This window comes from Pseudonaja textilis, chromosome 1 (assembly GCF_049901715.1).
Source record: "Pseudonaja textilis isolate UNSWEBS1 chromosome 1, rPseTex1.2, whole genome shotgun sequence".
NCBI classification, from domain to species: domain Eukaryota; kingdom Metazoa; phylum Chordata; class Lepidosauria; order Squamata; family Elapidae; genus Pseudonaja; species Pseudonaja textilis.
In genome coordinates, this window is record NC_141990.1 from 170,867,993 (window position 1) to 170,940,081 (window position 72,089).

Consider the following 72,089-nt stretch of genomic DNA (forward strand, 5'->3'; position numbering starts at 1 on the left):
CTGGAGAGAGAACAGTAAAAGTAGTCAAATGCATACAGACAGACACCCACACCATATATTGCATACATTTGTAAACAGAATGAACATCTGGATGAGATACAAGAGCCTCTAGAAAATTTAAAGAACATGATTACTAATCGTATTACATCTGGGTAATGATGAAAAGAAAGATCAGCTGAATGGAGGACAAAGTTTCCCTGACTTCTGCTGTTGCCCCATTTAGGGCCAGGCTGCAGTGCAAAAGAACAATGGGTTTGCATTTATCTTTCCATTCCATGCCCAGTCTTTCTAGAGCGTGTAAGGAACCTTTCCAAGTTAATTTTTTTTTTTTTGAAAACAGTTTTATTGGTTTTTTTTAACAAACAAACAAAAACAGACAAAACATAAAAGCATCAGCTCTCTTCCATACTTATATACAAACAGTGTGTCGGTTGGTTCATCAGATTTGTGCATCCATTTCATAGTCTCAATTACAATTATGTTACATAATAGCTCTTATTTTCAATCCTAACATATATATTCATATCATTATTAAAAAAAATCATTTGACTATACTTTTATTCATTCATACTTTATGAGATAACTATAATTTAAGTAATTTATTCTATAACAAATCATTATAATCATGCCAATTCTATCCTAAAAAAAAAAACACTTTATAGATATAGTATCTAATAACAAAAGAATAAGAAAAAACAAGAATATTCCTTATTATCTAAAATTCTAGGTATTCTATTGTCATATTTCATCATCTAACCATTGATAGAAAAGGTCCCAAATTTTATAAAATTGTTTATCTTCTTGCTCTCTAATTTCAAATGTCAATCTACTCATCTCAGCACATTCCAATATTTTCTTAATAATTTCTTCCTGCAATGGAATTTTCTCATTTTTCCAGTTTTTAGCAAATACAATTCTAGCCGCAGTTAATACATTTACAATCAAATATTTCAGATCTTTACTGTATACATCTGGTAGAATTCCCAATAAAAAGAACTCCGGTTTCAAGTCTATATATTTCTTTGTCAGTTTTTCCAGCCACATGCGGATTTTAGTCCAATATTTTCTAGCGTCCTCACAAGTCCACCACATATGGTAATATGAGCCAGGTATCTGATGACATTTCCAACATTTTTCAGATTTATTCTTCAACATTCTTGCTATCCTTGTCGGGGAAATGCCACCTGTAAAACATCTTATACAAGTTTTCTTTATAAGCTGTAGACATTGTCATTTATAATTTTGCAACCATAATTTCTGCCATTTCTCTAAATCAATCCCATATCCAAAATTCCTCCCAAGCAATCATAGTTTGTTCTTCCTCTAGCTTAATTTCCAATAAATAACCATATAATTTTTTAATCACCTTTTCATCAGTACCCATCAAGATCTTATCTAAATTAGTCTGTTTATCATAAAATCCCTCTGTTTTGGAATCCTCATCATACCTTGAGTGTATTTGCACATATGAAAACCAATTCATCTTTATACCTTGTTCCTCTAGATTTTGTATCGATTTAAGTTCACCCTTTTCATCTAATAGTTCCCCATATCTAACTGTTTGTTCCTTCTTATAAATTATAGGATAAGAAAATGCTTCTATCATCGATAACCAAACTGGAATTTTCAAATAACATTGTTTTTTTATCTTCTCCCTATTTAACCACAAAGACTCCCGTATATAATGTCTTCGAAAATAACCCTGTGTCTTAGTTCCCTTGTACCATAGAAAAGCATGCCAACCCAACAACAGATCATGACCTTCTAATGTCAACATTCTAGTCTTCCTTAATGTTATCCATTCCTTAACCCACATCAAATTTGCAGCTTGGTAGTACAGCTCCCAATTAGGCAGACCAAAACCTCCTCTAATTCTAGCATCTTGCAAGAGTTTTAGCTTTATCCTCGCTTTCTTACCTTGCCATATATACTTCAACATAATTTTATTTAAATCCTCAAAATAGTCTTTCCCAAGCCTAATTGGTATTGTTTGAAACAAAAATAAGATTCTGGGTAAAATATTCATCTTAATTGTTGAAATCCTCCCTATTAATGACAGTTGTAGATTTTCCCATTTCTTCAAGTCTAAAGCTATCTGTTGTTTAAGTTTAATATAATTGTTCTCTTTTAATGTACTACATCTTGATGTCAAATGTATCCCCAAATACTTAACCTTATTCGTGAACTTGAATTTTCAACAAATCTGCCAATTCTTGTCTTTGTCTTAATAGCATATTCTTTGACAAAATCTTTGTTTTATCTTTATTTATTTTCAAACCGGCCACTTCACCATATGTCTCTATCTTTTCCAATAGCTTCAAGCCGTTTCTACAGGGTCTTCCAAAATAAAAACTAGGCCATCCGAAGTCTTGTAATTTAAATTCTTCCTTTTTAATTTTCATTCCTTTTATAGTTTTGTCTTCTCTAATGTTTCTATTCAACACTTCCAGGGTCAATACAAGTAACAAAGGAGAAAGGGGACATCCTTGTCATGTGCCTTTTCTTATATTAATAGAGTCTGTAAATTCTCCCTCCATCATTACCTTAGCTGTTTGTTCATGGTAAATTGCTTCTATTGCCTGAATAAATCTTCTAGCAAAACCCATCTGTTCCAATAAAAGTAACATAAATCTCCAATTCACATTGTCAAATGCCTTTTGGGCGTCTAAGAATATCAGAGCCATTTGCTTTTCAGGATGCGCCTCATAATATTCCAAAGTGTCCAGAATTACTCTCATATTATCTCTAATTTGCCTCTTTGGCAAAAATCCATTTTGGTCTGGATGAATAAAATTATTCAAATATTTTTTAAGTCTTTCTACTAATATCGAAGCAAAGATTTTATAGTCTGCATTTAATAGAGAAATCGGTCTATAATTCTTAATTTGCAGTGGATCAGCCTCCTCTTTTGGGATAAGTGTAATATAGGCCTCTGACCATGTTTTAGGTATCATCTTCTTTGACATAGCTTCATTCATAACTTCTAACAGTGGAATACTCAGTGACTCTTGAAATGTTTTATAAAATTCTGCAGGGAACCCATCTGGACCTGGTGCTTTCCCATTATTTTGTTTCTTGAGTGCTTGACTTAAGTTAAATTTTAAGCATATTGGTCAGTGGTGGGATTCAATTTTTTTTACTACCGGTTCTGTGAGTGTAGCTTGGTGGGTGTGGCAGGGGAAGGATACTGTAAAATCTCCAGTCAGAGGTGGTATTTGCTGGTTCTCTGAACTACTCAAAATTTCTGTTACTGGTTCTCCAGAACTGGTCAGAACCTGCTGAATACCACCTCTGATATTGGTGGTGGAATGAGAGTTAGACAGGCTGATGGGTTTTGCAAAAGGAGCAGAGGAATAATAAGGCTACAGGCAAGAGCTGAACTGCATACCATTTTGAAATCCATGAGGTGTGAGGGGTAGCTGATGCATCTGGGGATTGCTGGTATGGGAAACTCAGAGGAACAAATGCCAGCCCCCTCGCTCCCAGCAGTTTCCTGAAGTGACATGACAAATGGGCTGCTCTGTAACAAATTAATGGAAGTTCTGAATGAAACCTGAACGTATGGAAACTCTGGGTCTAGCCTGCCAGAATTGACTTAAACATAACTTCCTTGAAGCCGTTTAGATTTCTTTGGGTATGTTAAAAACGAACACATTTTCTTTCTTTAAAAAAAATCTATAGGTTACTCTTTATTAGAGCAATGCCATGATAAGGAGAATCATCAAATCATTGAATTAGAAGGCATGACTGCATCATCTTCAATAAATTATCATTCAGCCTCCATTTGAAAACCCAATGAAGGAGAGGAAACTATTCCATTCACACTGAGGGAAAGCTCTTACTGTCAAGAAGTTTTTGTAATGTCTAAGCCTAATCTCTTTTTACATCCTTGAAGTTTCATCCCAATAGTAACTTATTATCTGGAGCAACTGAGGACAAGTCCAAACACTCTACAACATGACAACCCTTCAGGTATTGGAAGACAGCTACTTCTCAACCTTCTCAACCTTCTCTTCTGCAAGCTAAACATACCTAGTTTTTAAATAGTTCTTCATAGGACTTACTTTGCTCCAGTTCATCATTGTCCTATTTTAAACTGGAAGAAAAAACCCAATTGGCAAAATGTGCTGAAAAGCAAGCTGGGCATCTTCCAAAATCTATCCTAACCCTGACCTGGTTACTAAAAAATTCTACATCCATTTATTAATTTTGCTTGGGCAGGTCCTTCTAAAAGGCATTTTAGAAGACATTTCACTGAAAAGAGAAGCATACAACAACAACAAAGCCCCTCATATAAAATGAGTTAAATATAAATAAATGAAAGATATGGGAGTGAAGTATGTTGCTAGTAAAAATTCCCCAAAGCTGAGTTCTGCAAGTGTTCAAGTCATTTACCACTATTATTCATTTGCATATTCAGCAACTGACTTTATTTACCATCTCTTCCATGAAAAATACATATAAATTCAGTAGGCATTTCTGCATCACAAAAATTTAGCCTTTGGGGCTGCAAGGGAGGAATGTTTCCATTTATACTAAATGGGGACCTCAAAAGACAGAAAGGACAGGTGATTTTCAGTGCAACCCTTCCAAGGAGCAGCAGTGCTTTAATGGCTTTCTGGATCTGCTTGCATGTACTGGAGTTCTGAATGCTCCAATATACACTGCTCAAAAAAATAAAGGGAATATCCTATATCTGAATGAATGAAATATTCTTATGAAATACTTTATTCATTACATAGTTGAATGTGCTGACAACAAAATCACACAAAACTTACCAATGGAAATCAAATTTAGCAACCCACGGAGGTCTGGATTTGGAGTTACACTCAAAATTAAAGTGGAAAAAACCACTACAGGCTGATCCAACTTTGATGTAATATCCTTAAAACAAGTCAAAATGAGGCTCAGTAGTGTGGGTGGCCTCCACATGCCTGTATGACCTCCCTACAATGCCTGGGCATGCTCCTGATGAGGAGGTGGATGGTCTCCTGAGAGATCTCCTCCCACACCTGGACTAAAGCATCCCCCAACTCCTGGACAGTCTGTGGTACAATGTGGCGTTGGTGGATGGAGCGAGGCACCATGTGCCAGATGTGCTCAATTGGATTCAGGTCTGGGGAACAGGTGGGCCAGTCCATAGCATCAATGCCTTCATCTTGCAGGAACTGCTGACACACTCCAGCCACATAAGGTCTAGCATTGTCTTGCATTAGGAAGAACCCAGGGCCAACTGCACCAGCATATGGTCTCACAAGGGGTCTGAGGATCTCATCTTGGTACCTAATGGCAGTCAGGCTACTTCTGGTGAGCACATAGAGGGCTGTGTGGCCCCTAAAGAAATGCCACCCCACACCATTATTGACCCACTGCCAAACTGGTCATGCTGGAGGATATTGCAGGCAGCAGAACATTCTCCATGGCATCTCCAGACCCTGTCACGTCTGTCACATGTGCTCAGTGTGAACCTGCTTTCATCTGTGAAGAGCACAGGGTGCCAGTGGCGAATTGATGTTCTCTGGCAAATGCAAACGTCCTGCACGATGTTGGGCTGTAAGCACAACCCCCACCTGTGGACGTCAGGCCCTCATACCACCCTCATGGAGTCTGTTTCTGACTATTTGAGCAGCCACATGCACATTTGTGGCCCGCTGGAGGTCATTTTGCAGGGGTCTGGCAGTGTTCCTCCATTCCCTGCTTGCACAAAGGCGGAGGTGCTGGGTTGTTGCCCTCCTACGGCCTCCGCCACATCTCCTGATGTACTGGCCTGTCTCCTGGTTGCACTTCCATGCTCTGGACACTACGCTGACAGACACAGCAAACCTTCTTGCCACAGCTCGCATTGATGTGCCATCCTGGAGTGAAAGCACCGCCAGCATTCAAAAGTGACCAAACCATCAGCCAGAAAGCATAGAAACTGAGGGTCTGTGGTCACCACCTGCAGAATCACTCCTTTATTGGGGATGTCTTGCTAACTGCCTATGCTTTCCACCTGTTGTCTATTCCATTTGCACAACAGCATGTGAAATTGATTGTCAATCAGTGTTGCTACCTAAGTGGACAGTTTGATTTCACAGAATGGAGTTACATTGTGTTGTTTAAGTGTTCCCTTTATTTTTTTGAGCAGTGTATGTTGCAATTGTGGCCCCAGCTATCTTGAGAAAACAATGACTTGTGCCCTGAGAGTTGGGAAGAGTTGAGTCAGAACCTTGAGAAAGGAGGGGAATAGCTCTCTTTCTGGTTTTAGAAAGTTTACAAAAGGCCTTTCAGCGGTGACTGGGAAAGCTCAAACACTCATTTCTTTGTAGGGAAGTCTCAAAAAGGACAACATCCAAACATTCCTGCTCAGAATCTCAACAGGGAGACACTTGGGGTTGGACAATAGGAAACAAATAGCCCTTCACTGACCCAGAAGCCCACTAGCCTTATTCAGGTATTCTTTGCTCAAGGGGCAAGTGTGGAGGAAGACTCTGCTGAGAACTCTGCTACAGTGTTATAGATGTCACAGGCCTTCTGTCTCTGCTGTCCTCCAGTTCAGGGCTATCATATGCAGAAAGTGGCCTTTGGGCAGAGGTGGTACTCAGCAGGTTCTGACCAGTTCTGGAAAACAGGTAGCGGAAATTTTGAGTAGTTCAGAAATCCCATCTCTGACTGGCCCCACCCCTATCTATTCTCTGCCTCCCAGCTGATCGGCTGGGTCTTCTTTTGTTGCCCTGCACAGGAGAATGGAGCTTGAAAGCAGGTTAGTGGGGTGGGGAGGAAATGGGATTTGCAGTAACCTTCCCCCAGGAGTGCAGAGAGAATGGAGATTTTGCAGTTTCCTTCCCCTGCCACGCACACCAAGCCACGCCCTTAGAACCAATAGTAAAAAATTTTGAATCCCACCACTGCCTTTGGGCATAATATTTTACATGCATAGAATATGTCAGCCAGTACCACTAAAACAGGACTGTGACTTGTATATTGCAATCCATTAGGCTTGTAAGGCAGAAACAACCAGACCCACACATGTAGAGTTTAAATTAGCCTGTTTTTATGCCTGTTCCACAGGAATCTCCCCAGACTGTCAGCTCTCACCTGGGAAAAATTAGGTAAGACTCAAAGGTTTTGTGTATATATGTGTCAGATCTTGCTCTCTTGTGTTTACGTAATGAGTCTATACTACTCTGCTTGAGGCCTTCTTCTGCTTGGGTTGGTTGCTCTCTAACAAGGTTGCTATCTCCAGAATCTTAAAAGTTAAAAGTTTAGAGAATCAGTAGTTCATCTTAAATCAGATTTGAGGTCTTCTAGCTCATTTTGTGCAACTCACACAGGTAACTGATGTGGAATGGTGAAAATGTTGCTCTGTTCCAGAATCAAGTTATTTCATTTACTTTTAATGTGAATTTATTATCTTCAGCTTTGGCTCTTGGGAGTCTATTGTATCAATGTAGGAAAATACTTCAGTGTTGCTGCCTCTAGCTGATGAATCTCCCATGGCATTCATGATGATTTGTGTTTTGAGTGTTCCGATCTAATTCCTGTTAAGAACATCAGAATAGGGACCCTGGCAACAAGGTGTGATAACAGCATTATCGTGGAAATTACTTCTTTAAACGTGGAGAGAGATTATTCTGGACATGAGCATTCCAGCGTCTTTGCACTACAAATCCTTAAAACAGAGGCACGGGAAGGATTTGGGGCAGTTATCACCCCAAACATCTAGACCACCCCAGTAGCTTACCCTTGATGCAGGCATTTGAATAGCACCACTTGTTTTCAGGTTGTTGAATTATAACATCACTTTCTTCTTTGTTCTTATAGGAATGAAAGATATATGTACATACAATATGCTAGTGAAAAAAGCATGGAAAAGGAGGAACAAGGATCATGTTGTATTCCAGCTACTTTGGCTTAGGTAGCTTAAGATTTGGGGTAGATCTTTAGCATTGTAGAATGGTCTGCCAGTATCTCCTATTTGGCAGAACAACTTTGCCAGCAGAAGTGATGATTAAAAGATTGAAGAAGGCTGCCAGAGAATAATGGACTTTGTTCAACTTCTAATCTTCCCCTCTTCCTTTTGGCACCTGTGCAGGCATAGAAAGGCAGCCTTTTGCTTAAAGAGGTTGGCCTGCAAAGGTTGAGGGGCTCATGCTTCTCTTCTGATCCTGAGAAGTGCACTACTCTGGGATTCTTTAGCAGCTCAGCTCTGCTCTGCTTTTCCAAGTAGGAATGTGTACTACCCGTCTGATACAGGTAGGTAGAAACAATGGGAGTTGCATTTCACTGTGTCTGCAGGGCTGCAGTTTGCAAAAGGCTGACTAGCAATGCAAAGGGGACCAGAAATCTGAGAGCTGAAAGGGCCCAGGAGCTCCTCCTCCTCAAAGTTTTATCCTGGACCCTGTTGTGGCAAGTAACATGCAGCTCCATGAATCATGGGAAAGGAGAAGCAACAGAGATTCTTTTCTGTGTCTCTCATCCAAGATCTGTCATTGTGAAGACATTGTTATGATACCGTTTTCCATCTCCAAAAAGACCCCTTTCCCTGCACGTGTCTGGTGCCAGCAAATCTTGGAAGCTCCCGATTGCCCCCTAGCAAGTATGTCCCCTGTGTATATGTGAGTTGGTCGAAAGAGTGCTTACTTGTTGTCTGATAAACCAGTTGACAAGCATCCAAAATGTGCTCACGTGACTGTGTGTGTGTGAGGGGAAAGCTGTTAGAATTTGGAATATGGATCATAAGTATCTTTTTGGGGGGTCATTGGAACTTTGAACAAGCCACTAAGCAAGCAATGTGTAAGTCAAAAACCATCTGTGGTCTTCCAAAATAGATGTCTGTGCTGTCACTGTAGATACTGAAAGGATCGGATGATTGTTGAGTTCTTGCTCTTCTGATGGGTTTCTTGCTTCCCTTCCTATATCTGTTGGACCTGCATCAGGACCTTACTGGGTTATAACTACAGTATATCACAATGGCCCAAGTAGCTGGCTGGGCAGATCAACCAGACTGCTTTGGTTTGCCACTTCAGGCAAGATATGAGATCCTTTGTAGCCCAAGGATCACCAAAGGTGAATGGCACACTTTTTAATGATCTCATTGGTTCCAAAAAGCATACCTGGCAAATTATGGCATGGATTTTCAATCTATGTTTGTTCAAGCTTGTCTTTTCCTGAAATAAATGCATGGGACATGAAAAGTTTGTATTCTGTGATTCCTTACCCTATTTATTTATTATTTATTAAATGTATTTGCCACCCATCTAACCACTCTGGGCAGCTACCTTAATGTTGATAATATTGATAAACATTCATATTAGGATTTTCTCTCTCACACAAATATTAAAGCATATATTGAGTATCTGCTCAATAAGAGAAAAAGCATGATGAGCAACATTTAGCCCCCAAGTAGTTTTTCCATCCACCCACATAATCCTGCTCCATTCCAAGCAGTTCTAGTCTTACTGCTTGGAATGGAGGGTGTCAGATGACATTAGTCTTACTGGCTGCCAATCCTAGTGGAATGCTGTTCATAAACAAGGGCAGGAAATGCTAGTTAAAACTTCTGGCTCTTTTAAAAGAAATGAATATAGCATTACCAAGGCTTTACAAAAATTAAAATTAAAAAAAATCCCTTTTCATCATAGATTACATTAAAAGATTCTGTCTTCATGAGTTCTGACAGTTGCTTCAAAGAATCAAAGCTAGCTTTGAACTTCTGGTGTGCTTGCATGCATACACATATTTTTCCTTTTAAAAATAGTATTTTACACTCTCACACATACCCACAGCTTACTGCCTTCTTTTTTCCCCCAGAGAGATTATTTTTTGTGAAAATGGGAAAATGACCTAAAGCAAGCTGTATGCTTATACATTTCTCTTAAAACATAGCAAGATGTAGACAAACAATGCTTATTAGCTCCAGTGCTTAATTGGCAACCAGTTGCAGTGACTAAGGGGGATTTTAATTCTTTGCTTTTGTTATACATTGTTGATTTTTACTTACATTGGAATGTTGGAAAATGCTAGGTATATAGATGGGGGAGAAAGGTGTATGCAAGATATTCTTGGATCTAAGCCATGGAAGACACCCGATCTAGTTCATAGTTTAGATAAATATTTGGGAAGCTATTCAATTTGACTGTCTCCAGTACAGACACTCTATTAAAAACAAAAATATGATTTTTGGCAAGAATACGCTTTGATGTGTACAGAAAAAAAAAAGAAAAAATACCAAGAATAAGATGTCTGAAGAAGTGTGGGTGGCATAAACTTCAAAAAATATGGACATTTTCCCTGGACAGTTTTATTATATTTATTGTTATTATTGTGTTGTGTCACAAGTTTCAAGTTTTTTACCTCATTTGAGCAGATTTGAATATGACTTCAGAGCAAAAATACGTGTTAAGTCTGCACTCTCATGGTAAATCTTTTCTAAACAAAAGAGAAATCTTTGAACTCTGCAGAGACGCTGAAGATGATGGCTTAGCTTATATTTACATTTTTTGTTCTCAAAAACCAGCAAATGGTTCCTATTGGTTTGTGGTAGAATTCATTAGCAGTTGAATCTAGAGGTTCAATCTATAGTATATGGATCAAAGTAATGCTTTGGATTATATATACACTAAGCCCACAATTGTTCTACTCACGGTTTGTTGTACAAGTCTCAATGGCTGGATTCACATATAATATACAACAATAAAATATGGTTTATATAAAGACTGGGCTCACACAATCTATAAGCCAAAATCAGCTGAACAGCATTGTGAATGTACAAACCCAAGCACTATGTGCCTAAATCTAATCAGGGATAACAGCTTTGACCATGCTTCCACCACTGCCATTTTCCAATTGTTCCAATTGCACAGGTATCAGGTGTGATTCTGCCTAGCTTCACCTGCTGCTTCCTGTCTGTTAGGAAGCTTATGATCCACTTACAAGTGTGTTCAGGTACCACTAGTTGGTTTAATTTACTTAGAAGAGTGTCTGGAATGATGGTATTGAATGCTGAACTGAAGTCTACAAAGAGGACCCTCACGTAGGTATTTGGAGATTCAAGGTGTTGTAGGATGTAGTGCAGAGCCATATTAACAGCATCATCTGTTGATTTATTTGCTTGGTATGCAAACTGCATGGGATCCAACAGTTTTCAGGTGGGACAGCACAAGCCTTTCAAAGATTTTCATAACTACAGATGTTAGAGCAACTGGTCTGTAGTCATTCAGTTCCTTGATGAAAGGCTTCTTTGGCACTGGGATGATAGTAGAGTGTTTGAAGCAAGAAGGAACATAGCACATCTCTAGTGATCTATTGAAGATTCGGGTGAAGATGGGGGCCAATTGGTCAGCACAGACTTTTAAGCAAGAAGGAGTTATCTTGTCTGGCCCTGATGCTTTTCCTGGCTTTTGCCTAAGAAATAGATCTTTCACTTCTTTTCCTGTGATCACCAGAGATTGTGAACCCAATGGATTGGTGTTGGTTGTAGGAGGCTTGGCTGTTGTTGGTGTGTTTGAGATGGGGGTTGTAGAGATAGGTGGCTGTAGTTTCCTTTCAAACCTGCAGTAAAACACATTCAGGTCATCTGCCAGTTGTTGATTTCCTTTAGCATGGGAAGGAGGTTTGCTGTAACCGGTGATATTTTAAAGAGTTTTCCACATGTTTGCTGGTTCATTTGTTGAGGACTGATTCCTTAACTTTTCAGAGTAGCTTCTTTTTGCTGCTCTGATCTCCCTTGTTAATATTTCTGGCCTGATTCTCTAATGCTGTTCCTTCTCTTTCCCACCCTCTTATTCAATGTTCTTCCACCTTTACAGACCCTTTGAAAACCATCCCCCCACCCTCATTTGTAACTCTAAGAACACCCTCATCCAATTGTGGTTTCTTAAGCTGATTCTGTTGCTTGATAAACAGGCTCTTCTCTTGCTGGGAATGATTCACAACCTTGTCTGAAGGGAAACCTTGTGGGTATGAGTTCCACCCACAGCACTACATTGTTAGAATGACGCCATCATCTACATTCTGCATTCCTTCCAATAAGAGCCATATAAATCATATAAGAGAAGAGTGGGGGAAGAGTGTGTGTGTGTCAGTCTCAAAAAGTTTTTTGCTAGGTGTGCGTGCTTCAGGCATTCTGAGGGACAAAGACTGTGAAGGTGTCTTACACATGCCTTTTATTAACATTTGTTAGTTGAAAAAAGTGCTTTCTGATTTATTACAAAAGGCTGACATATTTATGATTGCACCAGTCTTCATGGACCCGAGTCCATTTTACCTAATGCAAGCTTATGTTATGGTACATTTATGAAATGCTCCAACATTCCCACTTCGTTTGCCAAACATGGTATCATGTTATGTGGCCACAATAGTAACATGTCACTGTCTCCAGAATGTGCTTTGTAATGGATTCCCTGTATATAAAAACTCAGGATGTCTGCAGAAGATCTCTTTCAGGCCAATCCTTCTCACAGAGTTGTTATGGGAAAATAAGAAGTAGAAGAAACATTATATATGCTTGCTGCCTTATGTTACTAATAAAGTAATAAAGGTGGGATAAAATCAAAGAAATAAAGATAAGTAATATTATATTTAAATTGTTTTTGTTAGTTTTGTGTCTTCAAGTCAGCCTTGACTCCTGGAACATTTTTTCCAAGGAGAAAACCACACCGCCCAACACAGGGAGTATATAAAGAGGGAGCAAACCACACATTCACAAGCACTGATATTACCTTTTCAGGTAATGAACCGTTTGCAAGCAAACAACCAAGATAGTACCAAGGTCTCCATAGTTTGACCCTGAGCTACATATATTTTTTTCTATCGGGATAAATAATGAATAACCATGAAGAGGATAGAAAGCCCATCTATCATCCAGTTGGGAAGTCTCTCGGATTGATTACAAGTGCAATTGTTTTATTGTGTGATAGAAAATCCCAATAACTGAAGAAACCATGCTGTGTATTTCACATATACATGGGCCTCTGCAGGGGCAAAATCAAGTCTTATTTTCTGCTATCCTCAACTGTAAGCTGAAACAGGACCTCTCTGAAAAAAAATGGACTACCTAAAAGGCAAGCACTCATGTCTTCTTTATAATGGAAAATAGGTTTCAACACATCAGTAACTTCCTTAAAGAAAAGAGAACAAAGCATGGAAGAAGTGATGAAAGATAGATAGCAAAGAGCTGAGGCTTCCTTTTTCAGTTCAGCAACCTTCTCTGAAAGTTGCCTAGAAAGGGGAGGAGACTTTTATCTGTGCTGTAAGATCATTAATTGTGTTAGGAAGGCCAACTAAGCAATGTCTAAAGATTTGGGTCTTTCCAAATCCTGAATATATACTTCCTCTCTCATCCTGGTCGCCTTGGGAGATGTTTAAAGTCCTAACTTCCAACACTGAAATCTTCTTTCTGTCTACTATCTTGTGGCCTGGCCTGTTTTGAGGAGGATGGGCTCAGATAGGACATCTTGTGTTTTTTGAGATCAGAAAAGCTATGAATAGTGGCTACTAATCACAATGGCTCTACATTATCCCTAATGTGAGCGAGTGGAATGCTTTTGACTATCAGTTGCTGGGAACAAACCACAAATAAGAAAAGCCTTTTATGCTCCTTACTACCCTCTGGGCTTCTGAGAGGCATTCAATTGGCTGCTTTGGGAACAGGAGACTGTTTAAGATAGGACTTTGCACTTTTCTTAGATAGGACAGCAAAGATACTAAATCAATACCAGAAGAGCCACTAGAAATCCAGAAACATTAGCTTTGAAGACAATCCTTATCGATTTCATAAGAGTTATTTTTACTTTGCAGTAACAACTATTGCCTAAGACAAATATATTGTAATCCAGCTGTTTAGGACCTGGAATCTTCCAGGTGTGTTCAATTCCCATAACCTCATGCCACTGGACAAGCTGCCTAACATACCAGATCACAACAGGAGGCCATCTTGGAAATTGGTTGGAATCCCTTCAAGTAAATACTTGTAGTCAAGTCTGAACATGCTGCGTTGCACTGCCCAGTCTTAGACATATTCATTTAAAAGACCCATAATATTTATTTAAAATAAATATGCCTAGGAACAGCTCTCAAATAAAAACTTTTTTTCTTCAGCGCAATAAAGTTTTAACATGTTTAATGAAGTGCAGGGGAAAATATCGAATTATAATACAACTTTTCACAAATTATATTAAAAATCCATTTATTTTTGTATCTTGTACATATACAATAAATGCGCCTTACAGAGAAATTTTGAAAACAAAAAAGTTAAGTAAAAACATAAATACATATATATTTTCTTACGAAATGTCAGATTTACAAAATGTACATTATGCATTTTTAGCTTGTCTTATGCTCATTTTAAAAATTCCCAAAGAAACCAAAGTATCAGAAACAGGAAAATCAGATATTACAAATGAATCAGTGGAACATTTTTCTTCCTCTTTATTCCCCAGTACTATACTAGACATTCTTTTCTCCCTTCCTTTTCAATTCTTCATTTTTTAATAGTGGTAATATTTTGTAAAGGTATCCATTCATTAAAAAAGATATTGGTGCATTCTGGAGAAGGAAGGGGAAATCCAAGTATGGCTTGTTAAAAGCCCCCAGTTCTCCAATTAATCTATTGGATAAAATTAAATAGAACCCCCTTATGTTTCCAGAAAGCTAGCTAGTGAAATGTAGCATTTCAGAAAGGCTTCTTCTGAAATCAATTTATTTCCATCAGTGGACTCTTTGGTGAAATGATACATATAATGATGTAAAACTTTAACTTCAGACATATTTAATATGCTGATCATTCAAGAAAGGAATGCAGGGAATCTTGAAAGAAAACACAGTTTATGAATAAGACACATCAATTCCAGCATTTCCTTAAGCTGAAAAAAACCTATCCTTATCAGGAATCAGATTCTACTGAATTCCACAGGACCTTTTCTAGACAGGAGTTCCTAAGACTGTAGCACTTTCAACAGAGTGATTGTGTGCAACCAGGGGAGTCTAAATCCTTGAATCTAAACTGGATGCAGGATAGAATGGGGTCTTTCCCAGGTACATCAACATAGCCTTAATCAAGGTAATCTTTTGTTGTAGAATTAAGGCTGTATTCCTAAATGCCCCCACTAATGAATAAACTCCCTGAAGTAGTAGTACTTCAAGTCCATGTAAATATCTGCAAGAAACTGATTCCCAATGAAGGCCACAATTAAGAATCTATTGGTTTCAAGGGAATCTAAGAGCATATTGAGGGGAGCACTGGGGGGCCTCCCTGATTTGACCAGGACTGCAAAATATCTTTTCCTCCTCTTTCTCAGATTCTAGGTTTTCCCTCGGCCCCATTTATAAATCAAAGAACGATACACATGATCAGCCAGGGAAACCAACTCTTAACCTTGTGAATATAAAACCTCATAGATACTTTAAAAGGCTTGTTTGATTATTGGCTGTTTTGTTGTTCTAAATAAAAGGTGGGGGGGGGGGGAGAGACAACCTCAGCTTTTCTCCCGTTACACAGGGTTTCCTGAAAACCCTTTCCCTTGTGTTCATAAAAAGAAAATAAAGAGCTGCATTACTCACAGCTCTAGCTGAACCTCAACAAATTCTTTGTTAGTTTCGCCATAAAAACCAAACCCCTGCTTATGGTTTGCTGCAGAGAAACCCACTTTTGTTTCTCTTTTGTCTCCTCTAACAAAAGACAAGAGAGTTAAAGCCATTCTATCAAAAATCAACATGTCACTTCTTTTTCAGACCCTTTTCTTTCCTCCTCCCCCCCTTGCTCCTCCCTAAAATCTCAGCAAGACTCTTTTGCCAAAACCCAAATCAGCCAGGAAGAAAACTTTGAAAACTGGAATGCAGAATTTTCCTTACAGCCTGACCAAACCCGTGCACTGCGGATTCAGAAGTTAAGCTCAACTAAGTGTGAGGTAACTTGCTCCCAAGGCAAGTTTGCATAGCTGGAAACCATTATGCCTTTACTTAGGAGTCGGTCCCATTGAATCCGGTGGAGTTTAAACTTCCAAGTAAGTTTGCAGTGGACTGCACTGCTACAATATGGAGGAACCCCCATTAAGACTTATTTGGCAATTTCCTTTTTTAAAAGGAGTGAACATGAACACGTGTGTGCATACACAAACACACACTTTCTCCCTTCTCAAAGCTTCCTGGGTAACTTTAGAAAGACTGTAAACTAAGATGCTGATTTGGGGGAGGGGTCTGATTTGGCACCCTGTCATGCAGTAAAAAAGTAGCTTGTTTTTTTTGCTCTTTTTGTCCCAAACTTCCATTCTTGGCACTATGCCACATACTCTAAACAGATACTGCAGAACCATTTGGAAAGTGAGAAGGCCATGATGAGGGAATAAGCAAATTCTCAGAGAATAAGATATTTATTCTGAAGCACAGTCTAGAGATGGAGGGTCTCTTGGTGAGAAGCAAAGGTAGTCAGTCTGAAGGAATAATGGTCCAAGCCCTTGTTCCTTGCAATGCAAGGGGAGAAGAAGCCAAGGGACCCTCATACAGCAGTCTCTCCTTTGCTTCCAGTGCTGAGTCTGTGGTAAAAGCGCCTCCAAGATTGGAGTGTTTTGCCAGTCCAAATCCAGAAGCCAGTTGTGATACCCACAATCATGGTCATGAGATACTTGATCAAAAAGACAGTGAAGTCGGGGCTCATTGGGGCAACATTGGTGGGGCAAGCAATGGCATAGCTTTTGCAGCTCTGCAGGAGCCAGGTTTTCTCCCACATGTCCCGGAAGGCCTGCTCATAGAAGTAGCAAGCCAACACAATAGTGGCAGGCACTGTGTAGAGGACACTAAAAATGCCAATCCTCACCATGAGCTTCTCCAACTTTTCGGTTTTGGTGCCATCATGTTTCATGATGGTCCGTATACGGAAGAGGGACACAAAGCCAGCCAGCAGGAAGGAGGTGCCAATGAAGAGGTAGACAAAGAGTGGGGCCAAGACAAAGCCCCGCAATGCATCTACACTGTAGATGCCCACATAACAGACTCCACTGAGCACGTCCCCATCCACCTGTCCCATGGCTAAGATGGTGATGGTCTTGATGGCAGGCACGGCCCAGGCAGCCAGGTGAAAGTACTGGGAATTGGCCTCAATGGCCTCATGGCCCCACTTCATGCCAGCAGCAAGGAACCAGGTGAGGGAGAGGATCACCCACCAGATGGAACTGGCCATGCCAAAGAAGTAGAGGATCATGAAAAGGATGGTGCACCCTTCTTTCTTGGTGCCCTGCACCACAGTGCGGTAGCCATCTTCTGAGAAACCTTCCACACACACCACTTTGTCTTCCAGCAGGAAGCCAGCCACATAGGCCACTGCCACCATGAAATAGCAGCCTGAGAGGAAGATGATGGGTCGCTCAGGGTAGCTGAAGCGTCTCATGTCCACCAGATAGGTCAGGACAGTGAAGAGGGTGGAGGCACAACATAGGATTGACCAGATGCCTACCAGTAGACGGGCAAAGCGAACCTCAGCCTCCTTGAAGTACATCAGCCCATTGGGGCGTTCTGGTTCACAAGGGGCACCACAGTCCCTCTCACCCAAAAAGCGGTAGCCCAGGTAGGGGGGTACTTTGAGCTGCCGTGGGCAGGAGAAGCCAGAATTGGTGGGGCGCAGGGGGTGAGCTGTGGGATGGGGCAGATACGGGGTGGGATAGGCGGTGGCACTTTCGGGGGGCCCTCCTCCCGCTCCCGAAGTGTCCGAAGTATTCTGCCCCACGCAGATCTCACCTGCGCCGTGCATGGGGAAGTTTTCGCAGCGGAGCCGCTCGGGCCACTGGAAGCCAAACTTGTTCATCAGGGCCTCGCAGCCCTGGCGAGCCCGCTCGCACAGGGATCGGCAGGGCGGGATGGCCTGTTCCAAGACGGTGCAGACGGGCGCGTACATGGAGCAAAGGAAGAAGCGCAGCTCCGGCGAGCACTGCACTTTCACCAGCGGGTAGAACTGATGGACTTCCAACCCGGCGTCTTCTTGGTTGGTGTGCCCCAGGAGGTTGGGCAGGATGGTCTGGTTATAGGCGATGTCCGTGCAGAGAGGAATCGAAATGGGCTGACAGAAGCCGTGGTCCGGGACAGAAATCCCTTTCTCCCCATGGTAAGATTGGGCGCCAGAGCCCCAGGGAATCCCGCATAGGACGCCCAGGAAGACGACCAGGCCCGAGGAAGCAGGCCTCGTTGCTCTCGGTCCTCGATCCATGATCCGAGGCAGCGGCAAGGAAAAGAACAAGCGCGGCGGGCTGGCAGCAAGCGGCGGGAAGCGGGTCTTCACAGCCCACAGGCACTTGAGTCTCAAAGCATCGGCGGCGCCCAGCCCAGACCCCCGAGAGGGCCAGCGGCGGCACAAGGCTGGCTTCGCTCTTCCCGCAGTCTGCTCTCGGGTGGAGGAGGTGAAAGAGGCGGATCGCTCGCCAAACCGGCTCTCTCGTTAATCGCTCGCCAAGGGCTGGATGGTAATTCTTTGCTAGGGTTGCAAGGCGAAACGCTACTCCGGTGTATTCTCTTCCACCGAAGACAGAGAGAGCTTGACGGCGCCCAACCGCGTCGTGTTCTTTCTTCGGTCGGCCGCGAAGCAATCTTGGGACGGAGGAGCGGGGGGTGGGAGGATCCTTCACAACTTCGACCGCAGGAACTGGCTTCACTTCCCAGCTGGCTGTTCAACCCCTCCAAAGTTCGTGAATTCAAGAAGTTGGCTTACTCTTACTTCTTCGTTTCAGGCGTGCCTTAATCGACGAGTTCGGTGTGGAGTCTTTGTTTTTGGGGGAGGGGGAGGGTAAAAAAATCCAATCACTCAATTATCTCCTTTACCAGCAATGGGGCTAATCCTTTAAAAAGAAACATGAGTAGTCCGATATCCCGTCGGCGCCCTTACGCATGGAAGATAAAGTCTCTCTCTCCAGCAGCAACAGGAGAGACTAGCTGCCGTTGGAAAAAGCAACATCCACCCTAAAAGCAAAAACAAAACAAAAAACAAAACGGGAAAAAAGACGTCCCTGCACTTTGAATATATATATATTCGTGTATGTGTAAGTCTGTATTCCATGGAACTCCACCCCTTCGCCCCATTCACAACCGAACAGCGGGCGGACCATAGAACTGAAGCTTCTACCAATGGAATATTCTGTTGCTTCCGTACCTCGGTTGAGGGTTGGACAGAAAGATAAAAGCCTCTAAAAGGCATGGATTCTGTAATGGTGGATTCTTCTGCAGAAAAGTTGAAAGAAAGTTTCAGACTTTTGAATGGAAGAGAGGGACGCTTATTCGCGCGGATAGTGGAAAAAAAGAACGGTGTTAATCTCTGGTAGGCAAAAATCAGAAAGAATCTGGTTTTTTAAAAAGAAGACGCCGAGAGAGTGAGAGCGAGAGAAATCAGGACATAGCTGAATGCCTGGATCGCATACAACTGTGCTCGAAATTAACTTTTTCTTCTTTTTATAAAGGGATTTTCCGCATATACAACAACTACGGCCCTCCTAAAATAACTTTTTGAAAGCCCGAAATTCACATGCATGATGGCCTGAAAAAAATATCTTTATTCACTGAATTTTATAGAGTTCTTTTACCTCAACTAATTGAATAAGATTCCCCTCCATCATAAATACTTAAGAGCCGGCATTCAGAATAACAGCAAATATTTTGAAAATGTGAAAGCAGTAATTGGGGTTGTGGAAGATAAACCTGAAACCACATAGGTTACAAAAGAAATAGACTTGAGGCTTTTAAAATGTTTTCTATACTAGTGCTTTAAATCCCCAGTTGCTTACTTTTGAGAATATATCCTTTTTTAAATGGTGCAAAACTCATAAGATTGAATACATGTTTCATCATAAAAACCTCACCCCCCAGTTATGTGTACAAGACTTTGGTTAAATACCTTCCGTACAGCAGGAAATATGTAAATCCAAATTCACAAATCAAACTGGTATATGCTTGCTCTCAATTTCTTTAGCAGGACACCAAAAAATTAAGGAAATGGTTGGAGGAATGCAGCTTGAATTAGAAACATTTATTAAAATGCATTTAAACATCTATTAAAATGCATTTATGTTGAATTTTTCCTTTGCTTATAGTAAAGATTATTGAATACTTTTGCTTGTCATAATTTAAACCTGCTGGGGATCTGGAGGTGGAAATTACTTGAAAGATAGACTTGATTAAGAACTACCTTCATGAAGCTTGGTCGAATATGCAGTGTAAATGTGAGCAAATAGCCTCGTGAACATAACCCAGAGATTAATGTCCCAGCACAAGGATTTGGGTTTGCAGCTTTAGCTTCCCAATCACATGTACGTTTTAATAGAATAGAATAGAATAGAATAGAATAGAATAGAATAGAATAGAATAGAATAGAATAGAATAGAGAGGTAACACAATTGGAAGGGATCTTGGAGATCTTCTAGTCCAACCTCCTGCTCAGGCAGATAACCCTCTACCAGGGGTATCAAACTCAAGGCATGTCTAGCTTATGATGGGCTTAAATGTTTATCAGTTTATATTTGGAATCCCCATAGAGTCTTTTGGTTCTCAGCTACTTTTTCATTATTGTGATTCTGACATTTTCTTGTTACCAATAACTAGTGCTTTTTTAAAGATTCCAGTGAATCAAGAGGCCACTTTATTTATCAAAAATTCTGTATGCTCAGTCTTCTTACAATCAGATACAATCTGTTCTTTTCATTAAAGTCTTCATCTATTGTTGTCCTCATTAAATAACTCCTCCTCCCTCTCCTCCTCCTCCTCCTCCTCCTCCTCCATGTTTGAAAGCACTTATGAAAGATATTCTCACTTAAAAGTAATAAGACTTATACAAAGAATTGTAGTCTTACACCTACACAATTCTATTTTTCTCATGTAATCAGCTGTCATGTTGCAATATATATTTTAATGGCAGGATTTGACTTGCTTTTAGTTTGATTCTGGAAAGAAAGCAGTTGTTTTTTACTTGTAATTGCAAAATGCTAAAGCTTTGTGGTTAAAAACATTTTGTAACCATATATAGCTTAGTCATATAAAACTTTTTTAGAAGGGTTACACTAGTAACATATCAAAAGTAAGCTCTTCAGTAGGAACCATTGTGTTTAACATTACTAAATCTGTGGTAGTATTTGTTTTAGCTTAAATAGGATCGAGAGTGTTTGTCATCCATATTCAATTGTCTATATAGAATGCCTATCTTTATCATAGATTTATATTTCTCCTAAAATATTTAAGTACTATTGGAAGAATTATCTTTCTGGGTTCAGTTCCAAGTGGGGAAGAAAGACACTGGAAACATGGTGACTGCTCGGAAAGATGGTTTAATGGTGGACAGGATCACATGCCTTGGAGCTCCTAGGTGAAAAGGGCGATCACATGCTTCAAGATGTTGGGTGAAGGAAAAGGGAAAAAGGCTGAGATGCTGAAGGGAAAGGGTTTTATAACCTCTGTTGGGATTTGAATTTGTGCTTGTATTCTGAATGGTTGTCAGACTCCCATGGGACCATGCAGGAGCAACTCTGTAGGCTGTCCTGAGTCCCACGTTTGGTTGAGCCTTGCTGGATGTAATGAAAGGGCTATTATAGCTCTACCTGGAGATCTTTGTTATGTAAAATAGACTGGCCTAGGCCAGAGTAATGGTCCATTAGCAATGGTGGAAGTAAGCTTTTGCTTCTGAGGTGAGTTTCTGCTTCTGAGTTTCTACTCTTCTTAGGGGAAATATTCTGCCTTTTTAATATTTCCTAGGATATTTCATTTTTCTAGGAGAGGGGTAGGTGCTAACTTCTTACAGTACTTCTAATATTTAATTTTTGCTTTTAAAGGAACCCTTGATCTTTTTTTGTTTTCTTAAAAGTTCAATAATGCTACAATCAGATAAAGTTTTCATTTAGTTCATTAATTGTTAGAAAATGTCTGGTTTGATTTGAATATCCTGCACAAGAATAGCCATGTTAATCTGTTGCAGCAAAACCAGCAGAACCTGAAAGACTAACTAAATTAATTACAGCATATGCTTTTGTTGATTAGCCTCTAATGAAGTGGACTGTAATCCATGACAGTTTAGGTCATAAAAATAATTGGCAGTTTTAGGGTGCCACAGAACTGTTGTTTTGGAACATTCTGCTTATTTTAATTAGGTGCACTCCAATAAATGCTCATTAAATTCACATGCCATTTACACTCTGTATTTATCATATCTATATCCCATTTTTCTCCAGAAATTTAAGGTGATTTATATGGGAATCTTCAGTTTCCCCCCAGCAGTAATTACCGTGTTTCTCCAACAATACGCCCCCTCCAATAGGAAGACCCAGCATGTTTTCTAGGCATAAAATGAAATTAAACCCGTCCCCCCCAAATTTAGGCCTAGTTTAAAACATGCGAAATTGGGGGAGGGGAAGGCGGGGGGGACTTGCCATTAGGAGTGCTCCGCGGGCAGCTACGCCTCACCATCAGCCACTCCTAAGACCATGGTGGAGCACGGAGGGCTTCCTTACTCCTCCCTTATCCAGGTCAGCAGGTGGGCGGTGTCGGCATGGATGTCCAGCAGCATTTCAGCCGCTTCTCAGGCCTCCGTAGCTTCCAGAGTTCCCACTGGTGCTGGCGCCTCTCTTGCCAGCGCTGTCTCCAACAACAGCGTCTGAGTCGCTCCCGCTTTTCCCCCCATCCCCATAATAACAGGGAAAAAAAACATTTTGAGGTACCTGGGAGCACCACGTGCTGCGTTTTGGTTTAATCCCGAGTGGCTGGGTGGGCGTGAGAAGAACCGAGCGAGCGTCTCTGCTGCTGCTACCCTTGGTGCTCCAGCCTTGGGCTCTGCAAGTTTGCAACAGTCCCGGTGCGCAGCCCGTTCCTGCATTCCAAGCACTCAGGCTGAGCTGCAGCTGTCCCTCTCTCGCCAGCACCGTCTCCAATAACAGCAGCAGCAGTGGCGGGAACCCTGGAAGCATTTTAGCTGCTTCTCGGGTGGGGGAGCCACCTCCGTAACTTCCACGGTTACTGCCGCTGCTGCCGCTTTTATTGGAGACAGCGCTGGTGAGAGAGGGACAGCTGCAGCTCGGCCTGGGCACTTGGAATGCAGGAATGGGCTGCGCACCGGGACTTTTGCAAACTTGTAGAGCCCGAGGATGGAGCACCAAGGGTAGCAGCAGCAGAGACGCTCTCTCGGTTCTTCTCACGCTCACCCAGCCACTCAGGATTAAACCAAAATGCAGCGCGTGGCGCTCCCAGGTACCTCAAAATCTTTTTTTTCCTGTTGTTATGGGGACAGGGGGAAAGCGGGAGCGACTCAGATGCTTTTTTGTTGGAGACGGCGCTGGTGCGCGAGAGGGGGAAAAGAAATTAATTCACCCCCGAAAAGATGTCCTAGCCGGTTTTTCGGGGCTCAAAAAAAAAAAAAAAAAAGGCCTGGCCTTATTTTATGAGAAACACAGTAGGTGAAGTAGATTGGGCTGAGACATAGAATAGAATAGAAAATAGAATAGAATAGAATAGAATAGAATAGAATAGAATAGAATAGAATAGAATAGAATAGAATAGAATAACAGAGTTGGAAGGGATCTTGGGGGTCTTCTAGTCCAACCCCCTGCTTAAGCAGGAAACTCTACACATCACCACAACAGATGACCGGGTGAATTTTTAAGACCAAAGGTTGATTTGAGAAGCTAGTTCGAAATTATATTATCTCCTGCCTTCCTGATTCCTTTGATGGGCTTCAGTTTGCTTACAAAGAAAATAGATCAACCGAGGATGCAATTATTACTGTGCTTCACATGGCCTTATCCCATTTGGAAACACCGGGGAATTATGTAAGAATGTTGTTCGCAGATTTTAGTTCTGCTTTCAATACCATCATACTGCACAGATTAATAGCCAAGCTCAAAGATCTAGATTTTCCAGATTCTATTTGTCTATGGATATTGGATTTTTTAACAAATCGTCCACAAAGAGTTAAACTGAATGATTATATTTCTACTGTCAAGACACTTAGCATTGGCACTCCGCAAGGTTGTGTCCTTAGTCCACTACTGTTCTCCATTTATTCATCTGATTGCACAAATAAACATCCCAACAATAAGATAATAAAATTTGCAGACGATACTACGCTTGTAGGACTTATTTCTGGGGATGATGAGTCTGCATATCGGGATGAGGTATTACAGCTATCCCACTGGTGCAAAAATAATAATCTTCTATTTAACATTAAGAAGACCAAGGAGGTTATAGTGGACTATAGGAAAAAAGAGCAGACATTCAGCCACTGTATATAGAGGGAGTTCGTGTGGAACAGGTGGTTGAATGTAAGTATCTCGGGACCATCATTACAAATGACCTGACCTGGAGTGCAAACACCGCTGCTTTAATTAAGAAGGCACAACAACGGTTGTATTTACTAAGGATTCTTAGGAAACAACAACTGGCTGAGAGTCTACTGACTACCTTCTATCGGAGTTCAATTGAGAGTATATTATCCTACTGTCTCTGTGTATGGTTCTCGAGCTGCACAGTGGCAGAGAAAAGGCAATTCAGAGGGTGATTAAGATGGCCCAAAACATCATTGGCTGCTCACTCCCCTCTTTGGAAGAACGGTATAGGAATAGATGTAAGAGGAAGATATTTAATATATTGAATGACTCCTCTCATCCGGGACATCAGCTCTTTGAACTATTACCATCGAGAAGAAGATTCAGGGTATTAAGAACAAGGACGACTAGATTTAAGAACAGTTTTTATCCAAGTGCAGTTTTGAGTTTGAATGCAGGGTCATAAGATTTTTGTGGAATTTAATGGCTGAGAGTAATGGGGTATTTACATTTTTAAATTGTATAGAGATTATTGTATGGTCTGTTGTGTTTAATTTTATTTTTCTTTCAATGGTGTTGTCCAGTTTTACTTGTGGAAGAGCACCTCATTTCGTTGCACCCGCTTGCGAGTGTAATGACAAATAAATTCTTATGTCTTATGTCTTATCTCCCAGGTGAAGTCAGCCGTCCTACTACTCTTTCATCAGCTGAAGGAATATTCTCCTCCAGAAAATGTGTGTGGTCTGCACTTTCCTAGTATTTAAGGGACAAAAATAATAAAGTCACATCAGTTTTGCCACTCTTTTAAATTAGACCCAATCTTAATGATACTGGTTTTAATTCTGATATATGTTGGGTTGATTTGACTAACTTATTTTAATTACTGGATTTATTCTTTTAAGTACCTTGAGTGTTTATATAAGTATCAAATTGGGGGCTATATTTAATAATAAAATAAAAATGATATGATATATTAAATGTATTGTGTATTCCTTTTGTATACCACTTGGATTGCATAAAATACTTTAAATCAATAAATAGAACCAGTAATATCTTACAACAACTCTGTAAAGTGATTGAAGTAAAAACCCCATGTGAATATGTGAAGCTGAGATAACACTGACTTGATGAAAGTTATCTGGTAAGACCATGGCTACAGTGAGATTTGAATTTAAAACTTCTTGTATTCAACTCATCTACTGTGGAATTTGAAAAAAAAATGTTTCAGATGTCTTAATTTGTTGCATTTGTAAAATAATAGTTTCTGTATAAAATAAATAAATCATTTCTAAAAACAACGCATATTTAGAACATATATGACATAATGATAAAAAATATGATCAGGATGCTGGAGCAGTTTCATTAGGGAAATTCTTCAGTTGTTTTTATTACTAGAATTAAAGAAATGCTAATCCTTATTGCAATTAGGAACTTTGGAAGACTAATTTAAATTCAGATCTGGAGAATGAAAACCTTAAAAGAAGGATTTACAGCTTTATTTTTTTTAAAGGGTAAAAGGTTTTTCCCCAAACTGGTATTTGCAATAACTGGCAGGGAACATTGTTGTGTAGTCTGACACACTGGATGGGCATCACATATCTTACAATTCATTTTTTTTCCTATTTGTTAATATTGTTAATATTCTATTTGTTAATATTTTCTATTTGTTATTATTGGACTTCACTTTTGGTACCACCTTCTCCCATTTTGTTTCTGTTGCCTTCTACAGCCTGAACATCTACATCCTTTATACCATATTTTTGGCCAGCTGCTTTTACTTTTTTTCTTCAGTGATTTCTTCTTTCTATTCCCCCACCCCACCCCACCCTAAATGCTGGGAATATTTCAAATGTGCCCCTGCATACCTGCATGCCTGTGTAGCAGCATGCACAAATGTTATTTTTCTTCAACAGCATAGCTCTTCAGCTGCACCAAGTTGCTCTTTTAATTTAATTTTAATTTAATTTAAATTTGGTAATAGAATGATATGAGAGCCAGTTTGGTGTAGTAGCTAAGACACTAGAAACCAGAAGACTGAGTTCTGCCTTAGGAATGAAGCCAGCAGGGCACCCTTGTGCCATACTCTCTCTCAGCCCAAGTAAGAAGACAAGGGCAAAGCTTTTTTGAAAAACCTTGCCAGGAAAAAGCAGAGATTAGTCCAGGTAATCACCAAAAGTCAGTAATGATTTGAAAGCACCAAAATAATAAATAAAAACGTTATATAGGCCCTAGTAGGAGGTACATGGTGGAAGCAATAGGTGAGGAAAATAGTTCATTGCATTTAAAATTGCCTTTTTTTTGTTTTAAACTGGACCATTTAAAATTTCATTGAACACAGCATTCTGATTTTACAAGATGGTTAGATGAAATCTACTTTTACCAAAAACGGAATAGTGAGTTGGCCAACACTAGGATTGAATGAAAGATCTGAACCATTCCCTGGTTCTTAGCTTAACTTAACTTGGGTTGTGAACATAAAACATGTCCCCTATGTTGAACAATATGAAAAGAAAGATAGGACATACTTCTAAAAATATTTAAATAGGGTTTTTTTTAGCATTCCACAATCCTGAATGGTACTAAACATGTATTAGGCTTTGATCTTGTAAAGTGGAATACTGTTATCTCCTGTATGTAAACTTTAAAATTATAGGTTTCTGTATATGTAGCTCTTAATCCTATTTAAATCAAGTATCTTTCATTAGGGGAAGAAAGCTATGATCCAATAGAAACTCTGCAGACCCTGAGGTGATGATTTTGGATTATCTTCCTCAGGATTTCCAGTCATGAGTGGTTTTTAAAATTACAAAGACTTTTTTATTTCCATGTTTTTCTTCCATACAAAGTCTTGCAGACAATTGCTGCATTCAGTATTAATCAGTCTTTATTAGTCGTACTTAAGCTGGAAACCTTTCTCCCTCCCCAGATTTATCTGAAATGCCACTGCAATTGGTTTACATTTAGCTAAACCTTACTCTGATATCTTGACCAATACGTCCTTCATGCAAGGTGACATTAAAAAGTCAAAGCAAATATTTGTGACTCTCTTGATACCCTCTAGGTTGCTGGAAACATGTCAGCTTTTGGTTCCCATATCAGGGTCCAAGAACACATGGGTGAAATGTTTGAGATCACACCCTTATTGTCCTTTGAGGAAGGAGTAAACATTCTTCATTGTCTGAATGCTAAGGCAAATGGGTGCAGGGCAACTTCATAGGCAGAAAGGAGATAAGCTCGCCTTGCTCTCTCCAAAGGGCAGGCAGGATAAACAAAAGGAAAGCCACCCTGCTTTGAGGGATTCAAATGTCACATGGAGAGAGTTCAATGGAAACAGGCACCATAAGCAACAGGACAATCAGAATCCATAATAATGATCCCTCAGTTGTCAGGAAGACAGATGGTAACACCTCCTTTCCAAATGCTAAAAACAAGACAGTCGGAAAATTATTTTTAATCTATTAAATGTATATGCTGCCCATTTCACTGTTGAAGCAACTCTGGGCAGTTTACCAAATGAGAAAAGGTCATCAATTTGCAAGGAGGATGTGCCATGGGAATAATATTTTGGCTGAACCCGAGACATTTTGCCATATGATATGACATAAATCCCCTTTTTCCTTCTTCTGTTCCAACCTGATTTGCAACTGAGCCTTACTTCAACTTACTCCACTGTGTATGCACAATACTTTAGATGATAGCAGGGAAGGCAGTGTAGGACACTAATTATCAGCCAACACCTTTCCATCAAGCATCTTTTGCTTCTTAAGATCACCTAAGCCTGTCTTCTGGTAGAGCCAGCTCCAAGAACATGCTTATTTTTGAGCAAGAGAATTCCAGTTAGGTCTACTTAATAGGGGAAAGATCAACAATTGGCCCTATATAAAGGGAACAGGTAGATGAAATGAGGAGAGACAGTCCCTCAAGTAATTCAGAAGGGCTTTAAAGGTCAAAACCAGCACCTTGAATTGGACTTGGAGGCAAACTGGCAACCAATGCGTCTCATAGAGCAGAGATCTAATCTAATCAAGAGGTGACTATGACATGAGTGACTATGAGCAGAGCCTCCCAATCTAGGAACAGGCACAACTGGCACAAAACCTGAAGCTGTGCAAAGGCCCTCCTAACCACAACTGTCATCTGCTCTTCCAGTAGGAGTTGTGAGTCTAGAAGGATCCTCAAGTTGCACACCACCAGATCTATTTGGGGCACTACAACCACTACCACTCATCACCAAACATGGCATAGAACCAGCAGTCCTCAAAACCCAGAACCACTCAGTTATGCCAAGGTTTGACTGAAGCTTTTTCCAGTTCCTTGCAACCTCCAGGCACCGGGATAAGACATTGACTGTTAAATTTGCCAGAGGCAGAGATGTATAATTGACTATCATCAGTGTACTAATGGTACCTCACCCCATGATATTGAATGAGCTCATGAAGCAGCTTCATGTAAATGTTGAATATGAGGGAAGAGAGAAACAGTAGGGGCTGAGGGCAGGATTTCTTGCTCCAATTAGCACTGATTAATATGAATCCCAAAGAAAGGAGACAAACCAGCACAGCACAGAGCCAATCCAGAAAAATACCATTGATAGTATTGAAAGCTGCTGAGAGGTGAAACAGAGCAAGAGCAAGAATAGATGCACAACTCTTACTCAAGCCTTGCCAGAGATCATCCAAAAGTTTGCGTTTTGATTGCTCTGCACATAGCCTTAAATTTTGCTTTTATTGCGCATCATGCCTATCCAAAATATCTCTCCTCTTTCTATTGCCAGAAAATTACACAGAGAACATGTATAGAAAATCCCAATTGCAGAACCTTACTTGCAATGTGCAGAGAGTGGTCAAGAAAAGGCTCAAGTTTCTGGACACTTCGTTCTGTGTTTCCAAACCCATTTATAAGCCATTTTTGAGGACCTGTTTCCCAATCAAAATGTTTGGTGGTCAGAAAGTATTGTTGGTGGGCTCAAAAAGAATTGAATAGCTACCAACCTGTCTAATCACTAAATGGCTGCCACAAAAACCACAATTCCACACAATTCCACAAGTCAAGCTGGTAGATTGGTTTGCATAAAGGAAAAGGAACAACACACAATTAGGGGTAGAGGGAGCATATACAATAGTCAGCTATAGTTGGGGTTGCTTTTGATTATAGGTTTAGCACTCTTCTGGGATTGCTCTAAACACTTGCACAAAACCAGGGCAAGGCTTGAAGGATGACTAAATTAATCAAGCTAGTCATTTGTCAACACTTACTTTACTTCCTCCCCTTTCCCTTCCCCTTGGGAAAATACAATTGTGACTGAGAAAAGCCCATATATTTTAATATACATATTAACCTTAAAAATAAAATATATAAAAATTAACCCTCAGATGTGACTCGGGGGCCATCCTAAGAACTTTTACAGTATTTTGAAATTGGTTCTGCCAAACCACATGGAATCCTAGCTGAAATTATTCTTCTCTGCCTAAAAGAAGACTGAATCTACAAGAAGGCTGTAGGTTAATCCATACCTGGACATTTCTTCTTATTACTGAATGTTTCTCATGAATAATAATTCATAACAATGAACTTGATTCTTCTGACATTCACTCCTCATTTTTCCTCAAAGCTCTGTGGTGAATTTAAGGTGCTTATATCCAATGGGGATAATTTTAAGTGTTTTAGGTGACACTGACTTCACTTTCAAAGAAGTCTTTGAATCTGCTCTAAATAATGTCCCTTGTGCAGGCATAAGTTTCTTACATGGCTTAGTTTCCTCCCTAGTTATAAGGAATTTTGAGGGATCAAAAAAGGGAACAAGGTTTCCTTTTTTTTTTTACTCTGCATAAAAATCCAGGTCACTATTATATCACCATTGTTGGGAAACAGCTGAGGTTTGTAGGAGAGGCATCTGAGAGAGAGGAGATTGAACTTTACATCTTTATTCAAAATAACTTGGTAATACTGTATTGTGGCAGTGTATAACTTGCTCATATTATAATTGCATGGCTGTGGGGACAGAGAATTTGAGATTGTTATTACTTCCTTTTGGAGATTGTTTTCTCGCTTAAAAGATCCTGGTCTGGAAGTTTTCTCTGGCACTCGAAGAAATACTTTATCAATGCTTGATTAAAATTCATGGGGAATTCAAGGAGGGACATAAAATCTTAGCTCTGAAAGGAAAAGAGCTGTTACTCATCATGGCATTTTTCCAGGTGCCTTTGAAAGTGTGTTTAAAATGGCAACTTCTGGTTTGAAGGGCTTCGGCGACAGACAGAAATCTGCAATCGTGCACGGTTTCTGTCTGGGCTTGCCGCTGGAGCGCCCCAAGCTGGCTGGTTTCAGGGCTAAGCCACCCCGTAGAGGTGGTGAAGAGGGGGGAGATCGCCAGCAGGGTCAAGGAGAGCCACATCTCTCCTCCTCAGCTGGCCATTACTCCCTTTCCTGAAGGTGGCTGCAGTGGTGGTCAGAAATGGCCACCACAAAGAAGAACTCGACTGGAAAAGAATGTGCAGGAGGAAGATAGAAGTGAAAGTTTTGGCTGACCGGGTTAAATTGTAAAAGCAACAACCAAGGTACCCTGGAATTTAAACTTACAAAAAATAACATCGCTCCCAAAGAAGAGTCGGAAGCAGTGAAGGAAAGTGAAAAGGGAAAGGTTTGGCTTTTTTTTTCCTTCTCTCTCCTTCCCTATACTGACAACTAAAAGACTTAAATAAGAAATCGGAAAAATCCGCTTTGACATCAATAGGCAATTAAGCTGAAAATAAAACAAAATGCCAAAGGGATAATAAAGATTTCCGGACATTAAAAACTTTCTTTTTCATAAGCAGGAAGGGAGAGAAAAAGAATAAGGGCAGGATCTGGAACAGGGAGAAGACTGCCTGGAATTAAAAAGAATCTAAAGTAAAACTTCAACAAGACTTCTAAAAGATACATTTTAACTGAAACTTTGCAACTAAATAGTAACCCCAGGAAGAGAAAGTGGAAAAAAAAGAGCAAAAAAGAAACAGCTTGCGTGTATTTGGATTATTTGGTGATCTTTGGATTTTTGGTTATTACATTTGAATGACTAAAATCAATTGGGTGGTTGTTTAAAAATTTATACAATGGCACTACTTCTGGATGAATTGAAAATGGAACTTTAAAAGTACAAAGAAGATGCACAAGAAGGGGAGGGTTCTTTTGGCTTCGTCTTTCAATTCTTAGAAATGGAGATTTGGAACTATGAGAAACAACAAGAAAAGACTACAAAACAAGAAGATTGGGACAAAGAAGAAGGCATCTTTAATGAACAAGTAATTCTATGTGGGGAAGAAAAAGGAAAGGGGGGAAAGAGAATGGAGAATTTAAGACTTAAAAAAACAACCAAAGAAAAGAAAAATAATTCGAAAAATAAGTATAATACTGGAAAGCAACAGAAAAGGGGAATACAGAGGAGAGAAATAGAGGTAGAGAGACAAGGGGGTAAAAAGGGGAGAGAGAAGAAGAGAGGGAAGAAGTAAAGGAAAAGAAGTTACAAAGGACCGGAGCAAGATATAGAGAAACAGGACCTATTTAAAGATAATGGGTGAAAATCTAACTGAAAAAGGGATTCTGTAAAGGTACATAAGATTGTATTGTTATATTAGTAATAGAAATAACTTTAGAAAATTGGAAACAACGTATGATTAAAATGAGGGATAAAATAGTTAGTGTAATTTAGTGAAATGTTTGTGAATAGAATAAGTGAAATAAAATAAATGAGAAAATTGAATTAGGAAGGAATGGGAACGTTTTAATTAGTTAATGTTTTATAAAATATAAGTGAAGAGGGGGGGAATTAACTATGGAAAGCTTATAATTGTTCCCATAGAAGTATGATATTTAATTGAAAAGTAATGTTAAAGATGTTAAGACTTTAATGAATATTAATATTAATGATAGAATTGAATTGGAATGGAATGGAATGTTACTTTAATTATATACATTTATAATTTTTTTTTCTTTTTTTAAGAATACAGTGTGTATTTTAAGAATGTACCAAGCAGAATCCAAATGGAAGTTATGTATTATATTGAATGTTACAACTTTAGGGAAAAGATATAAAGGCGTCATACTCCAATCAGTAACTACAGGAGAAATTTTGTTTAATGAGAAAAAATAATAGATAATTGAAACAGGACAGACAAAAAATATAAATACAATGATTTGAATTGAGATAATTAAAATAAAATTGAGAAAATTAAAAGAGGGGAGAAGCTATGCAGAAAATGTAAAATAGTAATAAGATATGGAATAGAATATAAAAATGAGCATGAACCTGAATTTGTGTCTGTATGAAGAAATGTAACCTGGGATTATGCTGCTTTCAAAAAAGATGTTTTATTTGTATTTTTTTTTATCTTTGTGAAAACTCAAATAAAATTTACAAAAAAATAAATAAAGTGTGTTTAAAGAAATTCCTGAGCTATGTTTACAAAATCTCCCCCCAATCCTCCTTCACCCCTCCCCCTTCCCTTCCCCTAGTGCTCAAGAATTGCTTACATTTTCATGGATAGCCATAGTTTCAGTGTATGGGGGAAGGGAAGGGAAAGAAAAGAAAGGAGAGGAAAGGGGGGGAAGATCTTTTCAAGAAGGCTAGATTTCAAATTCTTACTAAAAAGAAAAAAAAACAATGGCTTTAAATTACTTGCATTTCCAGTTTCTGAGACAACTTCTGGAAAGTGCTATACAAAACAATATTTATTTCGGAACTAACCAGGTGAGTTTTATTATTGAATTTCCCTATTGATGTAAAATAAACTCAATCTTCCTTAAAATATGGAGGTTATTGAATGATGTTGATTGATTGATGATAAACAAAGCCCTGTAAATCAGCTGTCCCCAATCTGGTCCCTGCCAGATATGTTGGACTACAAGTCCCATCATCCCAGTTATAATCCAATTCATTATCTTCCTCTTCTGCTATGGTACTGCTATGATAACATGATCACGGAGCAGGAGTCGTTTCAGTGGGCACTGTTTACATCTTCATCAAAAACATGGATCAGCATATTCAAGCAGGTCATATTTATTTAACTATTCCACATATTTATTATATTATTTTCATATTTATTTTAATATTTTACATGATGGTCCCCCCTCATTAGCTCTCCAGATGGTTTACAGCTTTTCATATAATTTTCTTTAAGGAAAATAATTCATAGAAACATCACAGACATGAATGATGTCGAGCTGGCCATACCCACTCTGGCCACACCCACTCCAGCCCCCTGAGGTCAAACACAACCCTGATGTGGCCTTCAATGAAATTGAGTTTGACACCCCTGTCATAGGGTGATATTCTATGGATTCCAAGCTGGGAAGTGCTGGTTTAGGCAATTAGTTTAGGCTCACATGTTACTGGACAAAGGGATTGCCAAGGGCCTGTGCTCAAAACTGAGAGTGACTAATGTTACTCTTAAACAAGTTCTTCCTAGTATATTTATAGCACCAGTAAAGATTAATTTAGCCCTGCCCAGAAAAATGCAAAGGAAAGATGAGGACATTGGGATGAGAACTTCATTTTTTGGCATTTCCAGAATACAGGATTCAGTATTTTTTCTGTTAGAAATCATGACAAAGGTACAGTTTTTGGATCCTGGGAGTACATGCTAAGTGAGGGCCATAGAATGCCTGGAAGAGCTCAGTTTATTTTCCTGATGGGGAGCTAGCAAGCAAAACCTGCAAGCATCCTTTCTGCCGTGTTAATAATTTGGTAGGAATTAGGGCTTCCTTGTATAATGACATGCTTTACATTTCATGTTCTCTTCCATATTCTCACCTCCACATTTGCCTGAGAGTAGGTTATGTTTGAGGCTAGTTGTGAAAGAACAGTGATTTGTTCTGATAGCATGTAGGAGCCACAATTCTCTGTAAATAGCTTGCATGATGTATAATTGGGAATTTCTACTCCTGAGCACTTTTGAAAAATACTTTCTGTTCTGGGGTAGAAAAGAGTTTTTGGAAAAAGAGTACCAGAAAACTTTTTTTTTTTTGGCCCAGAACAATAATTGGAAACATATGTGAAACTGAGTGTTGCTTCAGAAAAAAAATGTGTGAGGAGAGCCAGCGATATTACTGTAAAAACACTTTATTATATCCAAGTAGATTTCAACTGCAATTAAAATTCCTAATACCAACTAAAATAGCTTCCTATTCTTTGGTAACCCTGTTAAAAAGACACACAACCTAAAAATTAAGACTGGAATTCAGTTTTTGACTTTCCTTTCATTGTGCCTCTCTCCAGGAACAGCTCAGACTGCAAATCCTTTGCACGGTTGTGTTGATCACAGCCAAACAGCCTTTCCCAATGAAGCCCCTTCTAGTGTATCAAACAACAAATATAATGTTGAACTCAGCTGGTCAAATAGTTTAAGAACATAAACTTCAAATGATTTATACAAAATCATGGCCAAAGTGTATCTAATGATATATGAACAGCCAGTCTGCCTTCCTTCTTCTCTTTTGCTACAAAGCTGAATCTGTCCATTAGTATTTTCTTAACCCAAGGAACAGATGGCTGTACTTTGACTAGAAGTTCAGACCCCTGCTTAGTCAGTCCTGGGTCACTTGACATAACTTACATTGCTCGGTTATTATCAGGATGGAAAAAATGATACTAGCTGATGTACAAATATAATTCTCATTCATATATTCATAAACACATGGACTATGAGAACTAATTTGGACTTCTGCAATAAAATGCTCAGCTGTTACGTGTTTTTTATTTTACGTCATGTCTTTATTTGTATTTATCTTATGGCAAGCATCCTGAGTCGTGTACATGAGATGGGCAGCTATATAAATCAAATAAATGCCACATCAGGATATGTGATATGCCAAGATATATTGAAAGCTGCCCTTCTGAAGCCTGTTAGATTAATCTAGAATCACACAAAGGCTTCAAGTACCACAGCTTTACAATGTAGGCATTCCCAGTTTCCTTTTAGGGATTCAGGAAGCTGTCTGTAGAAATCTGAAAGCAAAACACCAGAGGTATCCACGGAATGTGGTCAAAAAGTGAAAATGGCAGCCCCTGGGGTTGCCATTGAAGGTCCATTCCTTTTTATTTACATCACACATATAAAAAGCTCAATTGCACCCTCATGGCTGCCATCTTGAATGAGAATTGTTTATGTGATTTTCAATTGTTAAAGTTAAGTGACAGGCACATTCGATGTGTTAAAATGCAATAAGTTTACTTTTGGATGCTCTAGTCTAAAAGGTAGGGGGAAAATTAAAAATTTCATCCCCATGCTTATCAGTGGGCTGTGGAAGGAGGAGATTCAAGTTAAGATGAAAGAGATGGCTGCAGTTTCAGGAGCTATGCTCTTGTCAAATATATTCCAGAATAACATTGAGGGCACCCTAAGAATTAAATAAATGGACACACTATGAGGTAGGATAAGAATGACCATCCTTACTGGCATCGTACTCAGTATTATGGCAGAGGAAGGAAGATCTATGGAATGCTCCCTCTCATAATCTTTCTTGGATAGTACGGTAATATCACAGAGGGAAATACCGTGTTGCACACAACTTTTGTGTTTTCTGCCACAGTGAGTGGAGTACCAGTACCATGGAAGAAAAATATTCTTCTAAGAAAAAGACACCATCCTCTCCCTCTTGGACATGGTATGGATTTACTTAGCGCAGGGGTGCCCACTCCCCGGACATGGTCTATTTGGAACTGGGCCATGCAAGTAGCTGGCCTGCACCCACACATGCGCCCAGACACGCAGCAAGGATGGGGGCAGCACACACACGTGCAGCTCAACTTGCGTATATGCATAAATACATAGGCTCCATTTTCAGGTTTAAAATATCCCATTTGTAAAATGGAACAGATATACCATATGATAAACTTCAAGAGCTTCCAGTTCCTTCATTTATAATGGCCCAAGAGCTGGTATTTTCCTCATGTCTCATCCTCTCATCTCCCTTTTTAAAATTTCTGCCCCATATATTATTTTCATGCTTTTTTAAAAAAGCTTTTCTTTCTTTAGTTCTAGTTTATATTTATTTGTTCTTTTTTTGTGGTAGGGAAGAGAAGTAAAGCTGAAATATCACAAATGTATCCATGTCAAATTGGACCAGAATATATTCAGGAAAGAATTTCTTGATAGGAAATGTGAAATGACCATGCCCCTTCCTTCCTTCCTTCCTTCCTTCCTTCCTTCCTTCCTTCCTTCCTTCCTTCCTTCCTTCCTTCCTTCCTTCCTTCCTTCCTTCCTGACTGATAGGTGAGTTCTGAGGAGCCATATGGTCAGAAATTAAAAGGACAGATCTAAAAGAAGATCAGAACTAAACAGAAGGGAAGGGGAAATGGGTTGGTAATCTGAACCAAGATCTGGGAGGTGAAAACTGGTCAGGGTGGGATAAATTCCTATAGCCATCTCTTTCTCTCTGTGTTGTTTCATGTGCCTCTTTTTCAAATATGCTGGGAAGGAGGTTCAGTTTCTCCCTGATGTTTGAAATAGTTCTCACAGAATTGTAATCAAAAATTTGCCAGACTGGGAGTGAATTGGAAGTGCAGGACTTCAACAGTATCAAGCAGGATGCTGAAGAGGGAATGATATTTTAATTGATAGGATTTCTGGAGCATATTCATCTCACAACAGCTATCTATCACTGTTCAAATGTGGAAAATTCCAATCTTATTTAGAGACAAGCAATAAGTGTCCTTCTAAGGGAGAACTTCATTCCCATCATATCTACTGAGGCGAAACAGGGATGGAACCCAACCAAATCTGGAGGGTCTTAGATTGTCCTGAAATAGTACAGGTAATCTTGGACTTATGACTGTATAATTCAACCCACAATTTTGGTTGTAAGTCATGATTGTCATAAAGTGAGTTATATTGCCATGCCTGATTTTATGACCTTTTTGTGGTCATCATTAAGTGAATATGTACTTGTAAAGCTAAAGTGGCAATCATTAAGCGAATGGCATGGTCATTAAGTGAGCTCACTGTTTGCTATGGAAACCAGAAGTAAATATTGGTTTCTGGCAGAAATGTTTTAGATTGTGGTTATGTGATTGTGGGATGGTGCAAATGACCATAAATGCCGGCTGGTTGCTGAGTGTTATGTGACCATAAGGAGGGAGACATTGGAATTTCAACTCTGGATCATAAGTACCTTTTTCAGGGTCAGTTGTAACTTTGAACAATCGATTAAACAATCGATCGTAAGTCAAGGACTACCTGTAACCAATATGTTGCAGAAGAGATACACATCCCTCCCAGAAAAAAAATACTTGCAAAATTTTCACGAGGAGAACAAAATCTTTACAAATATTGGAGCATCATGCTCCCCACAATTCCAGGTGAGGTCTGCACCCTTCCTTTTGGCCTTGCGAACGACCTTGAAGACATGGCTGAGCTAATTAGCCTGTCCCCAATGGGGATGTGGCACTTTGGAGGTGGCTAATGAATAGATAACACCCTATCTCCTTCCTGTGTGCACTTTGCTCCTTCCCTCTCCATCCTGGTGAGTTTTATTTTAATTGAATTTTAAATGTATGAGCCTTATTTATTGTTTTAATGTTCTGTAGTACATTTTAATTGAATGTCTGCAAGCTGCCTAGAGTTACCTCTGGCAAAATGGGCAACATCCAAGTTTAACTAATAAATAAGTACATGTATAATGTGTACTATATATTATAACCTCCACTGAACACTGCAGATTTGATAGTTCCAACAATTCTATTCCTCTAAGCAGATTTGGACTTGATCTTATCTATATTATGCCATTATGGGACACTATTGGGAAAATTATTGAAGAACTAGATAAGGTCTAAATCAGGGGTCACCAACCCCCGGCTGTGTCCTAATACTGGGCTTTGAGCCCTTCAGAACTGAGCTGTGGAAGTGGTGGGTGAGCATACACATGCACACACATCCCCACATGTCAGCAGTGGGCAAATGCATGTGCCCACTGCTCATGCAAATGGAGCTGTGCTTGCTTGTCTGCCGTTTGTGCAGAACCATCCCCTCTTCTCTCCTCCCACCTGTCTGATCCACAAAGCTGGAAAGGTTAGGGAACTCTGGTCTTCCAATGGAGTGATTTCTTCACAAGTAGGTAGCACCTATTTCACCTCTTACCTGCAACCCTATGCCCATGTAGCTACAGCTCAAGAACATCTGGGTAATGTTTTGTAATTGTATGGACATGACTGCCATGTTGACGTTTTAAAATCTTCTTTGTGCACATTTCTGCCTGAGATAAGCTTAATAAATCCACTGGCAGTTACTTCTGACTAAACATTCAGAGCATTGTGTTCTTGGTCTTCTCTACTTTATTCTGTTGGAAGAATTATCCTTCTGGGTTCAGTTCCAAGTGGGGAAAAAGACACTGGAAACATGGAGGCTGTTTGGAAGGTTTAATGGTAGACAGGATCACATGGCTTGAAGCTCCAAAGTGAAAAGGATGATCACATGCCTCAAGGTGAAAAGAGAAGGTCAAGAAGGGCTGAGATGCTGAGAATGCCTGGGTTTTATAACCTTTGTTGGGATTTGAATTGGAGCTTGTATTCTGATTGGTTGTCAGACTCCCAGGGGGCCATGCAGGGGCAACTCTGTAGGCTGTCCTGAGTTCCAGGCTTGGTTGAGCCTTGCTGGATGATGATGCACTGAAAGGACTTTGGGCAATTGCTATAGTTTTACCTGGAGATCTTTGTTATGTAAAGTATTCCGGCCCAGGCCTTAATGGCCCACCCATTAACAAAGGTGGGGGGTGAGCTTTTACTTCTGAGGTGAGTTTCTGCTTCTGAGTTTCTACTCTTTTTAGGGGAAATATTCTGCCTTTTTAATATTTCCTAGGATATTTCAATTTTCCAGGAGAGGGGTGGGTGCTAACTTCCTACAATTCTTAAGAAGATCTGGTGTCAGCTTCCATAATCTCCAGCTAAAGCAGTGGTCGACAACCAGTGAGCTGGGGACCACTGGTGGTCCATGAGAAAATTTTGGTGGTCCTCAGAGAAATGTCATCCCCAAAACATCCTCCAAAGCAATTAATCCAGGCTGTGTGGGAACACAAGACTGCGTCACCCACATGGCCCACGGGAACACAAGGCTTGCTTTGCTTGTATTGCAAACAACACGAGGTAGTGAGGGGAGGGGGAAAGGGTGGAGGGGGGCCTGCATCTCTCTCTATGGAACAGTTTAAGGATTTCTCATTCAGCAAGCTTTTTCATTTTAAAGCATAAACAATAACAGTTTTAGCTAAATGTGACATTGCACAGTATTTCTTTTTAAATCGTTACATAGGAGAGAATTTGTATCTTATAATAATGTGTATTGATGAGTTTATAAACTTAGGTGGAAAGGTGTTACTTGGCTGAACTGCAAGCTTCTTTTAGTATTCTGTTATTGTAAGGGCTTAGAAGAGAACTAAACACACTCTGAATAGGTATTTCTAAAAATTTCACTGTCAATCAAGGATGAAACTAGCAAATGTAGGAGAAAAAATGAGGAGGAGTAATGGAAATGCTGAAAAAAAGGAGAGAGAAACTACATGAAAGCCAGACAAAGTTATAAATAAAACAAAAGCTTGGTAAAGGGAAAGATGTCTTGTCAAAAGAAAAACATTTCTCTTTTTCTCTTTATAAAAGGGATCTGAACTTATTAAAACAAAAACTCCAACCACATACACTTTCTGGGAGCTGACTCCAAAACTCCCTGCCCAACTCAGCCAGTGTGTGTCATGCCCTGATCCCATGTTCTCTGTGGCCGGCAAGGCAGAGGAAGCAGACAAGAAAAGGGCAGAAGAGAAAGCTGCCATGTGGCCATTAGCATCTCTTCTCTTGATGGTGCCACACAAGGAAGATAACCTCACAGAATGCTTGGCTTTGATTAAGCCAGAATTGCCATGGACGCAGCTGTTGGAGATATCTTTTATAGTTTTCTGCTGGGACAAGATCATTCCTGGTGAGGAGGGCTGCATAATATGCAACATTGAATTAAAGGATTTAAGAGCCTTTGGCTGAATCATCCTCTGCACCACATCACTCCAACCCACCCATTAGATCAGCCTTGAAAATAAGACTCCAGAAAGTCCTGGGTTGGAAAACTAACTTTCTATCAATAGACAATAAATGGAAAGTTCTTCACCTTCTCCTTCATCCATTCCTTTCTGATTCTTCCTTCCTTTCTACCTGTTGGCCAATTTTAGTTTTTTAATATTGGGTGCAGAGGAAGGACCTCCCACAACTATTGCCATACTATTGCATGCCGTTCTTAGTACCTAAACTGACCGGACAAACATTTCACTGGACTATATATTGAAAGCAATGCTTCATTTAGAACTAAGAGGACCTAGGATTCAGCACAGTTTAGAAATCACACTTTCTCACTTTCTTTCTTTGTAGTAGCATGTACTTGAGATGCTATTGTAGTTGCTTTTTCACTGATAAAGTCAATCTGAACACAATGCTCTTTATTGTACTATAGGTAACAAGCAGCGCACTCTCTATTTTATGCACAGTAAGCCAGCTGGTAGCTCTGCGGGGGACCATACAGAAACAGACATGGCTCCCCTCAGTGTTAACACCATAACAGATAGAATTGTTACTACATCTATAGGTGTAGCAATGAAGCAATTCAGTTGTTGAATTTCTATTCATCACAAATCTGAAGCACAGAAACAGTCCAATGAGTTCGAGTCAGTATTTAGAAATGAAATCATGGGGTGCCCTCTTAGACCAACCCTGTTCATGTATTTTGCATGCTAAAACTTGTTTAGCTTCAGTCAACAAAAGTTAATTAAACTAGCTCCTGTGCCTAATATAAGTAACATAATATAATTTTGCCATGGGGTGCTTTACTGTATGCTTGGTTGAAATCAAGATATGTTTATTGACACTATTACAACAATATACAAAGGAAATTTCCATATAAAAATTGAGATGAGGATCTCATTGTCCTTGACAAATCTACTGACTTCAAGTAGCAACTATTTTCAGACTGATTGATCATTTTTTCATCTGCTCAGAAATCTGGCAGACAGCAGTGTCAGAAATAACTGTTCTATAGTTACCAGATTCTCCTTTTTCTCCTTTTTGAAGATAAAGGACAACATTTGTTCTCCTCCAAATATATGATAACATCACCCTTTCTCTACAGTTTCTAAAAAGTAATGCATAGAGGCTTACCCAAACACCAAGATGTAATGGTTCCAGTTTTGGATGCAATGTATCTAGCTCTGAATATTTCAGGTCAGGAATAGATTTTCTTTGGGGACCTATTTTCTGTCCACCTCAAATTGCAATACATTTTCCCAATCTGATATTAATAATCTCTTGGTGAAATAATTATTTTCTTGGTGATTTTATTTTGCTAGTTTTCCTTTGTTCCACCGAGTTGAGTCATATTGTCTTAAGAACGTAATTAAGAACTCCTGCTTATATTGTTTATTTCAAGTACTTTGAGGATTAGTATATGGAATAGAATAGAATAGAATAAGCAGAGTTGGAAGGGACCTTGGTGGTCTTCTAGTCCAACCCCATACCATTTCAGACAAATGATTGTCCACTTCCAGTGTTGGAGCATTCACAGTTTCTGGAGGCAAGTCGTTCCACTGATTAATTTTCTGTCAGGAAATTTCTGCTTAGTTCTAAGTTGCTTCTTTTCTTTAATTAGTTTCCATCCATTGTTTCTTGTCCTGCCCCCAGGTGCTTTGGAGAATAGCTTGACTCCCTCCTCTCTGTGGCAACCCCTGAGATATTGGAATACTGCTATTATGTCAGCCTAGTCCTTCTTTTCATATAGACAATCCATATTATGTCAGCCCTAGTCCTTCTTTTCATATAGGCAATCCATTTCATGAATTAAGAGCCCATGTTCTTCCTGGTTCTTTTTCTCCCCAAAAGTGAATTAATTGGACATACTGTATTATAAGTATAGTCTCCATTCCTGCTCCAATCATAATTTGATTACTGAAGTCCTTGATCAATTTTGTAGACAAGCCTGCTATCTTACTACCCCATGGAAGACCCAAATGATAATAACAAATCCTTAATCTAGTTGCAATGCAGCACACTATTTAATATTTGCTACTCACAATAACAATAGTAGTGCAAAAAATACTGTCCTCTGCTAAGCTAGGGATAATAGGATAGTCATTCAGCTAATCTGAATGATGGCAGTTTGATCTAGTACGAGCACAATATACGGTAGTATCTAATTATCTTTCTCTAATTTTGAGCTTGAATTTTTTTCATTAAGAATATGTAGCAGTGCTGCAGCCACTGGTAATGTTTTTAAAATGGGAGGAGGGGAAGGTCCTATAGGTATTTGGTTTCCAAAAATTGTAGGGGCCCTAACTGGTAATGTCATGGTGTTGCTGGGGAATGAAAGCAACATTTTCAGCCTAATGCAGGAAGTAAGAGTTGGAAGGATTTTAAAATAACATGGATGCCTTTATCACTATCAAGTCATCAGCCCTCATTCTTCTTAAGATTTCAAAGACTTAGAAAATGTTGGTGCCATTTTTAATGTATGCAGGTTTGAAAAGACTATATCAATACTTTAACCCTCTGCATAGGCTTAAACAATTTTCCTTTAAGAGCCCCTCCTTCCCCAAGCAATAATGTCCCAACATTTTAAAGTTAATGTTAAAGAGTAAAAAAAAAAAACTGGCCTCACATTTACCACTAGACATACAACTCTATCAAAAAGATACACATATTGAACCCAATAATGGTGATGATTTTAAAGTTTAGATGCCAACATATCAATTAAAAAAATGAGAATGTTCCCACCTTTTTATTTTTATTTTTACAGAGGACACCTTTGCTTCCTATAAAAACAACAGTATTTTTGTACCTCTGGAGCTATTTTTGACAGATGCCATTAGACAAAGAGAAGTATCTCTTGTTCTTCCCCAGCATCTGTTGTACCTGAAGAAGTAATTAGAAAGAGAGGCCTGAACACTAATTTGCTACATGCAAGCCTTTCAGGAGAAGGTATCACCATCACAAAGGGAAAGAATCCAAGCGAAGGGGAACTGTCCAGAATTTTTCACTCCATTTGCTGGCAGCTCAAGGGTGACCTTTAACCTGTTCCCACCAGCTTCTTAAAAGAAGAAACAAGATTCAGATGAGGAAAAGAGAACATTGTCAGTATACAAAATGTTGAACATGTTCCTACAAAAGTGGTAATTATTCCAGTGCCCAAGCTTTACATTTCTTTCAGTAGCTTTAAAATTAATTCGTTGTTTAATTTGCCATTTAATTTCTCAATATATTTAGGCTTGAAAAAATTCACTAAAGGAATGAAATGGGAAAGAAAAGTACCCAAGGGTCTAAAGAAATGATGCACCAAGCAGAATATCTCAGTTTATCATTAATATCTACAGTTAATAATATGAACGTTAAGATGCCTTTTCATTCCCAATTAATAAGACTAGATTTTTTTTTAATTGGCACTGACTGCAAACATATTACATTTGTAAAGAATTGCTTGGAATAGTACAAAATCTCCATGCACAGACAATTTAGATTTTTACAGACACGGAAGGAGGGTAACCTACATACTCTGAAAAGTACAGAGATCTTCTCCAAAGGTCTTCATTTGCAACTTTGACCAAACTCTTAGAGACAAAAGTCCAAGGTTGTGACTATTTTACATTGGTTCTGTCTTGTATTTTTCCACAAGAAGAAATCTTGCTGGAAAGCACGTATTCAGCTCAGCAGGAAAGCCCTGACAGGAAGGAAGTTAAATAAAAGAATAACCCCAGACAAGAATGTGTATTCCAAGAAGATATGCCTGTCTATAGCAGTTACAAAATAGCAGCTATAGAGTATGTGGCTCATGTCACGTAAACTGGTCTAAAAAGATTAACATTGTATCTCTTTACCTTTCTGTAAATTTCCTCTCTCTCACCCCCTCCCTTGAATTAGCACAATAAAAGAGGACGGCAAAAAGCCAGGGGGAAGAAGGAGCAAGAAAGCCAGAAGCCCGAACATTTCCATCTGTTCCAGGGCAGCCAGGGAATCCCATCTCCCCCAGGCTCAAAGTGTTGCCTCATTTTAAGATCTCTTGTGTTTTGTGTGTTTTATTTCTTGTGCTTGCTTGGCAATCACTCTTGTGAGAGTCTTGCCTAGCCTCACCCTTGCGAGGGTCCCACTCTATCTCGCCCTTGCGAGGGCTATTTTCTCACCCTTGCGAGGGTTACTTTAAACTTCGTCCTTGCGAGGACTAATTCACCCTTGCGAGGGTCCCACTGTCTCGCCCTTGCGAGGGCTACTTTAAATCTCACCCTGGCGAGGGTTATTCTCTGAGAGGAATTCAGCAATCAACCAGAAAGGCGAAACAACAGACCGGTCGCTCAACGCGACACAAGGTATCACTGTATATGTGTGAGCCAGGTTATCTAAATTATTGGGCCTGATTGAGCATAAAAGGGCCATTCAAATTAGTATATATTTTTTTACATTCTGCTCATATATGCAGTACACTGTTAGCCTGGAGTGACAGAAACTAGGTTCTCATGATTCCTAAACATTGTGGGAATATTCTGGTTGTAAAGTAGCATTCTGTCGCACGGTGGTTAGAGTGCAGTACTGCAAGTTACTTCTGCAGCCAGCTGCCTACAATTTGGCAGTTCAAATCTCACCAGGTTCAAGGTTGACTCAGCCTTCCATCCTTCCGAGGTAGTAAAATGAGGACCCAAATTGTTGGGGGCAATAGGCTGACTCTGTAAACTGCTTAGAGAGGGCTGTAAAGCACTATAAAGCACTATAAAGTATATAGGTCTTATTGCTATTGCTATTCAGGGTTGTGGGAATCCTATAATGAATACAGCATTATTAGACACCTCTCCTTTTTCTTCAAGGGCTAAAAAAAAATCAGCACTGACAATCTCATCCATTATTCAAACACTCACCCCCAACCCCAACCCTTGTATGCACACACACATTTTTCTCTAAAGTGTTGTGAAGTAGTTTTTAATCAAGTTTGTTAAAATAATTAATATAAATGAGGATTCAAGATATGGATTGTCTCCATGTTCTTAATTTGTTTTATATCACTAGTACAATGACTTGTCTCTAGCTGTAATGCCTTGCACTACACTTCATGAAATGACAAGCCTACCAAAAAGTAAGCATGGCTCTTTCTTAAGACAGTACCTATAAACAAGCTTTAGCATTCTAAGAGTCAATACTACTTACTTTATGAGTACTATTGTAATCACAACAGTTAAGTAATAAATGATTTATATTGTCATCATTAGACCAGAGCCAGGGAGACTCATGTTCATTTCAAGTCACTCAAAATCTTAGAGCACTCTTACTTCTCAGTCTAATTTGCCAGACTTGGAGATATCCAAGAAGATAATATGTGTGCTGGAGGAACCACAATTAACATACTTAACTCCTTGGAAGATGCATAAAAACGATAACAATGAAAATTACCATAACAGCAACATTTCAACCTCTGTGTACTAAACCAAATTAAGCTGGCCTAACACTCTCTTATCTTTCATCCAGTAACATAGAAAGATAGAAGATCCTTGTCTTTGCTTTTTTTCCAAATATTTTTGTATTTAGATATGAATGGGGGATACACTTGGTCACAGGAGAGACCAAAGATGTTAGGAGTCTTGAATTAAATGTTTTCAGAATATCTTTCTTTTATTTTGAGTTGAATTTTCATTAGATTAAAGGGATATATACATATACACATATAACATACATACATACATGCATACATGCATACATACTGGGGACTTGGTCTGACTTTGATGCATTTTATTACTTTTTAATTAAGCTAAAATATTTAGGAAAAAATTGTAATAGAAATTAAAATATATTTCTTCTATTTTGGGGATTGAGGGTTACTAGGCAAGAAAAAGTTTCCAGTACCTTGAACTCCTGCCAAATAGCTGATCTAACTTTTACTTTATACTGAATTTAGGATAGAAGTCAAATACCCCAAGAAAATATATGTTTTTTTATAAAAAGATGAGTGGTACAAGAGGACATAATTGCATATATTCAGTTCTAGCTACCTCATTATTTACAGTAAATAGTTATTTCTAAGTTTTAAAAGTTTCAAGGAGAGTGAACTAATTGTTGGAGGATATTTAAACTGAATTGGATATCCTAAACTAGACCAGACCAAATAAACAATAATTAAACTGATCAAGTAACATCAAATTAATGCAATGTTATATAACTTTGATTAAAAGATCATGGATATTGTAAGGTCCTACATTGAAATGTTTATTCTTTTTTATTCAGTCAGAAGTGAGTCTTTATATATCAACAGTGCTTAAATATTCTACTGCAGTTTTAAATCAATGCCTTAGAGGACCAAATGGAGAACTGTGTTATGTCTACAATGGTTATGCAATAAAAAAGTTTTAAATTTCAATGTATTCTGTGTGAAGAAGCTATTAAGAACAAGCACAACTCTTTTCAATGGCTGATGCCATTGTCAGTGCACTACAAGTCACTTTTGCTCATTTTATCTTTATGCAATATTTACAGATAATGCCCAACAATTTGTCTGTCAAATTACTTCAACATTTTCCCAATCTTGTGGCATTCCATATATCTTCTTATTATCTCAAGAGAAATGGCAAGATAGCATGTTTTTATCCCAATTTTAAAAACTCTACAGACTGAAGACTGTGAAGGGAGGAACTGGAAAAGGGAATTATCCAAAACTATGATAGCATATTGTTCTGTTGCACATAGGTATTAAAGGAAAACTTGCCAGCTTGTATCTTTTGTTGAAAAATTCATATTAGCTTCCTAATCTCTGTCTTGATGTGAAGCTGGATGATTGACTACTAGAGACCATCACCAACAAATAAATCATTAAATTAAACAATGCAGTTTTAAATTTGGATCATTGTTAATAAGTTGGCTGGTGACAACCTTCAATTCAAATATAAGAATATGTTATCATTTGGAGTTTTCTGAGCCTTCCTGTAAATACCAAAGGTGGTAGTATTTGAATTAGGCATATTTAGCATCTGCTAAAGATTTTCCATCTCAACTGGAATGCAATGATGTAATATTGTATTTCCATCTATTTCTGAGAGGGTGGATGCTGTATCTCAGGATATTGAGCATCCTACATCACAGGACATTGGAGCCAGAGACTGCAGCATCCTAGAAGATGCTGGAAGAATTGAGCTGAACTTTACCTAAGGAATAATTTCTAAAAGTGACAGACTTCTTAGAAGACCATCTAGATTGCATGACATGCTTATGTATAGGTGGGTCTTCTGTTTGTGAATATATTTCATGTTTGGAAAAGTGATGTTGTCTAACATTAAAAGACTTGGTTTATTATGATTTGTTGTTTTTAATCTAACAAAGGGAGAGATATGGTATAGTAGTACGCATTTCAGAAGACAATGCAGCAGACAGGAAAAAGAAGGACTTAAGTGAGGAAAAGAAAATATAATGAAAAGCCATGTTTAAAACTTCTATCTAAAAGAGTTGGAAATTATAACTTTTAAGAATAGTAAGTCTGTTAAGAACCATATCAATAAATCATAACAGACAATAATAACAATATGGTCATTCTAAAGAATTGTTTTTTTTAAAAATCTGTTTGCCTCTACAAATCAAGATTGTTTACTGTATGAGAACTCTATAAGAAATGAAATGTTGAACCCTTTTCAGTCAGAATTCAGGCCTGGCATGGAATGGAAACATTAGTAGTCTCTTATGTGTGACCTTATAGACTTAAATGTGGGGAGTGCAATTCTACTAGTTCTGCTACATCTTTCATCTTTTGGACTACCCATAAGGGTTGGGAATTGGGACATGGTTCTTTATGGTTCAAGTTCCTTCCCAAGTCAGTGATTCCAGTCAGTGTCTAGTGGGGAGTACAAACTGAGTTCTTAGGTACTCTTCTAGTTTGAAGTCCATTAGGGCTCAAACCTTTTCTCCATTTTATAAAAATATTCATGACACTAGTGAAAAAGTCATCAAACAACATTAATATGAATCTCTATCTCAGAGTGTCTTGGTGATGTGTTGACATTTTTTAATCCAGTGCCAAGAGCTGGATGAGGAAAAACAGGTTGCCACTCAACTCTAGCAAGATAGAATGGTTGTGGTTTTGGACTGACTCTGGAACAATGCCAACTTCAGGTCTAGGTAGATTGTGCTACTAGACTCTCAGCTTCTGTGGAACAGCAGATGTAAGCTTTACTCAAGAGGGCCTTTGCAGCTGTTCCTAGACCATAAGGCACTGACTGCAGCCACTCATGGCCTTGTCACATAATGACTGGACTACTGTAATATGCTCCAATAGGACTGCTCTTAAAGACCACCCAGAAATTGCAACTAGAGTAAAATATTAAGCAGGAGAACTTGGTATTGTCACATTACATCAATCTTGTAGAAGCTGAAATTGGTTGTTGGTTTGTTTTCTGGTGCAATTCATGGTGCTGGTGATCACCTGTAAAGCTGTATATAAGTTGGGACCCAATTATCTATAAAACCATCTGCCCACTTAGAGCATGTCTGTAGCAAGTGTCTATTGAGAGTCCCATCCTGATATGATAGATGAAGAAAAAATGAATGTTTTGTGTAGGAGCTCCCCTTCTGTTGAACAATCTCCCACTTAGGTACAAGAACCACACTCTAACTTCAGGTGTTTCAGGAAGCTTTTAAAAATGTGGCCTTTCATTAGCAAGGCTCGTAGCAAGGCTCTGTCTGCTTGATATTCTGATTTTATGATCTTATTATCATAATTACTTTGTTGAATTTATGTGATACTACTAATTATTGTTATTGTTCTATAGTTTTAACAATTGATTTATTATAATTTATTGATGGATTTAATGTATGGACTTTATGTTATGTTGTAAGCAACATAGAATCTGTCATGCCCCTGTCAGAATCTGACTTGGAGGGGGAGGCCAAACAGCTGTCAGGGAGTGGGAGTGTGGATCCATTGGCTGTGGAAGAAACTGAGAAGGGCAAAGTCTGGCTGGACAAAGCAGGGGAGAGGTAGAGCAAGGGAGAGAGAATTCAGAGGAAGACCCAGGCCCACCCCCTCTTCATCCTAGGGCACACAGGGAGGAACAGAGAAGGGAGCAATGTGAATTGCGTGGCTTACTGGGGAGGAAAGGGCCCTGATTCCCTTCATTAGCTGCAGCTCGGAACAGTGTTTAAAAAAGGAAGCTGCGCACAACAAACTGTTGGGAGCAAATCATGATTTATCTGGTATCGTGGAGGCTTATCTGTATACTGTGTGTGTTTTGCTGTGCTTTCAAGTCTGCAATTCCTTCTCCTGTCCTGTCAAGTTAATTATTGCAGCGTGGTTTGTTTGGATTTTTAGTTACAGTTTGTATGTACTTTGCTTTTGGACTGAATACCCTCCACTTAAAGGCTGTTCCTGGGAGAGTTTTTCTCCAGACAAAGGTAACCTGGACATTGGGGGCAAAGTTGGAGAAAATAAAGGGGCTCTTCTTGCTTATTTGACTGTGTTGCCTTTGTGCCATGTCATCACAGAATCATTATAATTGAAGCAGCCATAGAAGTATTTGTAATAAATACATATTCCCAGAAAATTAGAATTTTAAAGAATTAACTAAAATACTCCCATTCACAAGAAGAAATACATATGGTACAGTGCAGTCCTCTTCTTCACAGTTCTATGCTTGTTCTTTTTTAAATAGATATTTGTTGGTTTTTTTAAAAAATAATCTTGTTCAGCACTTATATCACTAGTGGTGCCTAATCACAGACACTGGGAAGACCCAAAGGGGCCCCATTCTTTTTTGTGAATTCAAATCCATCCATATGCTGCCTAGTATCACTTGTCCTGTCTACTGTACACTCCATGCCAATCAATGGGGCCAGAGAGGAAGACTCTCCCATGAAAAAGCCTCAGCAGAAAATCTCTAGCCTAGGGGGCCAATAATGGAGTTACTCTGGAGCATATTTGCCCAGAATCCTCTGCTCATACCCATCAGACCTCTTGTCATAAAACAGTCTGTAGGAAGACATCCATCAACCAAATCTCTTCAATGAAATAGTAGCTCTTCTAGACATTACCTCATGAGCTGATGGTTTCTGTGTTAAATGTTACAATGACCACATTTCAAAAGAGATTTTAATTGGTTTGCAAATTTTATAGTTATTCATTTTTTTAAAAAGTGTTGTATTGTCCATTTTAATTGTTTGAGATTTTGATGTAATTTTAATTCACTTTGAAAAAACTGGCTTTGAAGAATTCCAGTTCCATGGCTGCATGGAAATTCCTATAAAATCATCTCATGGGTTCTAAGAAATGTTAAACATTTGAAATTAGTTCAAATTAGTTCAAGTGTCCATCCCAAAACTGTGAAGAAGTGGTTTCTCCTGTTTGAAAATAACACATTGGATTAATGTATAGTTTGACATTTTGTTACATCATTTCATGGATCATTTCAATCACTTGCTAGAAAGTATCACAAAATGAGGAAACATAAGTAGCAGAAGTTCAGTGAAAAATATACCAGGGACAATAAGGTTTCAATGTTTGCGTGTTTATTTTTCGGTGTTTAGTAAAATCATTCCTTGTCTTTAAAAACCATTTAAAGCAGGGGTGTCAAAGTTGATTGCATTGAGGGCTGCATCAGGGTTTCGTTTGACCTTGGAGGCCAGGGTAGTGGTGGGCATGGCCATGGTGGGCGTGACATGGGACTCATGTCAGGGGTACCTGTGGTGGCCAAGTATTAAGGCAGGACTTCCCTGAGACCCTACCTTACTCTCATTATAATCTTCCTTCCTTCCTTCCTTCCTTCCTTCCTTCCTTCCTTCCTTCCTTCCTTCCTTCCTTCCTTCCTTCCTTCCTTTTTCCTTCCCTCTTCATTCTCCTTTCTTCTTCCTTCCCCTCTTTCCTTCTTTATCCTTCTTTGCTCTCTTTCCATCTTTCCTTCTTTTTCTTTGTCTTTCCTTTCTCTTGCTCCTTCCTGTCCTTTCTTGCATGCTTAAATGCAAAGGGGGAAATAGTTCTCCTTTTGTTTTGTTTTTAGTTTGTTTTGATAGCCCTCTGTTAGTAAAAACAGAGCTTGGAGGGGTGGTGCGTGCCCCCCTGAGCTCCATTTTCACTGGCAAAGGGCTGAAGGAGGCCATTGTGGCCAAAAATAGTGCACGGGGCAGGGTATGCAGCCCCCCGAGCTCTGTTTTTGCTGGCAGAGGCACTGCAGGCTATTCCTTTGCTGTTTCCAGGCTGGCCCCGTAGAACAGATCTAAGCACCCTATGAGCTGGATCAGTCCTGGGGCCTTGAGGATTTAAAGCCATTAAAATTGTACTGTGTATCCTGCTCCATGGAGCACAAGAAAGACTTTCAGGGACCACAGGAAGGTTTGGTGAAATAATCCAAATCCAAGAATAATTAATATGCAAGAAGTAAAAGTTTGAAGTGAGCTGGAAAAGTGGCCTGCACTATGGAATGGGAGGGTGTTTCTCAGTTCATTGCACCCATCTACCCCACCCATTCAGGTGTTGGTGAAGTTCCATTTGAATTCAGATTTAGCAATTAGGAAACTCTTTGAACTTTTTTCAAAAGAAGTCAGTTTAAAGTTGACCAATGATGTAAGGAGAAGCACAGTGCAGCAGGAAGGTCCATCTCTCCTGCCTATAGTACTTCACCAAAAATTGTCCCCTTCCTGTATAAGTCAGCTGCTAGACAAACTCTTTGGGAATTGGTGCCTACAAAATGCTTGCCTAAAGCAAGGAACAAGTTTTGGCCAACAGTTAAATCTGCTGATCTAGTCATCAGTCAAAATTATCTCCTTCTCTGCCCAATTAAGAAGAATTATATCAAATGAGATTTTTTTTAAAATAAGATTTTTTTTTAAAGACTCTGCTTTGCTGTGAGTGTAGGGCAATAAGAGAGGGACATTCGCTAATGTATTTCCTTAACAGGTTGCACAATGTAAATGAAAGCATCACCTTTGGGTGACAACCTAGAAGAGTGGCTACAGAGGCAAGACAGGGATCACCAGTTGAGGCATGCATATTGGATGCCAATATATTTTTATGGCTTCTCAAGAACGAATGGTTTGTGTTTTTTAGCTCAGAGGTGGGGATGACTTTGACCCTTCTTGAGCCAACAGCAACTGTAAAATTTACTGTCTGTAAAATCTGTTAGGACTTGTCATCCATTGCCCTGTAGGGAAGTCAGCTGACTGCAGTAACTGGAGATAAGACCATAGAAATAGGGATGGGACCAGCAGTGGGACCAGAACATTCTATGCCAGTCAAATTTTCTGTTGATTTCATGATGGGGAACACCTCAACTCAATAATGGAGAAAGATGTTAAATGATTAAACTAGCATTAAGCAATATCAACTTAGCTTGTGAAAGGTAATGAAGTTCTGGGGCTGTAATGACAGAACTTGCTTTGAGCTGTAAATTATGGTAAAATCCTATTTCATATCCTTCTAATAACAAAGGAGCTTGATCATAAAGGATTTAGTTTTAGTTTTGCTCCTTGCCTTTTGAGACACTTCTTAGTCAAGGATCAGATTCCTCCAACAGCCAGTTAAGAGGGCTACTGGAGATTTGCATGGCTATTGGGTGCATCAAACACCAAAGCATCAAATGTTTCCCACCATTCAGGAAAAACAACAACACAGAAGCCTATGATACAATGCTCACCATACATGCTACATTTACATGGCATATCAATGAATGATTTAGATATTATGCACCTATATGGATGCTTTTCTCATATGTGCAAATCTGCCAATACTCAAAATATATCTACTCACCCTCCCTTTTTTTAATACTGTTGTTTTGTAATCCTGATCTGACTTTACTTTAGTGGGTTAAGATTGTAGTCCTTTAAAATAAAATAGGCAAGCTTTGAACAACTCTGAAAATCCAACATAAGGAATCTTTGCTTATGTATTTCCAGAGTTCTTGGTTTTTCTTAGCTTCTTTTTTTGGTCAGCTGCCACTTGTATTTTGTATTGATTTTACCCTTTGGCTGCTAAGGGCAAAAACTTCAGGTTTGTACTATGGTTAGAGATCAGAGGCCAAGTTTGTCTCCGGGCAAATTGAGATGTTCTGTTCCTTAGCTACACTAGAGAAGGTTCAACATGCATCTCTCCTCCAACAAAAGCACAATCATATGTATCATTCACTGAAAAGAGTTGTGTGCAAGTGTGCACACTTGCATTAAACTCGATCTTCTGTGCTCTGGTATTTTAACCCCCCCTCAAAAAAAAAAATAAACTCAGATTCATGACATCAAACATTATGACATCAAATAATGTAATCTGTGCATGCAGAAAGATAGCAGTAGGGAAAGATTACTTTAAAACAAAACAAAGCTGTTATTTAACATTAGCCCTTTATGTCTTGCTTAGGCCCTTGCTTTTGGGTAATTCAACCCTTAGTTCCTTGTGACAGGTTGTGTGTGCATGTGTGTCTCTCTGCCTCTCTTAATGTATTCCTCCCTCTAAACCCACCTTGCATGGGAAAAGGCCATAGCAACAAAAAGCAGACTGTTCCTTGTTCATGAATATTAATCAGTAAACTCCCCCTGGGTTTTGAAAAGGGAGGCTCAGACCATCCCTTCCTCGCATCCCAATTGTGCAGGACCAGAGAAGAAAACCTAAAAGTCCTGGGAAAACTGACACAGAGGCTGCCCTGATTAGAGGCCTTCCCAGCAGGGACAAGGAAAACCCCAAGGTCAGGGGCCAGAGAAAGAGGCAGAACCAGCTATTGTTTCTACTATGTGTTGCTGAAAGCTAAAGCTTTATGGAACCTTCTGAGCTGCATTTTTGGCTATTTAACCTTGAAAACAAAAGGCTTGTTTATTCACACTCACTCACACACACACATTCACACACATTCATACACACAAATACACCCCCCCTTTATTGAGGGCTTTATTTCCCCCACCCCAAATTGACAGCAGTGACATATGAAGGCAACCTTTTCCAGAAGGCTAAGGCCTATTAGACCACATAAGGTTCCAAAGGAAGAATGCCTGCTTTTCAAGATTCTCTCTGATGCAGATCTGTTAGATCAGATCTGTAGTTGGACAACAGCTGTTATTCTGCCCTCCAGGAAAAATATATTGGCTCAGTTCTGGTATGGAAACCAAATTACTCAGAATCCTTCAGAAATGTCCTCTTCCTTCGTTCTGGTCCCCTTCCATTTTTCTCAGTTCTGACTTTGACTCTTGAGTTTTGTGGGACGATGACAAAATAGAGCACTGTGTTTGTTTTGTGTAGGCAACTGTGCCAATCTAAAGATCATATGTGTGTGTGTTTTGCATGTGTGTTGGGGTGGTGGTGGTTTATGTCAGGGTTGATTCTTGGCAACTTCCTGGACTAGTTCCTATAGTTTTCAAGGCAAGGTTTGGGAAGCTCTTGCTAGGACTGACATATTGGCCCAAGATCATTCAGCTGGCTAAGGCAGGACTAGAATTTATCACCTCCCATTTTTAGCCTGTTATTTTAATCGTTATACCAAACTGGCTTTCAAAGATCATTCAGAAGTAAAGTAAATTCACATGAAAAAGCCCCCTTGAACAGTTTCTCTGTTTCAAAAAGCTAACAATAACATGTGAACATAATAAGCCTTTTGCATCTGGTTTCTTTGGGTGAATCTGAAAAAGAAGAGGAGATGCAAGGCTTGCCTCTGCCTATTCCTGATGAGTATAATGAAAAATTATGCTGGGAAATCAAATTATCCAGAAAGGACAATGAACTGCAAACACACAAACAAGGGTGATTTAGTTCCTAAATAAGAAGCAATAGTACAAATAGAAAAGAGACTTATTTTCTACAAGGATCTGTTAAATTCCCTGCAAGTTTGCCTTCAATTCACTTGAATTGAATAGGTTAACAAAGCTGGAAATTGGGCAGAAGACAGCAATCAAAACAAATCTGGGCTTTTTGGCCTGGAAAAAGGCAATTCAGGAGGGACATGTATATTGTCTCACTTTTTTGAAAAAAGTGGGACAAGAATCCTCCAATGGCCCTGAGTGGAAGGAGATTTTAAAGAAACCAACCAAAGCATTCCTTCACACAGGTGGAATGATGGCCAGCAACCTGGATTGATTTGATAAATTCAGGGTAGGTGGGCCTATTGGGGGCAATTGGTCTTGAAAACTCAATGTTCATTTGGGTTGGGGCAGAAACCTCAAAAGAGTAACTGCAGAAGGAACATGGGAAAGGAGTAGATCTATACCCTCTGCTTGAAGTTCCCCAGATGCATCTGGTGGACTACTAGAAAAGCACTGGTCTAAGATGAGTCACGCAACAGGGCTCTTCATACATTTTCCTTATTTATTCAATATCTGAAATAGCTCTGTTATGCTATTCTTGAGACATGCCATGCCTTGAGGAAAAGAAATAACCCTTTCCCTTAACAGCATATCAGGTTTAAGAAACAGGTCTGTTACTCACTGTTGAATCTCCACAGATTTCCCACTGATATGTTCTTTGATATCCGCTGAACTCTCTTCCCTACTTAATTTTGTTCCTATTAGAGTATTTAATTTTTTAAAAGAATTAATGGGAAGTTAGATACTGCAAAGCAATGCTTTTAGTTTAACCTGTGTTTCTAATAATGCATTGACATAATGACATAGTGACATAAAGGGTGACAGAGAAACTTGGAGATCCTTTGAGCAAAGGACTGCAGCCCAGGGCTTTATTAGAATGGTACTCAACGGAACCTGTCCTGGCAACCCAAACCCAAATTCTGGCTGTGCTCCTTGGCCTGGAATGTTGGGGATCTTTGCCCTGATATATGACATTCCTGTTCTATTGGCCCTGAAATGCTCATCCTTGCCTGCCACATGCCAGCAAAAAGATGAAACAAGTTGAGCAAATCTATGATATCACAGAGGATGTGAAATCTGAGCCATGCCTGAGAGACATTGAAATCCCCCTAAGGAAATAGGACTCCACATCCAAGATACCCCAGGGAGCTCAGGAAAAGAAGACTGAGAGAACTGAATATTAACAGTATCTGTGCACTGTCCTGGCATCCCAAATTAGCAGAATATATTCAGAACTGGCAGGCTGAAATAGAATATCTGGTCAGAAGGATGGAATGCCAAACCTTCATGTACTATATTCTCAGCATCCCTCCCATTTTAATTTTTCTTAAAAAATAGTCTGTTTTAGTTACATGCAGTGTTCTCTTCCCTGTTTCTTTCACCAGGGCCTCTGCACTGGGAGTTCCAAGGACAACAAACCAGTGAAGATTTGTTACCTCTGGTAAACTTTCTAGAGCAAATAGCGTCTCTCTAGTTCCTGTGGAGAGCTTTAGAGAATGCCAGTTCTGCTGAAAAAGGAGAGAGCTGCCATCTTTCTCTTCTCTTTCCATCAACTTCAGTTATTGGGGAATTTCTGTTTCTATAGTCTGGGTGATGCATATGATTGCCAGTTTGATTTAGTGGTAAAAGTACCAAGGTAGAAAGCAGGAGCCTTAGGCTGGGTGACTGTGGGCCAGTCATTCTCACTCAGCCCAACCCACCTCACAAGGTTTTGTTCTGGAGAAAAATAGGAGGAGGAAGGGTTATTAGGTATGTTAGCTGCCTTGAGTTACTTATAAAGTAATAAAGCGGAATAAAAATCTGACAAATAAATAAAAGTAAATAAAATAAATTAGGACTAGCAAACAAGCAGGATCTGAAGGGGAAATGATTGTTTGGAGCAGTGCATGTGGGCACACAATGATGCACCAGACAGCACTCTTGAAATAGAACACATCTCTTCCTGGGACTGTGCCAACAGGTGCAAGGTGCATATCTACACATGCCATGAATCTCTTTTTCCTCTTCAAATCCAGATCACTGGATCATTCTATCCAGTCCAGCAAGAGGCACTTGGGAATGTCTCCGGACCTTGGAAACTTTGTTAGAAGGCACTTTAAGCAAATGGAAATAGATGATTCCTATCTCTCAAGCTATTTTTATCATAAGTAAAGAGTAAAAGTGCTAAGCCAAGTGGAATCATTGGGAGGGCACTCTGCAAATTTTATTCATATGGTATCTCTTTAAATATTCCCTCCTCCTGAGGCACCATGAAGTACTGTTCTAACAACTCCTGAATTTTATCAACTATGGGATCATCTGACATACTACAACTGCATTGTTTAGTAACAGAAATTCTGCTCCCAGTTGTTGTCATACCCAAATACTTCTGAAAGTTTTAAAATTGGAGGAAGAAACATGCACTAAGCTACTCTGCCAGTAAAAAAAATGCAGAGAATCTGCAAACTATAGTAATAAAAAGAATGATTCACATTTCCAATACATTTTGGATGCATTCAGACATTCTGGATAATTTGTCTGGTATCATGTACCAAAAATACATCATGTTATAAAAATCATAACCACAATGTAAGCAGGATAGGAAGAATATTGTTGCCTTTGAATTTTGATGTTGGAGCATTATCTTACTTTGGACACATTATGTCAAGACCCAGGACCTTTTCTCTGGAAAAGGGTCTACTGCTGGAAAAAGTAGAAGGAAGTACAAGAAGAGGATAGTGAGTAGTAAGGTGGACAGACATAATTACAGTGGCAATGAATGCATAGTTGGAAGAGCTGAATGACCAGGTGAGGAACAGATCATCATGAAGAAAATCTATTTAAATGATTGTTAGGATCTGAAAATGACTTGATGACCTAGAATAATTGCAGAAGTCCTTTTTTGAAGCATGTAAAATCAGGCAAATAATTAAGATGACTGGAGTCAGTCTTTCCCAACTTATATGCCCTTCAAATGCATAGATTTCAACTTTTGTATTTCTCAACATGGCCACCTGGAAAGCATCCAGGTTGGAAAAACATGAACCTTGGTCCTGCATTCACTAGAAGTAAAGAAAAGGGTGTCCTATTATGGTTGTAGGAAGTGTTATCTTTAGCATCCTTTGGATCTCATAAAAGAGAATGGGGCATAGGCAGGTGACAAGAGCCTTGATTGAATAGCTGTGATTTAATAAAGTTTAGCAGTATTCATAGAATGTTTTCTATATGCTGGATGTTTGAGGGTGTTTTTAAGATGCAAATTAGGGTGCTTTGCATTTTAAAAGGAGACACATTCACCTTAAATGAGTACACTTGTTTTAGAATCAGGACTTCTTCAACATAAGAAAAAAGCCAAAAGCTTTTCCGGAAATTAAAAAGCAAAAGAAGCCCACAGTGTACAAATTCAAATCTGTTGTTTCTGCATATTCTCTGCAGTTGGGTGAAGGTATCAATGGAGCAGTTTTTAAAAGTTGTTATTAGAATCACCCCAAACCTTTATCTGTTCAGGTGCTGGGGATTATAACTAGTGGAATTCAAATTGCAAACTCAAGGATCTGGGACAGCTCCAGCTAAACAAGCATGGATCCTAGTTTGCAACCTTGGCTTATTCTGGACACAATTATCTATGAGTCCCAGTTCTGATAAGTATTAAGTGTTCAGCTCCTAGTGAGTGGTTAGCAATTTGTTAACTTGTCGAGCCAAATTAGTGCACATCAACTGCATTTATTATTACACATAGTACAATAATGGGATGAATACATCAGATAAAGTTGGAGATAAGTGAAGTTTTCTGAACATTCATTGGACTTAATATTTGCTTTTTTCCTTGAGCTGAGTGTGTTGCCTGCAGCACTTGCTTAATCTGAGTTACATATTTCAGGGAAGGTATATTGAAGGTGCATCTATTAATTAGCAGGGTGCTTTCTGTCAAGAGATGGTGGATTTATTCCTGTGCACCACCCATAAGTAGACAGTGAGTGACAGATTATGCATTAATCCCTCAAATTGGTCATTTTATTTAGTAGTGATGAAAAAATAAGTATTCCCAATTAGAAGTGGGTTGACACAAAATTAAAAATTTTGAAAAAATGCTGAGACCGACATTTTCAGTTACTGGAAGAGAGGGGATTAATTTCACTTTAGTTGCAACTGCTCCCTACTGAAGCTGCTGCTATTTGAGCAGTAACAAGCCAACCTATTGTAGATGTCTGCCAGCAGTTTGGGCAGCCAGCTTTGTTGAGTGGCTGACACCCTGAGAGGTGCTTGGTTGAGAAAGATCCAGAAAGGAGGAAAACCTTTTCTTATTGAGAACTTTAGAAAGTATATGTCTGGAACTGGGATAGAGTCATTGGGTATCTGGGGAACAGAGTTCACAAGAGATGAGTGTGTGTTTTCCTGTATGGTGATCCTGTTGTCCCTTTCTTTTCCCTAGACAGAAAGGGATACTTGAGTCTTGTGATGAACAAACATCTGCTTGTTTATCCCTTTCTATGTTGAGTGGGAAGCTGAAACAGAACCAGGGAAGGTCACAAGATTCAACATGCACTCAAAGTTGCTCTCATTCACACACTTGCAAGGCCAAACAGATATAATGTTATCAATTGGGAGATTTTCCCCTAAAGCAAATACATACCAGTTTCATGGGAAGAAAAGGTTATAACTTCTGCAGGCCTGTTATGATCCTATTCAACATAGGCCTAATTGGCATGAAGATGGGTGAAGATTTATTTTGTTTTAATCCAGATAAGTTTTTCTACTGGATGCAATTGCTTTTTTGTTTGTTTCAGACCTAGCTTAAATGAGAGCAGCTTCCTTTGTTTTTCATATTCCTCCATTCTCTTCTGTATTAGGAAAAATAGTTTGAATCCTGCTCAGTTTGCTTTTCTTTTTAAACAGCCTCATCTCAATAGGAAATTAACCGCATGGCAAAAAGTTAATCTTCCATCACTTCCTGCCCATTTTTCTTTTTTTTTTCTAAAAAGAATCTTCTTATACCAGATTTTAGAGAGGAACAGACAAATCCTATTTTAGAACTTGGAGAAATGGTTTGCTAAGAAACCTTTCCCAAAGCCAGTGAATTGCTTAGAGAAATAGCCTTTCAGGTAATTTGAATGATGCCTTCTTGAATCCTGTGACAAGAAATAAATGGGCAATCCTACGCTTTAGAGCTCAAACAAAAAAACTTGTGTACTTTGCAACACATGGGTGTTAGGCAAATATAGGAGCTAAGTCTTTTCCCAAGAGTGCATGGCTGCCTTCCACAGTTACCACAATCCTGGGGGAAGGGGGGAAATGCTAGGTTGTAAGAGTTGTAGACACATAAATATATATGCATCCCCATGAGCTCCAAAACACCCCTTTGCCTTCAAATTCAAAGCACAGCATAGCTGTGAACCTTAAAAAAAATACTAACAAAACCTGTTTTCTCAGAATTCAGCCCTGCAGACAATGAGATGCATGATGTGACAAGAACACAAGTGTGTCTCCTGAGTGCAGTGACTTCTCCTTTTATGTACTTCTCCAGCCAGCCTTAAATGCCAAAGTAATCTAGTTCTGCGATAAGCCTACAGGAACAATAAAGAAAACCGAGATCTCTGGCAAATTCCACAACCAAATAAATAATTGGACAGAGCTCTAAAAAATTCAGACAATGAAATAAAGGCAGTTATTTATATCCTTCCTAATCTTGACAAAATGTTTTGCTGTTTCAATAAAAATCAATCTTAAGATAACCTTTGTTTCCATCATTTAAACAAGAAGTAACAAACTATCAGTTTTTTTTAAGGAAACCAAGTAGGAATCAAGTTATAGGCAGCACAATCTTTCTTCAGAAATCAGTATTATCCCTTTCTTAAGGAACTTCCGAGAAGCACTTTATGACATGCCTTTAAAAAGCATAGTTGACATTAACTTTGAGAAAGTGGGAGAACAGGTAATATGTCCAATGGATTTTAATGTGTTTTGATATTTCCTCCTCAAAATATGTATAGTGCTACTAAAAACTAGCCTTGGAAAATCTCAGAAAGGCATCTGAATAGCAAGAAACTTGGATATAGCATGTGTCTGAATTCCTTTCTAGATATTCATATTAGTTTATCAGGACTCCAGAACAGCTGTTTTGATACCATCAGAGCCTTCCTTTTCAAAGCCAATCTTCCTTCCACTTTCCTTTCCACATTTTCTACAAAAGGGGGGGGGAAATTTCACTTAAAATTATATGGTGAGCTATCTGAAACTTTAGATACACACATCTCCACATCTCTGAAAATCAGCACAGAAAAGGAATAGACAACTCTTAAGTATTTTATTTTGATTTAAATGCATGGTATAAAGCCTAGCTGACAAATGGGCTGGTGGTCTGGAGGGCCTTTTTGGGCAAGACTGAATCGGCATCAAATTGTTTTCAGCTAATTGACTGGAGGTCATTACTTCACAGATAAGCAGCATATTGAGTTTAGTTGATGACTGGGGCTCCTGACTCTCTTCTCTCCCCACTGTCTGCTCCTTCTATACTTTTCCTGATGCTGTTACTGCTAAACTCCAGGGGAGTAAGATGGCTATTGATCTAGCAAGAGCATTAAGAGGATGTTCTTGTCATGAAAAATAAAGAGAGAGTGGAGCAAGGAATGGGACGTTGCATTATATAATATGGATTATGGGTACTAATTGTCTGTATATTTGAAAGCAATGATTGAGGTATCTGAATATGCACACCTCGTACAGCCCGACTTCTCCTTCTTAGACCTTCACTATCAAGATGTGCCAATCAGAGCACAAAATGAAGAGGCTACTGTTCCTTTGTAGATGGGTCTTATTCACTCAATTAATACAAAGGGGTGTGACAGGGACCAATTTGAGGAAGACATAAGGGGTTGACATCATGTATCTTATATTTTGAGAAGGCATACATGAAAGAAATTTGATTGTAGACCTTCATATTCCTTTTAGTATATTCCATTTCATATTCCATTTCCTGACAATCAAGGGGTAACAGCTATGGGAGCAAATCTAGTGGTGACTGAAGGAGCTTCCTATTCCTCTTAATTCTAAAGTTCCATCTTAATCACCTGGTGATTAAAAAATGGGGCTAGATGAAGAGGTCCAAATCCAACTAGTATAATGTAGGGCAGAGAAATCTAACCCGTTCTCTCTAACATTCTTCTCTTACATGAAAGAACTGGAGAGGTGGAACAGAATCAAAGTGTTATGTCCTGAGGACTCAAGGAGTTCTCACTCAGGTCCACTTACTTGTGTGGGCCTTATTCCCCCATTCCCATTGGTCAGTTCTCCCCAGCAGCCAGCTATAAAAGCAGGCTGCGGGGTCCAACTGGCTGCTGATTGTTGCGAGCCAGTTCCAGGCTTGGCAAGCACGGTCAGCCCTTTATTTGTAAAATAAAGTACTGTTGCACTCATGCTCTGGTTCAGCCTCTCATTGCTCAAACTTAACACTGGCGACGAGGATGGGATGGCTACCAGAAGCACCTTGCAACCGCTGAGTCACTAGCCACCGATCTACAGCCCAGAGAGAGCGAAACGAGCGATCAAAAAGAGCAAACGCAGATCCGCAGCCAGAGAAAGCGGTCTGAGTCAAATAGTTAGAAGCGTCTGTAGCCGCTTGTTAGCCTCGCTACGGGGAAAGTGAAGTGCTGCGAGCCGCAGCCGCTCTGCATTTGGCGCGAAATTCAAACGGTGTCATTTGAATTTCGAGCCAGTAGGAATCACAGCACAGCGCTGTAGAGAGTCACTAACGCCCACTTTTTTGGCGCGAATCAAGATACCTCCAACGGCTAGCAGCCAACGTGGTAACCCAGAGAGAGAGAAAGAGAGGGTAGCAAAAAACCTCTCCAGAGCTGATATCACTAATAACTCACGGCGTTCGTAGTCCCAGAGAGATTTCTCCATGCAGGTAGCCCAGCCGTTCCAGCACCATGAGTTCCAATCCAGTATTCCGGCGTTTAAACCAGACGAAGAGAAGTGGGAATCGTATAAGAACCGTTTCAATCATTACATCGATGCGGTCGGCCTGTCGGATGCGGGAGAGCATCGGAAAAAATCCTATTTCCTAATCTACTGCGGAGCCACCGTTTACGATACCGCTGCAGCACTCGTGGCACCGAGAGAATTAAAAAACGTTCCGTGGTCCGAGTTGCTTGAGATCCTCACAAACCACTACGCTCCCAGGCCTTCACAAATCGCCAGGAGGTTCACGTTCCGAATGAGGAAGCAATCAAGTAAGGAGACCATCAACCAATATATGGCCGCCCTCAGAACAGCAGCCCTGCACTGCGGGTTTGGAACATACCTGGAGGACATGCTCCTCGATCAATTGGTTTGTGGGGTCAAGGATCTCAACCTACAGAGGCGACTGCTAGCTAAAAAAGACCTCAACCTCGCGCAAGCGGTAGAGGAGGCCCTAGCAGCCGAGCTAGCTACGAACTCAGCCACCGAAATTCAGGGCCCAAGCACCAAGCTAGCAGCGTTCCCAGTCCATTCCGAAGAGGTGGAAGCGGAGGAAGGCCACAACGATGAGAACGATGTCCATCGCCTCACCAATGACAGACGGTCGCAGGTAGGGGCCAAACAAGAATACACCGGTCCACCCAAGCACATCACCCTGTGCCTAGCCTGTGGGGATCACATCAAAGGGCCACCTGCAAGTTTAAAGGAGCCGTTTGCAACAACTGCCATAAGAGGGGCACATTGCGAGAGTCTGCCAAGCCCCCAAAGCGCGGCACAAAGACCCCCGTCCTCGCACTCGGGACCACAGAGGCAAGTATTAAACTGTCGCACGCACCGCCTTGCCAGGCGTACTTGCCACTCTGTTAGTAAAATTTCTCTCTCCGTTTCCCTAGAAGGTAAACCGTGCCACATGGAGGTTGACACAGGGTCAGCGCTCTCAATAATCTCGTGGAACACCCTCAAGAGACTCCACCCCAGCCTATCTACTACCCGGCTTCAGAGATGCCAGTTCGGCCTGAAGGACTACCAGGGGAAGGCCATTCCCGTGATCGGCAGAGGCAAGTTCCTTGTCAGTTTTAGAGCCTTTAAAGGCCACCTACCTCTAGTGGTAGTTAACGGCAATCTACCCACCTTATTGGGGCTCGATTGGTTTCCCCACCTCGGCCTAGGGTTAACAGGAGTCCATGCTGTCTCAACCTCAGACACTGACTCCTTATTCGCTGACTACGCAGATGTGTTCAGCGAGGAGCTGGGGTGTTATAATGGAACCCCCATCTCGTTCACCGTTGACCCCCAGGCAGTCCCAATCAGATTAAAACCACGTAGAGTTCCATTTGCTATTCGACCAAAACTAGACGCTGAATTGGATAAACTACTAAAACAAGGGGTCATTGAGCCAACAGATTTCGCCAAGTGGGAGACGCCCATTGTCACACCCTCAAAAAGATGGTAGCCTGAGAATTTGCTCGGACTACAAGACAACAATCAATAAATATTTACAAGTTAGCGCCTATCCCGTGCCCGTCATTCAGCACTTATTGCACACATTCGAACCGGGCAGTATTTTTGCTAAATTGGACATGTCTCAAGCATATCAACAGTTCCCTGTTGATAACCAAACAGCGGAACTTCAGACCATCGTCACTCACAGGGGTGCCTTCCGATGCAAGCGTCTCCAATTTGGCGTAAGTGTTGCCCGGGTATTTTTCAATCCCTCATGGAGCGGATTTTACAGGGCCTCCCTGGTGTAGTACCCTACTTCGACGACATCTTGGTCTCGGCCAGGGACAGACCCCAACTCTTCCAGAGAGTGCGAGCAGTGTTAGAGAGGTTCAGACAGCATGGCCTCAAGTTAAAAAAAGAAAAATGCGCCATTGCCACTAGACAGGTGGACTTTCTGGGTTATAAAATTGACGCCTCTGGCATTCACCCCCTGGAGTCCAAGGTCAGGGCGATCCACGAAGCTCCCACACCGACCTCCAAAACGGAGCTACAAGCTTTCTTGGGGCTCCTAAACTTTTATGCATCCTTTTTGCCCCATAAAGCCTCAGTAGCCGAACCCCTACACAGATTACTAGACAAAAAGTCACCATGGCACTGGGGGCACAAAGAAGACCAGGCGTTTAACGCCGTCAAATCACTACTTACGTCAGAGGCAGTGCTCATCCAATTCGACCCCAACCTTCCTTTAGTACTGGCAGCAGACGCATCCCCTTTTGGAATTGGGGCGGTCCTTAGTCACCGACTCGCCAATGGCGCCGAGGCCCCCATCGCCTTTTTCTCCAGGACGCTCTCGGCCACGGAGCGAAATTACAGCCAAATAGACAAGGAAGCCCTAGCAGCTGTTGCAGCCGTGAAAAAGTTTCACGAATTCCTTTTTGGCCACTTCTTCGAACTGGTCACCGACCATAAGCCCCTCCTGGGCCTACTGGCCGGCGACAAACAGACACCTCAAGTCCTCTCCCCTCGGATGACAAGGTGGACGCTTTTCCTAGCGGCCTACTCATACAAACTTATCCACCGCCCAGGCAAAACTCTATCCCACGCTGACGCACTCAGTCGCTGCCCCTTACCCGCTCCGGCTGAAGACCCAGCTCCTGTCAATGCCATTTTTGAAATCACCCAGTTGGACCTGCCCATCACCGCCCTTGACATCGCCGCCAAAACCAAGGCAGACCAACGCTCGCCCAGGTGCTCGACTGGGTGAGGAGGGGGTGGCCGGGAGGCAATGTTGATAACAAATTCGCACCCTTTAAGACTCGCATGCAGGAGCTGTCCAGTTTGCAGGGTTGTCTACTGTGGGGCACTCGAGTGATCATCCCGACCTCGCTGCGTACCCGAGTCCTGGAGGCGTTGCACGAGGGACACCCCGGCATTGTGAGAATGAAGGCGTTGGCACGCAGCTACGTGTGGTGGCCGGGTCTAGACGAGGACATTGTCAATTGGGTAAGTTCCTGCAGCATTTGCCAGGAACCCCGTCCTGCCCCCCCCATCGCCACCCCTACCAGATGGGAGAGCGCCAGCGCCCCTTGGTCTAGAATCCATATCGATCTGGCCGGCCCCGTGCATGGAAAGATGTTCCTAGTGGTCGTGGACGCTTATTCCAAGTGGATAGATGTGGCACAGCTATCCACGACCACCACACTAGCAATCACCAACGTGTTAACGCGCCTGTTCGTTACCCATGGACTACCCGACTCCTTGGTCTCCGATAATGGCCCACAGTTCGCATCAGTAGAATTCAGCCGTTTTGCAGCCAACCTAGGCATTCGCCACATTTTAACAGCCCCATTCCACCCTGCGAGTAATGGGTTGGCTGAAAGGGCCGTCAGGACCACCAAAGAGGCCCTCGCTAGGTTTGGCAGAGATGACTGGCACCACAAACTCTCACGGTTCCTGATGAGCCAGCACTCAACCCCCTGTGCAGTCACCAATAAGTCCCCAGCGGAACTTCTGATGGGCCGGCACCTGAGGACTGTATTAGATAGACTGCACCCACAATACTGCCCTGACTCTCCCCTCGCTTCCACTTCGGGGGTTAGACATTTTATGTTACAGGAGCCGATATTCGCTAGAAATTTCGCTGGGGACCCACTTTGGATTCCGGGCGAGGTCATCGCCGTCACCGGGCCGAGATCCTATAGAGTCAGGCTGGAGGATGGTCGCGTCTGGAGGAGACACATAGACCAACTCAGAAGGCGCCTCAGCAACCTCGCAAACAAGAATCCAGAGTCTCCAGTCGAAGGGGAACCGTCCCATCCGCCACCCAGCCACATCGCACCCAGTGACCAGTCTGCGCCAGCGGTCGTTCCGGTCAGCCCAAACCCGGACAACAGCGCCCAGAGAGTTGATCAACCGGATCCAACCCACGAGAGTTTGACTCCAGAAACCAACCCGGTGGTTTCCGAGGATGCCAGTCCAGAGAGAGTGTTGGCGACACTATGCCAGCTCAACCGTCACAGACTGATACCGAACAGTCAGACAATGTTCCCGAGTTGCGCCGCTCCGGGCGCCAACACAAACCCCCCATCTACCTCAAGGACTATGCGTGTTCGCATCTGGGGGGAAGGGGTGTTATGTCCTGAGGACTCAAGGAGTTCTCACTCAGGTCCACTTACTTGTGTGGGCGTTATTCCCCCATTCCCATTGGTTGGTTCTCCCCAGCAGCCAGCTATAAAAGCAGGCTGCGGGGTCCAACTGGCTGCTGATTGTTGCGAGCCAGTTCCAGGCTTGGCAAGCACGGTCAGCCCTTTATTTGTAAAATAAAGTACTGTTGCACTCATGCTCTGGTTCAGCCTCTCATTGCTCAAACTTAACACAAAGGAATTTTCCAAGCTCACATTTCATCCCTCCTTTCAAAATAGTTTAAACCATGCTTCTTCAACCTGGTACCCTTTAGAAGTGTTGAATTTCAATTCATCTCATTCTCATGGCATTATGGTTAGGGAGTTGACATTCCCTAACCACAATGAGAACAATGAAGAATAAAGCACTACCCTCCAGTATAGCTTTTCAGGAGAATGAGTAAGAGATGGAAAGAAAAAGGACACCTTCCTGTCAACCTGCTCCTCAAAAAATATCTAACCCTGCACAAGAACTACAGAGGATGTGTCTTATTTGGAAAAACTGCCAGATGGATTGGGAGGGCCTTGTTTCCACAACCTTCCCACCCCTCAACTAAAATCAGCTTTGTAAAAACCCATTTTTGCCATTCTTGGCATTGGAGTATCTGATCCATCCTTTATTCCCATGATATATATTTTATTTTTTATGTGATCTCTTTGAAGGTCTTTTATAGTGCCAGGGCTCTGGACTAATGCTACCACAATCAACACTATTATGGGTATATTCTTGAGCAGAAGAATAAGGAAGTGAGCAAAGCAAAGCAAAGCAACAAGCTAATTATATGATGCATCCCCATGCATTGGCTCTCTTTTGCCCTTTTTTGCATATGTAACGGTAGTATACTTTCAGAGGGAAATATATCTGCCCAATCTGAATTAAAAGACACTTTTAGCCCAGTCTACCCCTACCTATGTTCCTTTCAGATGACAACCCAATAAAATAAGTGTTATTTGGGAAGTAAAGATTATTATTACATAATCAGAAGTAATCTGGGTTAAGGATGACATGAATTCTTATCTTCTTTAAGGCACTTGTGGACAAACAGCCTTTCTATTTCCCATCCCTTCTTAATACAGTATCAGACTATTCTGAAGATAGTCTATTCTGTATCTTTTCTTCCTATGAATTCTTCCTTCATAGCCCAGGCAGTGAGTAAAAGTGAGTGTTTGTAATTAATTAGCACTAGATGAGCTACAGCAAGGGTGTCAAATTGGCAGCTCATGGGCTGGATACATCAAGAGCATGCCATGCCCATCCCAGCTACGCAAATGGGAAAAACATCATGAAACGTCACATGACAGCAATGTGATGTGGTGAGTTTGACACCTGTGAGCTACAGTATTAGCAAATTCAAGCTACTGTGGGTTTGTAATTTTGGCAAGACCTCAGAACAGGGATATGTAGTGAGATTCTGCACAACTGGACGTCATGTCCTCATTTGATTACAAGAGCTCATCTGATGCAAAACCAAGTCTGTATTTTCATAACCTCCTTACTTAACTAGTTAACCAATTAGCAGTTATCTGTCAAATAATCTATGCACTACAAACATTTGTTCCAGCATGCGTCAGGCTCCCAGTCTTCTTCTTCCTCACTTTGGGTACGAAAAGACCTGAGCAGGAGGGGAGGAAACCAAACCAGAGGAATCTTCCCATTCCTGTCCATCAAAAATAAGTGACTGGCCTCATGCCTATGGCAAGATAGAAATGGCTACTGAGAAAGAAAATGTTATGCCAGCATAGTCATATGTCAGCTCAAGAATGGGGGAAAATACTGAGAAAGAAAAACCCTCCGTCTGATCCGGGCTGTATTAACAGCATTATGAGTCCCAGACAAAGCAGTGTACTGAGGCCCCTATGACAACTACTCACAGGGATAAAAATGTAAATGGTCAATAAAATTAAACATATGTTTGCATGTTAGTATTAATTAAAAATGCAGTAAAATGTAATAAATATGTTGCTGTATTTAGATGATACAAGGTGCATTGAAGGGCTAATATACACAGATTAGTATGGGGGCCCTATGCTCCTGGGGCCCACAGGGAAGTGCCCATCAGGCCCATGCATTAAGACAGCCCTGCATCTAATGAATTTCTGTGCCCAAAATGCAAGGAGGAGTGTGCCCCATTATGCCTTTTCTCTCAGACAAATTAGATTCAGGGATTCTGAAGCAGATTGTTTGTTGGTAAATTATCATGGAACCAGTTGAAAATAACTTATTTTCTCCCCAGGATTTTTTTTTTTTGTGAACTTTGACTGTCTTTCCTTCCACTGGACAATTTATTCGAGTTGCTTTCAGAAGAACATAAACAGAAATGGGGGAAAAAGCATTCTCCTCTTCCACAGAATGATCAAAATATACTACCATAGGAATAAACAAACTTCTTTCCTTAGGCTATCCTGGTTTCATTTAATTCTATTTTTATCCATTAGTATCCATTAGTATTTTTGGAACAGGTTTAGCCTCAGTGGGATTTCTATCCCTTCCCTTTGAATAATTTCCAATAAGGATATTAAAATTGTTGCAAAGTTTGCCTGGATCATTGTGATTCTAGTCTAGTGGCAGTAAGTGACTGTTGCAAATCCAAGGACATTTTTTCTTGGACTGGGCTGAAAAATTGGAGGCACAGAAATGTTAATTGCCTTAATCAGGAAAAGGACAATCCTTTCCATTTTAAGACAGAAAATTATATAGCATCAACTGCTGTTTGAGAGTTTGCTAGTCTGATTACAAATGTGTAAACACTGAAGGAGACAGGGTGGAAGAGGAGATAATACAGTGAATATATTTATGATTTTTGTATTTTTGACTGAAAAGCTATTGGTGGAAAACTTGGTCTTGCAAATGATCTGCATGGATCTCTTCCCTGGTCAGTGGGTCCTATTCTATTCACATTAAGGCATGTCTTCACAGCAAAATGGGTGGACTCAATTAGAGCCTTCATGTTGCAGTATACTATATGAGTATGAATTTACAGATAAAAATTAACTGTTATTTCCATTTTTAATTTTTTATATATATATTTTGGAAGAGTCTGGCACATGGTTCTAAATGAATGAAAGGTAGTAAGGAGTCAGTCCTAAACATGTTTATTAAATATTTTATTAAAGTCTGTTAGCCATACTCAACTCTTGGTGATTCTATGGGCATATTATTGCAGATTTCTTGTCAATGGTACAAAAAAAGTTTGCCACAGTTTTTTCCGAGATTTTTCCTCACTTGCCAATCTGTTTTACATTCTTGGTATTTCTTCGTAGTCTCTCATTCAGAAAAGTAGCCAGGTCTGCTTCTGAATCTAGATAAAGCCAATTTGTAGCTTTACAATGTGGCTTTTTAATTAATCTTGCTGGGACTTTCAGTGTAGCCCTATGGCAGATTAATTTAAATAGTCATACATATGTTTCATATTTTCATTGTTGAGATAATCCCAAAGTCCCAGACTTGTTTAGAAAGTAGTATGTTCTCTCATGTAAAGTAAGAGCTACACCCAGGAAAGTACCATAGGATTGCAATTTGTGGTCCTCTTTGCCTATCTATTCATTCATTTATTAATTCATAATGTATCATGCTTCTTAGTTTCATTATCAGAGAATAAAATAACACCGAAAATAGCACATCTATAAAAGCTACATAGAAATTATATGTAACACACAACAAAACATACCAATATTGCATGTCACAGAAAGCGAGAGAGGGGAGCATTTGCTTTTAGAGAAAGATCTATGTCTGAAGATCACCACTGAAAAGATATTTTCTCTGATAATTACTAGTTGCATCTCAGATGGGAAGGGATGTACAGATAAACCCCTGCAGAGGCAGATGATTTTGCCTAGACAGTCAGCCAAAAATATAAAGTTCTCCTTGCTCCCCTGTAGAGATTACTCAACTGGATTTGAAGTGGACATCAAGTGCAGCAAGATATAACTGCTGATTTTTCATAGGCTACATTTGCACAAATGTTCAACTCTATTTATCAGTGATTTCTAATTTCCCTGCTTGGGGCTCTTTAGTCAAAATTTTAGCTTGGGCACTCTCAAAAATCATCAGTGAAAATCCTTTTAATCAGGGGTGGGATTCAAATTTTTTAACAACTGGTTGTGTGGACATGGCTAGGTGGGCATGGCCATGTAACTGGGTGGACGTGGCTTCTTTTTTTGCAGCCCCCACTTCCAGTGCACCCCTTTTTGCCTCCTGGGCCTCAGGGAACCCTCATGGCCAAAGCAATAAGACAGTGAGGGACACAGATGATCATCAGAACAGCTGATCGTCGGGAGGAAGCAAAAAAAGAAATACCTTAAGGAGTGACTGGGTGGGGGAGAAAGCAGTTAGCGATGTCGGGCATGCGCGATAAGGACTGGGATAAGGAGGGGTGGGCAGAGAGGGGCAGGGCCAGCCAGGGCACAATTTGTCAGTTCTCCAAACTGCGCAGAATTGTAACAACTGGTTTTATAAAACTGGTCCGAACTGGTAGAATCCCACCTCTGCTTTTAATCCACATGTGTATCTTAGATTTCTTATTCGTTGGGGTATCCAACCTGACGGAATCCAAGATGACAACTGTCCAGGATTTGAAAGAAGATACCTTAAAATGTTGGATAAAGGGTAAAGTTTAAGTGAGGAGGGTAAAAATGGTGCTGCATGTATGTACACTAAATGAGGTTTATTGCCTAATATTGTGGGAACACTGACAGAACTCTCTGAAGAAAATGAATGTCATACAAAAGCTAGTGAATAATTCCATAAATTCTTAGAAGTAGAACCTCAATGGCCATATGTTAAACTATGATGTTGTTTTCTACCTAGTCCTCTTTTACAGTTCTGCATAGTTGAAAATATAGCAGATGATGTAAAGTGGACACTGCATCTCAAATCATTTAATGCCCTAAAAAAACCTTATGTTTGGAAACTGAAAGAAGTATACTGGGGCTCAACATTTATCAGTTTGCCAGAATTCACTCTTAATGTTTTACAGCACAGAACTTTATTTATGGTAAAAA

The 72,089-nt window shown here is 40.2% G+C and overlaps 1 protein-coding gene across 1 annotated transcript; it reads right to left on the bottom strand.

Moving 5' to 3' along the window:
* Positions 1-14,150: 14,150 nt before the first annotated feature.
* FZD7 (frizzled class receptor 7) lies at positions 14,151-22,111 on the bottom strand. Its single transcript, XM_026696764.2, has one exon. The coding sequence runs from the start codon at positions 18,173-18,175 to the stop codon at positions 16,475-16,477; it is 1,701 nt and encodes a 566-aa protein (XP_026552549.1). The 5' UTR covers positions 18,176-22,111; the 3' UTR covers positions 14,151-16,474.
* Positions 22,112-72,089: the final 49,978 nt, after the last annotated feature.

Bases quoted from the DNA above. Each gene is read 5' to 3' on its own strand.
- FZD7 (XM_026696764.2), bottom strand. From the start codon at position 18,175: ATGGATCGAGGACCGAGAGCAACGAGGCCTGCTTCCTCGGGCCTGGTC.